The 60,948-nt window shown below is 41.7% G+C and overlaps 4 protein-coding genes, 1 long non-coding RNA gene and 1 other non-coding gene across 9 annotated transcripts; 1 reads left to right on the top strand and 5 right to left on the bottom strand.

Annotated features, from left to right (window-relative positions):
- Positions 1-314: 314 nt before the first annotated feature.
- Positions 315-4,818, bottom strand: LOC115588436 (ladderlectin-like). 2 transcript variants are annotated; one of them, XM_030429089.1, is made up of 9 exons: positions 4,722-4,818; positions 3,264-3,332; positions 3,146-3,175; positions 2,995-3,039; positions 2,077-2,151; positions 1,696-1,787; positions 1,268-1,393; positions 1,059-1,158; positions 315-591 (listed from the first exon to the last, which is right to left on the bottom strand). In XM_030429089.1, the coding sequence occupies exons 2-9, from the start codon at positions 3,310-3,312 to the stop codon at positions 521-523; spliced, it is 588 nt and encodes a 195-aa protein (XP_030284949.1). In that variant the 5' UTR covers positions 3,313-3,332; positions 4,722-4,818; the 3' UTR covers positions 315-520. The 2 variants fall into 2 exon arrangements, with proteins under 2 accessions (XP_030284949.1, XP_030285025.1); XM_030429165.1 differs by lacking the exon at positions 2,077-2,151 and having other exon boundaries at positions 4,722-4,788.
- A 4,588-nt stretch (positions 4,819-9,406) lies between these two features.
- LOC115589300 (uncharacterized) lies at positions 9,407-10,605 on the top strand. Its single transcript, XR_003985519.1, has 2 exons — positions 9,407-9,836; positions 10,364-10,605. It is a non-coding gene; the product is annotated as an uncharacterized LOC115589300 (long non-coding RNA).
- Positions 10,606-12,668: 2,063 nt separating this feature from the next.
- Positions 12,669-12,756, bottom strand: trnay-gua (transfer RNA tyrosine (anticodon GUA)). The gene is given in 2 exon segments: positions 12,669-12,704; positions 12,720-12,756. It is a non-coding gene; the product is annotated as a tRNA-Tyr (tRNA).
- A 314-nt stretch (positions 12,757-13,070) lies between these two features.
- gstt1b (glutathione S-transferase theta 1b) lies at positions 13,071-27,512 on the bottom strand. The gene is made up of 5 exons (XM_030428869.1): positions 27,171-27,512; positions 17,175-17,262; positions 16,640-16,790; positions 15,976-16,152; positions 13,071-13,926 (listed from the first exon to the last, which is right to left on the bottom strand). Exons 1-5 carry the CDS (start codon positions 27,280-27,282, stop codon positions 13,729-13,731), a joined length of 726 nt encoding a protein of 241 aa, XP_030284729.1. The 5' UTR covers positions 27,283-27,512; the 3' UTR covers positions 13,071-13,728.
- A 5,444-nt stretch (positions 27,513-32,956) lies between these two features.
- Positions 32,957-36,328, bottom strand: ddt (D-dopachrome tautomerase). Its single transcript, XM_030429791.1, has 3 exons — positions 36,108-36,328; positions 34,999-35,174; positions 32,957-33,844 (listed from the first exon to the last, which is right to left on the bottom strand). Exons 1-3 carry the CDS (start codon positions 36,213-36,215, stop codon positions 33,772-33,774), a joined length of 357 nt encoding a protein of 118 aa, XP_030285651.1. The 5' UTR covers positions 36,216-36,328; the 3' UTR covers positions 32,957-33,771.
- A 627-nt stretch (positions 36,329-36,955) lies between these two features.
- Positions 36,956-41,671, bottom strand: chchd10 (coiled-coil-helix-coiled-coil-helix domain containing 10). 3 transcript variants are annotated; one of them, XM_030429647.1, is made up of 5 exons: positions 41,455-41,671; positions 40,195-40,414; positions 39,206-39,347; positions 37,636-37,691; positions 36,956-37,547 (listed from the first exon to the last, which is right to left on the bottom strand). In XM_030429647.1, exons 1-4 carry the CDS (start codon positions 41,493-41,495, stop codon positions 37,666-37,668), a joined length of 429 nt encoding a protein of 142 aa, XP_030285507.1. In that variant the 5' UTR covers positions 41,496-41,671; the 3' UTR covers positions 36,956-37,547; positions 37,636-37,665. The 3 variants fall into 3 exon arrangements, with proteins under 3 accessions (XP_030285507.1, XP_030285459.1, XP_030285532.1); XM_030429599.1 differs by having other exon boundaries at positions 36,956-37,691; XM_030429672.1 differs by lacking the exons at positions 36,956-37,547; positions 37,636-37,691 and adding an exon at positions 38,656-38,900 and having other exon boundaries at positions 41,455-41,667.
- Positions 41,672-60,948: the final 19,277 nt, after the last annotated feature.

Below are 60,948 nucleotides of genomic sequence, written 5' to 3'. Positions count from 1 at the left end.
TGCGTACACACATTTTTCATTTTGATTTTAAGTTTAATCATTTATTCATTCTGCTGCCAGTAGCTCATAATAATAAATCACATTTATGTTTATTTTTTCTTTGATTCAACTTCTAGTACCACTACATAGATGACAGCATAAGTTCTGAGATGTCTCTATTGGACATTATTTGAACTGCACTGATTCAAGAAAACTGATAGTGGTAAAACAAAGAGTGCTCCTTTTATACTCTGAACTTCCTCTGTAATGATTCTAGATACTCTTCAGAATACATCTGACCTTCAACAACCGAGCCGTTAGAGGAAGATCACACATTGTTGCAATCTTAAAAGTCATTTTATTGCAAAGGGCCACAGTCACAAAACATATGCTTATACACAACATTCAATGAAGATTTTATCATTTAACTCTGTTATGAATAAACAATAGAACAACTTTATTCAGAGACACACAACAAATTTGACTTAAAACAAAAAAAAAAACATCCAAGCTGATCCATCCCATATGTTTAGTATGTGTTTTAACAACCAAACGGGTCCTTGGAGCAGATGAAGCGATAAGAGTTGCTGCACCGGGTGTTACCCCATCCATCTAAAAGAAAAAGACAAAATAGCAACACTAAGTTTTAATTTACGATTTGAGCTGACAGATGAGTCACCATATTGTTCACTGGTACAGAAAATTATGTAAATCAGCAGTAAGACCAATAAAAGTGTCCCTGAAAAACAAGTCACATTCACAGTTCTGGGGATTGACTTTTATCAAGACATACAGAAGACATATCCACTCTCTGAGTTACCGCATGGTGTAAACAGCCTTACGGGGACTGAAATGTATTCAAATAACACTATCACTTTTGACAAAAAAAAAAATTGATTATGTATGATGTTGCCTTCATGAGCCAGGCAGACAGCTGTGTAGCAAATGGATCTGAACTAACACATTAGCTGAGGATATCACGTTTTCTTCATGTCATTTTCCTGAGAGGAAACAAAGGTGAAATCAGATTAAAGTGAAGCTGATGGAGCTCCCCAGACAAAGCTAACAGATGGACTTACTGGTGGAGCGTAAGTGGATGCAAGGGTAGCTGCTGGAGGAAGAAGATAAGTACCAATTGGTGTAATAGAAACCTTCACGGTCAATCCACATCCACTGGCCCTGAGAGACAAAGAGCATGAGTGCAAGGAAGTGTGGCTCTCATGTGTGAGTCTAGAGTCCTTTGGACCAGGTCCTAGTCTTGAGGTAGTATTTCTTCATAAATTCACACCTGCAGGTTGAAGCCTCCCAGCCATGCGATGCTCTGACCGGCTGTCTGTGTGATCTGCTGGAGGAAGCTGTACTCTCTGGGGTTGGTGACTGAGGCCAGGTGGGCACCCAGGATGTTGCAGTGCTCCTGTTGGACACAGGAAATGACATAAACAAAACCTAGTTTTACATCCATAAAGATCACTCTGTGAAATGACTCGAGCTTCTATGTGAACGTTAAGTTCATCTTTTTGGACTGATGGTGACTGACCTACTACCAGAAACCATCACCATCCAGAGGCTTTATGTTGCAGAACATGTTCATTTATCATTTGTGCTGATGGTAAGTTTGAAAACAGCCTGACTGAATGAATATCATGAGTCTATCAGATGCTATTATAGCTATTTTATACCTCACTATAACTATACCAAAGTGAAGTGAAGACTTACCTCAGCACTGTACCAGGTCATGGGAGTATTGACGAACATGAAGCAGCGAGAGCCATGGCTGAACCAGCCATCTGGACAGAAGTTAAAACGAGCTACAGAGAGACAGCATAAAGAGAGCATTGACCTTACTTCAGCAGAACACTTTGAGGGAAATACACATTACAGATCCTGTCTGCAGTGGCTCTGATACACTTTAGAGAACAGTTAGCAGTAGGGCCTAACAAGGGAGGTTGGTGTCAATAACAAAACTTAAAACAGCTTAAATCGTTACTGTGAGCAGACTTTTTCTTCATTTACTTAAACTTGTTTTTATAACACAAAATATGGAAGAGCTGGGGAGTAACAGAATACACTGTTATAAGTGATGTGTGTTCTCTCTACCGTCTTTGTTATCAGGGACAGACTCTTCCTGCACGAGCACTTCATCTCCCATCATCGTTATCTTGTCCTCCATCTCTGAAACATCACCAGTTTCATCAGAACTTTGTGTAGTTGTCAGTATTTGACTTTACAGTAAGTCACAGCCACAAAAAGTCAACAGTGTCTGGCTACTATCTTATTAACATCATACCGACAATTAAAACCAGTCTAAGAGTCTGCGGCCATGCTACCAGTTTTGATATTTGTTTGATGTCTGAGAACAATGGCAATGCTAACATTTTAAGTTTAGCAGGTAGATTTAACATGTTTGTCCTTTTAGTTGAGAATGTTACAGAATCATGCTAACATTAGCTAATTAATATGAACAACGTACAGCTGAGACTGAAGGAAATGTCATTAGTTTTCAAATTGCAGGTCAAACAACAATCACTGTTGCCCTCTTCTCACAATAAGGCTTCACTTTCAGCTTTACCCCATGCCATAATTTGAAATTTAAATTCAAATTGTGATGATTATTTTTTTCTTTCAGCATGCAGAAGGCACTTTGTACATAAAAAAAACCTTTGGCTTGAGAGAACAGGTATCAAATGTCCATCCTCTCAGCAGACTGCTCAGCAGAATCAGCTTAATCTGGTTGCCAGAATCTCTCCTATATGGTGCTGCACGGGTACTCTTATACACAAGATTTACTGCACTGAGCTGTAGCTCTGTGTTCTAACACAACTGTTATATTCTGGAGGGGATGATCTTTGATTACCCGGACTGACTGTTCATCACAACAAAAAACAAGAGAACAGTCCTAAATGTCCTTTATCAATTCATTAGTATTTTCTATTTAAAAAGCTGCTTGTATCATTCTTTATTGTCCCGCTCTGTCCACCCACACTGCTGTCTAACACGCATTAAGAGGACACTAACCAGGTGGACCAGCCTTCTGTTCCTTCGGAGCCTCTACTGCTGCTTCTGTGGATGAACCACACGAATGTTGGTGTCACATAGTAACAGTGTGTGTGTGTGTGTGTGTGTGTGTGTGTGTGTATATTAAAGCAAATAGCTTCAATACACCGACCTGAAGCCTTTTCTTTGTCTTCAGCTGGAGCTGTAGAGAAAAACACAACACTGTCAATACTGGTAGAGTGTGTGTGTGTGTGTGTGTGTGCGTGTGTGTGTGTGTGTGTGTGTCTGACCTGCAGATGCAGCCCAGAGCAGAATGGAGAGGACCAGGACAGTCTTCATGCTGATGTTCACAGGTTGTTCTATGTGGAGGAAAAGAACAGTGAGCAGAGAGAGAGCAGAACCATGAGCTCCACTGCAGACCTGACCCAGACCCTTAATTACGCATGTACGCATTGCTGCTCTCCTGGTACGCATTTTATTGCATCTCGCAGTTTGCTGGTTTCAGTTTCTATGCAAATTCAATCTATGAAGCTGATTCTGCCGCTGAGCCACAACAATCTGTGTGTAAGTGAAGTGAAAAAGCTTTTGGCCAATCAGAGCGCTGCATTTTAACACCCTCGCCCATCTGCACATCCTACCAAACGCTCCGCGCATTCAATTCAATTCAGTGCTTCAAGCAAGCCAGGCTGGCAGGATAACTGATCCCTCTTCGGCAGCTCGCTGTCACTGACAATGCAAACAGCATTGAAAAGGTAAAATTAAGACGTTGAGTTTGCCCGACAGTGTTGTTAACCACTCGTTAAAGTTACTGTTCATCGATGTTGTGTGTGTGTTGCAAATAGTAGGCTAACCATCACGTTTCCCCGAATCCATTAGTGCTACAGACATAACTGTAGGCTTGTGTGCCATGGCAGTGGAACAACTCAAAAAAAGGTTCGGAAACCTCAAAGATTTCTTGACAGCTATCGGGGAGATGGCCTTGCCTCCACATGTCCGGGCTACCTTATCACGCATTCTGCACCTTGTGCATGACAGACATTAACATCAGTCACCAAGCGGCAACAGGTAACGAGCACAGTCCCACACACATACTCCCCGGCCCCCAAAACGTAATGATATTATGGAGGGGGCAGTTAGAAAAGTGGTGAAATGTCTAGAGATCCAGCAAGTTTTGGACAGGCTAGGTGCTGATTAACATAAGATAAATACATAGAATAATTACCAAACAGGATTTAGTTTACAGTTGGGCTATTTTTTCATGCAAAATGATTTTGTGAACATTACATATGACCATGACATCATAACAGGGAGTCCAGCTGTGACAAGCTATTGTAGCTCAAGTTAATGATGCATAGCATAGGCCTATTGGCTAGGCCAAAGTGATGGCAACTGACACAATAACAGCCTTTTAAAAGCCTATCTGAAATTATCTATAATTGTGTCTCTGCCAGGCTTAAATATTGTGCTTTTGTAGTAGTTGCTTTAGGCCTATTTAAAGTTGGTGCTTTGAGAGTAAATCATTACTTAGACTACTTCATTTCATTCAGTAATCAGAAGAAGGCTATGTGCTAACCTGGTTTGACTCACATCTTTAACATAGAAGTACTTCGGCCTATTTATTGTATGTTATATTTTGTATTATATATATATTATATTGCATATACATATATATCATATCATATCATAAAATGTCATCAAGGTTGGCAGCTCTGTCCACTGACTGAAAAGAAACACAGCAGGTGTCTTACCTGTCAGGTAAATGAGTGTTGATGATGAAGTTTGGGTATTAGTTGAGTGATGCAGTGATGACAGGTGGCTGCCCTACTCTTTATATACACACACCTGAACCACACATAGTCACGTTCATGTTGGCGTGTGGTGTGCAAAACGTGCAGATGTCTGTCAGTGACTCAGTCCTTTGTGTGGGAAACGTGCATATAAAACCATTAACCTGAACTCTGATCTGTTTCCAGATTGCACATACCACTTCCTTGTTGTTGTTGTTTCAGATCAGGTTAATGATTTAAATCACTGATACTGATACTGGGCTTGATAAGCAGTATAAACTTCAGTGAACCCATCACCACTGAAGACTGTTTGGCAGTATGTCTCATGTAAAATTCTGTTTTTTGTATGTAATTTGCATCTTAATATAATGTTACATAGCATTGAATAAGTTATTATTATTCACTGAAAACAGCTGCTGGATGTTGCTGGAAACAAGTTTGATGAGAGCTGAGAGACTGAAACAAACCAAAACACTTATCTGAAAAAGGCTAAAACATGGATTCTCACTACAATCAGCTGGGTTTTATCATCACTTGATCTTTGAATCAGGGCAGAGTTTATATTTCCAGGCCCCAATACATACAATACTTGTTAGTAAGATACAGTCCTTGTTGATTTGGGTCTTTTCATAATATAAGAAAAACACAGACAAAGGTATTTCGAGTCTGGGGGTAAAGCCGGGAAACTCTTAGTGCATTATGTTAAGCAACAGGAATCCAGGGCTATGTTAACTGCTGTTCAGTCTCAAGGAGGGGGTCTTGTGACAAAATCAAGTCAATCATAAATGAGGTGTTATTTTTACAAGGAACTGTACACCTCCACATCATCACACCAAAAGGAGGACATTCTTTTATTGTTGGTAGGGTTAGACCTCCCGGCTTTGAATATAGATCATCGTGAGATGCTTGATGCTACAATCATGGCCGAAGAAATAAAGGAAGTCATTTGTTATTGTATATTTACAATCAACCCCTTTCTAAGCTTCTCCTCTGGTCTGTGGGACAACTCCAAACTCCTTATTAGTAAATCACCACCTGTATGGAGGGAGTGGGTGATTAAAGGGGTACATACTCTGGGTGATCTTTATAAACATGGTGTCCTTAAAGTGAAACTCTCGCCAAAAAGCAACAGAGGCTTTATTTGTGATTGAATACGAGTCAAACCTTCGTGTAAATGCATAATTACGACGAAAGAGGCACTTTTAAGATTGACCATAGTTTCAAGAGTGCAAGTGTGACCTAACAGGCAGGAGAGTAATGGTGGACCTCCTAACTGTAACACTTTTTGTCTGCCATGACACCAACGCGCCGGAGATCCAGCTCCAATGGTGAGTAGTTCAAAAACCTTCTTTTTAGTAAACTCTGCATACACAAACAATGTTCTCAATGCTCGTGTACATGTGTAGAAACCCTGGTGATACTACGAGCAAAGTTTCATGTTGTGTCGAGCCTTCTAATAGCAATTTTGATGCTAGCGTTAGAGTGCCCCTGCACTCCATTGAAAATTAGCTTGCCCAAAAACGAAACTAAGGTAAATCTTAAAAGTGCCTCTTGCGTTGTAATTATGCATTTACACGAAGGTTTCACTCATATTCAATCACAAATAAAGCCTTGGTTGCTTTTTGGTGAGAGTTTCACTGTAAGTCATTTGACAATCCGGTTGAATGATTCAAGCTAGCCAACAATCAATTTTGGAGATATCTTCAGCTGAGACATCTCCTTATTTCTACTTTTGGCTCTACACACACCACCTCATTAAAGAGATTTTGCAGATCACAGGGTTGGACATGGGGCTTCCCATTATTACTCTATGCTTATGAACCATACTGGTTACCCATCCAACACAAATCTGAAAACCTTATGGGAGAGGGACCTGAACATAACAATTGAAGAAAATGATTGGGATACAATTATTGGAATCACTAAACAAGTCTTCAGGGATATCAAAATAAGATTGATTCAACTCAAAATCATTCATTGATTCTATTGGTACCCAAGCAGGCTATTCATGCTAGGTATAAAGGGAACACCACACTGTTGGAGGTGTGAAGGGGAGCTGGGTACAGTAACACATGCCCTATAGTCATGTCCAAAGATTCAGACATTTTGGAAAAGGGTTCATTAGAATATCACAGAGGTCATAAGAGTGGATTTTGAGTTCTGCCCCATGGACTGTCTATTTTATTTTTTATATTGTGTATATATATTTTTCTCTTTTAAATATAATTGTGTATTTTTATTAGTAGTGGTACCAATATTTTTATTATTATCATCATCATCATCATTATTATTATTATTATTATTATTATTATTATTATTATCCTTATCATTGTATTTTATTGTCCTTACTCTGATATTTCATGATCAACACATACAGTTGTGTATTTTAATTTTGCCTTTGTGTGTTTGTTGTAAAAATTAAAACTCGAAGTTTAAGTCATAAAAAAGAAAAAGACTGAAAAACACTTTGTCTCTTAGCACTGCTCTTCAGCTAATATACTTACTGCTCATGAAACTGGGTTCTGGTTTTGCTTTCTGACTAAATGCTCACATGCTGAGGATTCTTTTCCTGTAATGTAAAAATATGTAATCAATATTTAATCACTTCAAACAAAGCGTATCAACCACTGAAGAGACACTCAGCAAATATGGTGTTTAATCAGTTTTTAATACTAACTCTGCAGGTTTCAAACTGTTTTTTCATAATGTTGTTGCCTTAAATGAGGATCATCAGTTTTGGCCATGCCATTCCTTCCCATCAATAGTTACTAGAGTTTCTGTTACCACATCTGAAGAGTCATAATGAAATTAAAAAAGGTCCAAAGTCAGTTTATTGGTCCTGTAATTCTCAATATAATCTAACAGAAGTACTTTATATTACTGCCTCAATCAAGGGAGCAGGACACCTACATATTACTATACTAAGCAAATGACATTCAATTTTATAGTCCTTTTCTCAAGAGTTTACAGCCATTTATGAATTAACAGAGTTTTGTGTAATAATTAACTAATGTGATTTCAGTAGAGCCAGCATCTACACTGATGACTGTTTGCTGTAATGGTTTTATTGTCTTATTTTGATGGAAATGTACCCACTCAGTCTCTAGACATTAGACATGATTTTGGTGGTTAATACATCCAGTGATGTTATGTCATATATGTATATGTATATGTGTGTGTATAGATAGATAGATAGATAGATAGAGAGAGAGAGAGAGAGAGAGAGAGACATATGAGATAGATATAGATATATAGATATAGATATAGAGTGAGAGCGAGTGTTTCTTCTTTTTGTTATTACTGTTGACAACAGACTACGTGTTTGAACTGTAGCCTGTTTACTACTGTTTTAATGACATTTTTAGTTGACACAAACTGATTGATTCATTGTTATTGATTACTTATTGACTGAGATTGATTGATTGTGACTATGACTGTGATTGAGTCAATCACAAGTTATACATATTATACATACAGTATAACTAATTTATTGTAAATATAGTTTTCCTTTATTGATATTATTATTATTTTGAATTCCAAACGCTTGCTTTGGCAATATTTACAGTGTTACCTAATGCCAATAAAGCCAATTTGAATTGAAAATTGAATTAAAAAATTGAGAGAGAAAGAGAGAGAGACAGAGACAGAGAGAGAGAATGCAAAGCAGTAATCAAAGCAAGCGGTGGCTAAAATATAAAACATGTTTTGAGTTATTTGACATTTTTTTGTTCACTACATAAACGTGGCATCACATCACACACACACACACACACACACACACACACACACACACACACACACACTTCTTCAGCCTGGACCATATCACACTCATATGTGATATCAGTGAGCTAATGGTGTGAGGACCATTATTTCTCTGATCTCTTCTATCAATGAAACAAGTGGTGATCCACCATCTTGGACCTGAGTCCAACCCTTTGATCAGCAATCTTGTTTATAGTCTTCCTTTGTCCATGCCATTCCTTCTCATCAATAGTTACTCGAGTTTCTGTGTCCACATATGAAGAGCCATAGAAATAAAGAAAGTCCAAAGTCAGTTTATTGTTCCTGTAATTCTCAATATAATCTAACAGAAGTACTTCACATTACTGCCTCAATCAAGGTGCTGTCTCACACAATTTAGACTTTAGACTTTTATTGTTAAACTGTAAAATATCTTGCCTCCCCTTCCTTTTCATAACATGAGGGACCAAATCAGTCGGGCTCCAGTGAAAACTACTTGTACGTGACATCATCTTTTTCTCAACAAAGCTCAAAACAAAAACAGGAATCCCTCATGTTGAATAATCCAACCTGGTGTGAATTTGGCAGCAAATGTCTTCATATAAGAATAAGCTGATAGAGAACACCTTACACATTGCCTCCAGGAAGTTTATGACCAGTTTGCAATTAGGACAACCAAAATTTACCTGACAACCAGAACCAACCAACTGATGAGAGTGGTAGTGGTATGACGAAATATCAAAGTTTTTAAGGAGATTGGGCAGCTTGCCTTTGTGAGCTGAAGACAAGCTTATGCAAGCAGGAAATAGGGGATGGACAAAGGAGTATGAAATGCAGTCCAGTTTAAATCAACTTCATCATTATTAAACTGATCCAATGGTAGAGGGTAGGGTTGGGCGGTATGAGCAAAATCTTATATCACGGTATGAGTCATTTCATATCACGGTAACGGTTTATATCGCGGTATGTTTTTTCTCCCCTGTACATTCAATTAATGGCTTAAAATAATCATACTGTTGCATTTGATCATTTTCCTCTTTTATTTTTATTTGCTCACAGCAGCATAACATTATTTTAAAGAAAATGTGCGAACGCTCGTTCACGTCAGTCGGGGGGTTGGACGGACGGACGGTCATCAACTCCGTCACCCGGGGGACGGACGGACGCCCGTAGCCGTTAGCCGGGAGCTAACCGGGGGACGGACGGACGCTCGTCACCGTCACGCGCGGAGTATACCATCTGGGGAGAATCCTGCTTCGGCGGGAGGCAAAAATGCTTGGGCGCCGCGCCTAAGCCATATAATGGCAGGGAAAACCCTGGATTGTTATCACCCCGGTAAAGCTGTTTCTTCTTCGTCGTGCTCATGCAACCGCGCCGAGCAGTCTGCTGCAGTGCCTGCAGTGCCCCGTGTGTTGAGGCAGTGTAACTACAGTGACTTAGAGAGATGCCGCAGACATCTGCTCTTTCTCCGGTATAAACGGTATTGCTAAATCTCTACCGGTGGACACTTTTATACCGTCACACGGTATAATACCGTCATACCGCCCAACCCTAGTAGAGGGTTAGGGTTATATTTTATAAAAATGTTTATAGATACATTTCTGGTTCCAATTTTTGTGTCAGAACTCTGAGTCCCTTGTCAGCAAATATACTGTCATGATCTCATTAAGACAAAATAAAAAGGCCAACCAAAGACTGGTCTTGGCATGGCAAAATTACCCCCATCCACTAAGTTATATTTAAAAAGAAAATGGATTTTTGAATGATTTTGAGGCTTTACTTCATATTGAATACAAAGCACAAACATGTCATTTGGTTTATGTATTTTGTAATGAAATGTGACATCTTATCTTTTCCCTCAGAGGACAGAGGATGCTCTTCTTCCTGAATCTCCATTATAGAGATCTGCCCTGATAGGCTAGTTGAACTGGAAAGGCGGACTCTCCCGCTATACATGTGAGTGGAATGGGAGAGGGTGAGGAGTTTTGTTTTTTCTTGGAAAGAGAGCGACCGGAACGGTCAGAAGCTGAGTAAGAAAAGTTTGTTTCTTTGTTAGTTTAGTTAGTTTTTTGAGACGATAAATAAAAGTCTTCCTGTTTTGCCAGTATGATGTTTTATCTTCCACCATGTTCTGCTGCACCTCACCTTACAACACCTGCCACACTTATTTATGTACAGAGTATCAGTGTACAATGACATAAAAAGCAAGAGAGAGAATGGCAAAGGCTGAAGAAGGATGCACTAGATTGGTACTCCAGAGTCTGATGTGATCCGTTTATATCACAATTCTGTGTCCTAAAAATAGTTTCTGCAATCAGACAGACTAAACCGAGACTATTCTCTGCTGACAAGATAAAAAGAAGATGAAGAAGATCAGTGTTTTCTCCTTGAGCATTATCCTGATCCAGCAGCTCACCATGCTGACCACAGCAACATTCCACCAGTGAGACTTTTAACGTCAAAACAAAAAAATTATGAAGAAAACAAGACATAAAAGTACAGAGCCCCACTGGTGACATTGGTGACACAAATATTATTGCTTAGTAATGCGTGGCCACACGCAATGAAGTCGTGGGAACGCGATAACGTCAATACAAGCTCCAGATGTATGGAGTTGGAATCATGCCAAAACCTCACACACACAAAACGTGTTTTACTCATGCCCAACGATTCACAAAACTAATGCATTTTGTTTTGCAAATAAGAAATTTACCTATCAAACAATACAAAATGCTTCAGAAACAAATAAAGCATGTTTTACACATACAAAGAAACATATTTCTTCAAGTACAAAAAAATATCCTTAAAGTACAAACTAAAATCTTTCAAGTACAAAAAAATATCTTTAAGTACAAACTAAAATCTTTCAAGTACAAAAACATATCCTTCAATGACAAACTAAAATCCTTCAAGTACAAAAAACAATTCTACAAGTACGAAAAAAGAAAGTGTCACGTGACTTTTGGCACTACTTTTCCGCCTTGCTGATCCACACACAAGTGTCTTCAGATCCATACAAATGCCAGTAAACTTTCTAACAAATGTCATGTAATTCGCACTCCACAACAGCAGGTGGCGCTGTTGAAACAATTTAAGGCCGGCAGGACGATCTTTTTCCACCCCAATTTTTTATTTTTCGATTTTATTCAAGGACGCAACAGGATTTACCATAGACATACGTTGACGGCACCATCATATGTCATGTTGAATTAATATTTGTGTTATGTGATTTTACTGTAAATGTTGGGTGTTGATATATTTTTTGAGAAATTATTGTCAGTAATTGTTTTAAAGATTATACTTTTATTGTGTTCAATAAAAGTGTATTTTCCTAAAGCTTGAGACACCTCATATGCAAGCTAGACAGACATTTCCACTGCTCATTACTGTGCACAAGTTTACTGTTATGTACTTAAGCCTAAAGAGCCACTCTGGTGCCGGCAGATGCATAAAAACTTCCGGCAGGGTGCACTTTGTGCTTTGCCTTTGCACGCGGGCGAACACTCACCCCCACTGCTTCCATGCTAGGGGAAACACTGCAACCTAAAAAGAAGATCATACTACAACCAGCTATGAAATAAAAACAAAATTAAAAACATCGGGAGGATGTATTTTGTGTCTTCAACATTTCTTCATAACTGTTTTCCAAAAAGTATTGCTTTTGATATCAGCGTTTCAATTTTACAACTCTGTCAAGTGACCTCCTATGTACAGAGCACTGAAATTCAGAATCGATGGATGAAAGAGAGAGAAGAGAAAATGTTAGTGGAACGTAGGGTCCGAGAGGATAAGGTGCAGCGTTTGCAGTAAAAATAATTTAAAACGCACTATAAAGACGTGAATGGGATGGGCTGTGAATCCTGCAGTGCAGCCTCCACGAGCGGAACACATTAATTGAAGTGTGTGTCACTGATTGATTTTGAAAGGATCCACACAGACTGCTCTGTTAGAAGAGCATTTGTAATGCAGCTGTATTCACCTACATTGTTCACTTAGTGGCTGTCTGTGCGTATTTTTCCTACCTTTGCTGTTGGTACTTAAGACTATAATAGGCTACATAGCCTAGAACGAATAACAATATATAACTACAGTGGATAACTCTGTACGTTCAAGTGTGCTTTCATGTTTAAGTCGATATGTGCAAATTCAGCATTTAAAAAAAAACCCTCCTTCGAGCCGGATTCGAACCAGCGACCTAAGGATTACAGCGCACTTCCTCTACAGTCCTCCGCTCTACCAACTGAGCTATCGAAGGGATGAACGTAATTGAGACAGTACATTTTATGGACTTAAGGGGTCGCCATGCCGAACACATTTGGATGTCTGTATTAGCAACTCGTTACATTAGGTGACATGTAACGAGCTTGACACGTTATAGTAACGTCCTGTCGTTCACTCTGTGTGAGGGCCGTAAAAGGCTTTACACCAGTTTCCTGTGGGTGATACATATGGAAGCCCATTACCGCCAGTGAAAGAACTGGATGAGACGAAAACTAAGCATGATGAAAAATAAGAATATGACTTATAGTCTTATTTATGTGATTCAAATGTCAGAATTCTTGGACAATAAAAAGTCAAAACTCTTTTGTATTTTATTCAACATATCCCTAGTAAATTACTTTTATACAAAGCACACCCGAGTTTACTTGTAATAAACTGTACTGTTTAATTGAACTGGCCTTACTTGCCCACTTGGTGGAAGCATTGTTTGCAAACGCTGCCATAAAACAAAAGGAAGAATGACTCAAAATCGGGCATTGATGCTGTGGGTCATCCCAGTCAAATATTTGGGAAGTTTGCCAGCTGAAAAATAAATACAGATTGAGATCTTCAAACTTGAGTTGCACACCTTCAGGTCTGCATCACATCATCAGATATCATCAGGAGCAGACAAGGCACTGTCATAGAGAGCAGAGTTTGCTGCAAAAACTCAATTTACTGAGCTTGCAATGAATGTAACAGCTTACAATGTCCACTGTGAAGAATTTAGGAAAGGTTGGGATGTTTGTTGGCAGACACAAGCTACAGCTCTCACATTTCACATTCCTCTGTTACATAATGAGGGCGGGACTCAACACATGTTATTATACTATTAGTTTACTTATAAACAGTCGAGATTTTACATACAGGAAGCTTGGAATGCATACTATGTATTGCCTAGTCTACATGTGCTGACACTGACAATGTGGATTCTCTGTATAGCCAGGAATGAGAAGGAAACTCCTCTTCACATGAATAACTTGAGGATCCTGGGCCTGAACAACTGCATCTTGCTAGGGTCCATCATCTTCACACTCTCCTGGGCTCCCAGAATAGCCTGGTGGGCGTCATCAAACAGCTCTTTACCAACGGCGGTCTCGACTCTGTCCCGCCAGGCGCTCAGCTTGGGTCTCCCCTCAAACACATCCAGGCCAGCGCCCACAGGCTGTCGGTGAGAGAGGCACAGAGGAGCAGGACTGTTAATGTGGAGACAACTCTTCAGCCTTTCTCTGTAACTATGGACCAGTGTCATAGGTATTATTGCTAAAAGGGATTTTATCAGTACCAGTCCCTTTAGTATAAAGTACCATCTACATCACAGGGGATCATTCATCAAAACCTGCTTCAGTGTTTTGGATTCTCCAATTCAATCAGTTTTTCTACATTTTCTACATACAGATAGTCACTGCTATCTCTTGGATTCTTTCATTACCTGTCAATAACAAAGGCAGTGTTCCATCTTTCATACATATTAGTTAGTTATCATTCTCTGTTCTAAGAGTGGATCTCTGAGAAAATACAAACAGTAAAGTATAAACTGAACCTTAGTTGCTTGTCCAATTAAGGTTTTCTACAGAAAACATTTCAACATGGTTATACTTATACAATAAAACACAACTGTCCTCACTATACTGTCATAATGTAATGTAATCATCTTAACAATACATTACAGTTCAATACAATAGGTGTTTGCTTTCATCTATGGTCCACTGCTGAGATTCAGTTTTGGTGGTCTGAGAGAAAAAATTGGGCACCTCTGCATTAGACTGAAGATAAATGTTGATCCTATAAAAATATGCTCTATCTGTTTTGAGAGCTAGCTTGGGTGTTTGGCGAACTGTGAGTGCAATGGTAAATGGTCTGCATTTTTATACCGCTTTTCAAGTCTAACGACAGCTCAAAGTGCTGTACAATACATGCCACATTCACCCATTCACACACAAACATTCATACAATGATGACGGAGGCTGCCATGCAAGGCGCCAACTGCTTATCAGGAGCAATTTGGGGTACAGTATCTTGCTCAAGGACACTTTGATATGCAACTAGGGGGAGCCGGGATTTGAACTTGTGACCTTCCGATCACTAGACGACCCACTCTACTGAGCCACAGCCGCCACAATGGCCATAACTGATATTTTTACGACCTCTTAAATCGACCACTGTTATTACTGTAAATGCAGTGAGAGAATGACAAACTTGACAGGCGTAACGACAGGGGCTGGTACAAGGGGCGGAGTTTAGCGAGGGTAGCCTCAACGAGCACTATAACCTAAAACTGTACTGAACCTTAGTTCCTCTGACTAGTGATCAGAATGAGTTTGTTGCACCAAGCTAGAACGAGGGTCTGCCTCAGTCATTGTTTCTTTCATTAGGAGTAGGCAGCTGTTTCAATAATCTAGGGACACAAATTGAACATAAACAACAGCAATAAACTCTCTGTGCAGCACATCAGTTGCATTATCTGTATTGGCAGTAGAATGTAATTCTACTGCACTGCATATGCTTCGTAACTGTGGACCCAAATATCACATGACAGTCATGATGTTGTTTGGATATGAATAGCTAAGGATCTCTTGTTCTCTGATAAGCTTATGATGAAGTCATGAGTCCATGTGTTTACCATTCAGTTAATGTGAAACTTAATTGTTGCTAAAAAGTAGAAGGCTAATCATGTCCAGTTTCTTTGTTTGTGGAATGATTAGAAAGGATGAGTTATTATTCGATCTTTGTAGTCACTCCCTCTGACTTCTGAAGGCTTTTTTAAGCCTCCTATATTGTAATTACAAAAAATCTACTTATACTTAAGCCCTTTTGGTTTCTTTGTGTGTTAATCCAACTCTGTTCAGAGTGTTTTCATATAATTTACCACAGCGATCCAAAGCAGATTCCAAAGTTCAAATAAATGATAGTGTTGCTCTGTGTGTGCTGGATGTGTAAATAAGCAACATAAGCCATGATGACACCTTTGAGAACTTTTGTTGAATAAAAAAAAAAAAATGTGGTAAACCTGTTTTTTTATTATTGATGCACTGATAAGATGTAACAGGCCAAACTTTTTTAATCAATTACACTAAAACAGAAATATGTTTAGACAGTTAACACAATCATTCATTTATATATTTCATAATGAAGGTATAACTGTGTTTGATTACTGTCTGATGTAAATAACATTATTTCTATAATAATAACTGTTGGAAAATGCATACTGTACCTGTATGATCTCCACAATGGCAACCAGGTCAGCCAGTGACATGTGGTCTCCTGCAATGAAGGGCCTGTCCTGAAGGAACTTTTCTTCTATGAGTTTCAGTGAGCCATTCAGATCCTCTAAGGCTGCATCCAGCTTCTCCTGAGGGACTTCCACACCCATGACTTTAGGAATCAAAAGCTACAGCCCAAACACAAAGAATTCCATTTGAGTCTCAAGGAAGTGCAGATGAAATAACACATTATTCAACTCTGTCAATGAACTTATTGTTGACATAAACTCTTTCAATTGGAATATTACAATCACAAGTCTTCACACTAACCGTATCCTCACAGGTTCAGTGACACATGACACACAATCACAAGTCTGTCACAGGTCATTCAAAGAATGTGTTGTATTGAGGCTTTTGTCTTCCTGTTACTAATGTCACACTGATACAGTGTGAACAGAAGATGAAATAAGATACAAAAGGAATGTTAAATGCACACACCAGCAGAAGAGTAAAAGCAGCAGAAAGTCTCCATTAAAGGCACTAACTGACAACAACATGGGCCTGGTGTTGCTCTTCCTGCTGACTTCACTCGTCAGTCTGTGACTGGAGAAAGGCTGGAGGTAAAAGCCTGCATTTTAACAAGGAAGACACCATGACAGGTGTCAGCGAACCTACCCTGAGCCAGAACATCTTTGATCCATGCATACGGATAGCCATGTGCTGCCATGACAGATACTCGTCGACACGAGCACGCTGCTGAAGGTCAGCTGGGTACCAGAAATCCAGAGTCTTAAACTTCTGCACCATATACAGCATGATGGCAATGCTGCAGAGCAGAGGCAAATATCGTAAATGACTACCACACACAGGGACTTATTTATAAAATATATACCAGGTTATGACTGTTTAAAGCTACTACAAGGAACATTCATTGTATGTTCATTTTGGTTGATGAAGACAACAGGGAAACAAAGTACACTATGATTTCATACCATAGCACCAGAGCACAGAGCAGCTTCTTTCCTCGATTCAGCACTCTACCATAATCAAATGGTTTAATTTTATGATATGATAATATTCAATCTGGATAAGTCTGACCCAATAGCAATTACTACAAAGAAATGGATATAATAATAGTAATAATCTTCTCACTCATGGTCGTAAAGTTCATAGTTTAAGGATTTATAGCGAAGAACATTTAAATAATCACCTTTCAGTCAGGCAGAAGTCTCCATCTCGCATAGCAGGAACTTTTCTTATCATGCTGATCTTCCCAAACTCTTCCTCATAATGTTCACCTGAAAACAACACACATACTGGGTAGTGCTGCACGATTAATCTAATCGCAATCGCGATATCATGCTGTGCAATTATTTAATCGCATAAAAGACTGCGATTTAATGTAAACAAATATGTATGTGTGGCACACACATGAACACAGGACTCTCTCTTTTAAAAAAAAAATGAAATTCGTTATCTAACATTTTGAAAAATACAGACATTCAACATGTAGCCTACATGAAAATATAGCCATATCATTACAAATATTACAATGAACGGGAGTCACGGGACTATCTTCCGTGTGGTGTGGAGCACGGTGACGCCACATCCCCACTGTGTGCAGCTGCAGCTGCAGGTATAGTCACGTGACTACCCGCCTTTCAGCAGAGTAGAGCAGCCAACTATGGAGGACCAAACCTGACATAAGTATAAATAAATAAATAAATAAATAAATGCATAAATACATAAATAAATAAATAAATGCTGAAATAAATGTATAAATAAATAAATGCATAAATAAATACATGCATAAATAAATGAATAAATAAATAAATGCTGAAATAAATGTATAAATAAATAAATAAATAAATAAATCAAAGTATAAATAAAAGAATAAATGCTTTTTATTTATTTATACATTTCTGTTCACCTACATTTATTTATTTCTGTATTTCTGTTCACCTACATTTATTTATTTCTGTATTTCTGTTCACCTACATATATTTATTTCTGTATTTCTGTGTCCATATGTAAATGAGGAGGTAGGAGGGCCTAACCTCAGTCAAGAGCATGATTGGTTACAGGAGTGTGCTCGATGAGGGTCTACTACTTCTGCCTCACTAGCAGCGCTGATTCCTGTGAACTGTACAGGAATATTGCTGGCTACCAGCAAGCCCGCTCAGCTAACTGTTAGCTGCAGTTGTTGACATTTGTTCATGTAGCTCTGGTTTAGTTATGAATTTGACTGGCGTTCATTTTAACTTGTGAGGGTCCCAGGTGTGCTGGTGGTGTGGTTTGAGAATCCCGTCTGGAGAGAGAGTGGTCCTCAGCCATGTCCGCTAACCAGGAAAAACATTCTGCTCATCACTCCAAGTCATGTATATGTGTATTCTAGACGAGCGCTACAGAGCACAAATCGTCCAAAAGTGCATGTTGTCGGTCTCATATCTTTGTCGTGAATGTCTGTACTCTCAAATAACTCATGTGTGGAACAGGCTGAGGCATTTGTTCACGCCGTGCGGCTCGAGAGCGGAGTGGAGACCCCTTTTAGCTCTTATGTTAGCTGTTAGCTGCTCGCTGTAGCGCAGCGTCCAGGCTACCTTGTGACACCGGTTACCATCGGGTATTTTTCATTCCGCACTGTTCAAATGGTCGCTTAAAGCCATCGTTCCGAGCCGCATACATCGTTATTAAGCTGAAGCTAAGTCGGTGTGAAAACTGTACACTGTCATACAGCCTGCTGGTCAAACAGTCTGCAGAGTACGTTGACATCCAGCCCGAGCTCAGCGTGAGGTCAATCAGCTGTGGCAAATCGTGAGACGTCCAGATCAACCTGTGATACAAACACCAGTAGCGACAATGGTTCATAGGAAAGCCCAGACATGTATCTCACTCTCGGTGGTAACATGTATCAACAGTTAACCTGGACGCTACGCTCTTAGCGCTACAGCGAGCAGCTAAAAGCTAACTAGCAGCTAACTGCTAACAGCGGTGTCCACGCCGCTCTCGAGCCGCTCGGCGTGAACACATGCTTAATACTGTTCCACACATGAGTTGTTTAAAGGCAGGAACACACCAGCCCAACCGTTGGACGTCTGAAGCGTTTGGAGAGACTCGGAAGAGGTCGGGAACATATATGTTTGGTGTGTTCAGCTGCGTCGGAAGCTTTCGGAGCCGCGCGGACGTTGTCGGATCCGACTGAGCATGCGAAGTCTGAAGGCAGGAACACACCAGCCCAACCGTTGGACGTCTGAAGCGTTTGGAGAGACTCGGACGAGGTCGGGAACATATATGTTTGGTGTGTTCGGCTTTGTCGGAAGCTTTCGGAGCCGCGCGGACGTTGTCGGATCCGACTGAGCATGCGAAGTCTGAGGAGGAGGGCCGTCGGACGTCTGAGCCATTGGATCCTCTGATTGGTTGTGTGCCAGCTGAATGGCCGTTCTGATTGGCGGTGTGCTGGCGAATCAGCGCGGTGTGTGGGAGGGACGGAATACTGTGTGCGCTTTGTTTTTCTATGCACTCCGTTTCGTCATTCCCCGTTTTCATGTTTTGCAGTAGTGGCACCAAACTAGTTGTTACGTCCGTTCAGGACGGATTAATTTGTGTAAGTTTGGTAATGCCTCGCTGCATGTTTCGTATGCAGCTGTTTTTTATCGGAAATAGTTAAGTTTCGTTTTGATCGAAAGTAAAGAGAGTTGCGTGCATAAGGTTCTCGTTTACAACTCACAACACAAGCGCCACCCGCTTATTGCATCTTGCGCAAGCGCAGAGCGTACACGCTACTGTGGCGTAGGCAGCACGTCGAAGCGGTGTGTTCAATGTAACTTTTCTGCCGAACGGGTCAGACAAGAGGCAACGGAGTGGTCGGATAAGGCAGTTGGACGTCTGGGCGGTGTGTGGGGGCCTTGAGGAGGAGGGCCGTCGGACGTCTGAGCCATTGGATCCTCTGATTGGTTGTGTGCCAGCTGAATGGCCGTTCTGATTGGCGGTGTGCTAGCGAATCACCGCGGTGTGTGGGAGGGACGGAATACTGTGTGCCGGGCCCGGTTCTAGGCATGGGCACGGGGGGGCAATGCCCCCCCAAATGCTTCGGCTGCCCCACCAAACCGACCCCCCTTCATTCCGGAAAAAAGAAAAAAAAAAAAGCATATTCAAATATATAATATTGTAATGTATTCCCATAAATGCTGCCAGAGTAATCACAGTCCTCGGCTCTTCTGCCAACAGAGCCGGTGTCTCTCTCTCTCTTGTACCGTGCATACAGTCAGTAGCAGCTTCTCTCAGTCAGCATCACATTAGATACTACGGGCACTCCAGGCTTGTCAGTTGTTAGCATGTCGGCTAGCAACTGCTAGTAGTAGCCTAGTCCCAACGGCGGCTGCTGCCGAGTTTGTCTCTGTCCCGCTCCGCGGCATGGGAAGCGTCACACGGGCAGGCTACGTACCGGTTGTGAAGCGGGTTTCAACTTTCATCCCTTGCCAGCCCCGCTGTTAGTCCTGTTGGCCCACGAGCCTCACCCACCCCCGCCGACAGGATTAAACAACACACGTTAGTGAGAGGGGACTCCATAACTTGTAAATTCAGGTTAGCGCCGCCGGCCACTGTTTAACGTTACTTCCTGGGGCCAAAGCCTCCGACAGCGGCTAATCTGAGGCTGCTGGCATCTGGCAGGAAGAAACAGGGAACCCAGACAGGCACACACGACTTTCCAAAGCGCGAGAAAGTGGTGCACAATAATATAGCATCAACCAATCAGACAAGATTTATTTATTTATTTTTATAGCGCTGTTTACAAAATTGCTTTGTCACAGATTATAAAGAAACTTACATTTTGCCCCACCACCAAATTTCCCAAATTCATCGTGGTAGATATGAAGGGAGGTTGGGAAATTTGGTGGTGGGGCAAAATGTACGTGGTAGACTGACAATCTTAAACATGTGCAGATGCCAGAGGAACCACAAGCCCTTATGGGCGGCTGACTAATCACACTGTTCTCTGTCTAGCATTATTCAAAGGCTAAATGACAATTTAGTCTCTCCATCAAACTGCTGACTTCATAATCTGATCACTATTTATATACCACATACAAGTCTCTATATCACAGTCATGGTTACCCTCTAGTCACAAACTTTTACATCAGTCTGCATTCTTTTGTAGCGAATTTCTTATTCAGATGTTCAAAAACGTGCATGGTTTGAAATAATACAAATCTACCTCCATTTTTTTATTTGATTATTTGTTTGTTTTGTAGTTGGAAGTTGGAGATTGAAAATTGGAAGCTGACTGAGATTAAGCTAGCAGAAAAATGAATCGAGGCATCAAGCGACACAAGGGGTGAGCGGAGAAAAGAGAGAGAAATCTGAGAGCACTGTAGGCTTACGGTGAAAAATGCTGCAAACCGACTGATTTGTTTTTAAAATCAAGTGCAGCTTCAGCTAGAAGAGGTAAACATGGATAACGAATGATGGCAAGAGTTTGTTTAATATTTTTTTGTGAGAAAATGTTGAGCTGAAGTCTGTATGCTAATATTTGCCAGTTGATTGCACATAATTTAAGTATTTTATATTGTAACCAAAATAAAACTATTCATTCATATTCATTCATTCATTCATTCATTCAGCTTTGCCGATGGAACCACGGCAAATCTGCGATGCTTACGTCTGGGTTGGCATCATAGACTGGTAGGCATACAAAAAAAACGTCATCCCTATGGCACTCAAAACAGTAGCAGTTAGTGACCCATCAACATTTCTTACTGCCCCTCCAATCAAGGCAGTCTAGAACCAGGCCTGCTGTGTGCGCTTTGTTTTTCTATGCACTCCGTTCCGTCATTCCCCGTTTTCATGTTTTGCAGTAGTGGCACCAGACTAGTTGTTACGTACGTTCAGGACGAATTAATTTGTGTAAGTTTGGTAATGCCTCGCTGCATGTTTAGTATGCAGCTGTTTTTTACCGGAAATAGTTAAGTTTCGTTTTGATCGAAAGTAAAAAGAGTTGCATGCATAAGGTTCTCGTTTACAACTCACAACACAAGCGCCACCCGCTTATTGCATCTCGCGCAAGCGCAGAACGTACACGCTACTGTGGCGTAGGCAGCACGTCGAAGCGGTGTGTTCAATGCAACTTTTCTACCGAACGGGTCAGACAAGAGGCAACGGAGTGGTCGGAGAGTGGTCGGATAAGGCAGTTGGACGTCTGGGCGGTGTGTGGGGGGCATAAGAGTACAGAGATTCACGACAAAGATATGAGACCGACAACATGCACTTTTGGACGATTTGTGCTCTGTAGCGCTCGTCTAGCAGTGGTTTGCAAGTCGCAGCCCCGGCTTCTCCGTGTGGATAGAAGTGTTCAAGCCACGTCAAAACGAATACACGTATACATGACTTGGAGCGATGAGCAGAATGTTTTTCCTGGTTAGCGGACATGGCTCTCCAGACAGGATTCTCAAACCACACAACCAGCACATCTGGGACCCTTGCAAGTTAAAATGAACGCCAGTTAACCTGTCACACTGGTCGAGGCCATTAAGCTAACTGGAGCTGTTTACAACGTTACAGAGAGGGAGGCTTGAGATCAGGAATCGTTTGCTTTTGTCTGGCTCTCCGATTTGACCAATCATGCTCTTGACTGAGGTTAGGACCTCCTACCTCCTCATTTACATATGGACACGGAAATACAGAAATAAATATATGCAGGTGAACAGAAATACAGAAATACAGAAATAAATAAATGTAGGTGAACAGAAATACAGAAATAAATAAATGTAGGTGAACAGAAATGTATAAATAAATAAAAAGCATTTATTCTTTTATTTATACTTTTATTTATTTATTTATTTATACATTTATTTCAGCATTTATTTATTTATTCATTTATTTATGCATGTATTTATTTATGCATTTATTCCAGCATTTATTTATTTATTTATGTATTTATTTATGCATTTATTTATTTATTTATTTATTTATTTATACTTATGTCAGGTTTGGTCCTCCATAGCCAACATGGACGCCGAGGAGGAACTCGAGGAGGGACAAGCTCAGTTGGTAGCGGAAAAAAATGCAACTTCTATTATATGGCGATACTTTGGATCAGGGGCGATTCTAAGATCAGAGCTTTAGGGGTGCTGAGCACCCATTGAGCCCCACTGCCACCACCCACCCTTTTTTCTCACCAAAACAAAAAATTGAAAAGTAACTTTATCATTTTAACATTGGTTCAACTAACTCCAAAATCCAATCTTTTTTCTTTAGCTTAACACTTTTCCATATTCCATTGTCGGCTTCAGCTAAGACAGAAATAGCTCACCCCACACACCCGAAATGTTTTTCCGAGATTATGTTGTAGCAGCGGTGCTCTGACCCGGTAACCTAGCAACACTAGATTTTTAAGAAAAAAAATCATTTTCAGAATTTAAGAATCAGAATCTAAGACATGAGACAAAATAGTGTAGAAGTTGATATTGCTGCTTGAAAATATGTTAACCTCTTGAGCATTAGATAACTTTTTTACCATTATTTTATTTATTATTATAGATTTTTTTATGGAAACAGAATCTGTTTCAGAAGTAAGTGGGCCACATGACATGGAAGCTATTGAGAAAAAAAACCTAACAATTTCTGCATATTAATATTCATATAAAATAGAGGAAGCACTAAAGTACAGTAGAAAGGGCCGTATCTCATTCGTCAAGTTTACCAATACAATCTGCTGCTGGTTTGGAGTCACTGGGACACATGACATGGAAGATATTGCAATTATTTTGTATTAATATATTTATGCAAAGTAATTTAAGGACGGTCCCTAAATCAGTCTCCAGTGATTCAGCGAGGCTCTGAGAGGTGAGCTGACCGTCCTCCTCCTGCTAACACTGGAATTTCAGTCACTCAACTTAAACGGTGACTTGTAGAAATTATACAAATAGCAGTAATGACAATAATAATCGATTTCAAGATAACTTAAGGTGTAGTGCTTTCACCGTGTGCAACTTCAATTCGCCATTCGCCCCCCGTGATATTAAACTTACAGAAATCATGTTTCCATTTAATTTTTTTTTTTTTAAAACAATGTTGCGGCAGCGCTGAAAATCCAGCAGCAGAATGCATATAGAGGAAACACTGACACATGAGATAACCTCCCGCAACGATTGCAGTCTCTTTGGTGGAGCTCTGCTTTGAATGAGTTAGTTGATTCACAACACTACAACTAAACGGATTCTCACTCTGCGTGTGTGTCGCTGGACGACGGTCGGGCTGTGGAGCAGTGCAGGTACAGAGGAGAAGTAGCGCGTGAGAAGAGGATGATACCATTTGCTAAGCGGGGGTGTTTTCATTTTCGTCCTTAACATATACATTTTAAACCACCCACTACAGAGTATGTTTTGGACATAATTTAATCTTGTCAAAGACGAACACAAATTTTAGAACAACAACATTTCTTACTCCAAGTTTAAGGGGTGCTGAGCCCATTTTTAGGGGTGCTCCAGCACCCCTAAAAAGAGGCTAGCCTCGCCCATGCTTTGGATTCAGGTACGACGACACTGAACAGCAAGATGTGCTGTGTAAAAAATGCAAAGCTAAAGTCACTATGTCCCGCGGCAATACGACCAATCTATATCAACACTTGAAACACCACAAAGAAAAATACGAAGAATGCATTCAAATGAAAGCCCAACAAAGTAACGTGAAAGATACAACTGAAAAACGCCTGAAAGGACCACAACAACGAACAATTACGGATACATTTGCAATGTCCTATATCAACATATCAACTAGAGGCTGACATTTGTTCGGGAATCCCACGGGTCACGGGATTCCCGCGGGATGGGAGTCAACTTTACTATTAATCACGTGATTGGGACGGTACAGGAACAAAAGTTAACGGGAGCAGACGGGAGCGGGAACTAGGGTTGGGCGGATGGTCGAATCCAAATATTGATAATATTAATACCAGCGTTGGTATTGATATTTAGTTGCTATCAGTGTAATGAGATCGATACTTTAGTTTCACTTTCTCTCCCTTATGCACTGCGGCGGTTTCATTAAAGTGGCGACCTGCTGTCTGTGTCCGCTGCTTTCAAGTGCCGCTCCTCACAGAGCGGAGCAGCATTGAAGCAGCCCAGCCAGCAGCATGCAACAACACAGAGACGGAGCCGAAGACGAGCAACATTAGATAAATCCTAACAAATAGTGTCTGTGTAGCCAACATGGATATATCTTCTTCCTCTGTGCTATAGAGTATTATTATTACTGTCCAAAAAACGTTCAAAGTTTAAATTAATGCCTTTATGTTAAGAAATAGGCACTTGTCACTGTTTGAATTTTGCAGAAAGGCATTTGAGTTTACAAATGTGCAGAAATACCTTTATTTTCAAACTTTTATTTATTTTTTGATATAAGTTATTTGGGGAGAAAATACAGTACTGTAAACTTCGGGTTTTGTATTTTTTGTGTCATGTTTGTATGTTTTCAGTTGAGAAATATATAAACTATTGTAATTCTCTGTGTTGTCCTTGATATTCAAGCAAGTAAACTCATGACACTATTCATTTATAATATCGTAATCGCAATCGCAAATCGTAATATAGTCCAAAATAATCGCAATCGCATTTTCATCAAATCGTACAGCACTAATACTGGGTCAAGTCAGCAGCAGCAGCAAGAAGACCTGGAAGTATCTATATTTATTCTAGTCCACTCATCCTGTCTGTCCACTGTAACGAGTCCACTCATCCTGTCTATCCCCAATCACCTGATGCTGAGTCCTGTTTAGTGTGCTTGATTTAGGTGACTGATTTGGGTGATAAATGACGGTCGATGCCACAGTAGCGCCGAGATCGAAAAGTGGCTAATGGTATGTCTATTGCTGCTTAACGGCATATACCGATCCCTAGAATGGCATACCGATCCCCAGACTGACATACAGATTCTCGGAGTGGTATATACCGATCCCCAGACTGACATACAGATTCTCGGAGTGGTATGCTGCTATTATGCCGCTGTTATTCCACCGACACATGACGGTATGTGCCGCTTGAGATTGTTACGGCACTGAGAGACTGTTGGATGGGTACCGCTCCCTGATGAATATGCAAATGTAATGCCACTGGGCTGGTTTGACGACAAGTACAGCCGTAAACATATACTTTTTTTTTTTTTTTTTTGTCTTTATTGACAATGCTAACTTAACACTTTACCGTAAGTAATGTTATGTTGTTGGGATTGTAGGCATATAGACAGTAATTACACGTGGGACCTTACGATATGATAGAAAAGCAATATGTCTAAATGTCCGCCTATAAACTACTTAAAGCTAATGAAAGCGCTAACCTTAGCTAACATGGCTAATATTAGCCCAGCCACCGTAATAATGAAAACCCATCACTAAGTATTGTTTTGTTGGCAGGCTCAAAAGTTCTGCTATCGATTAGTCAGACTGGCTATAAGGTGGCTGGGCTAATGTTAGCCATGTTAGCTAAGGTTAGCGCTTTCATTAGCTTTAAGTAGTTTATAGGCGGATATTTAGACATATTACTTTACTATCATATAGTAAGAGTCCCACGTGTAATTACTGTCTATATGCCTACAATCCCAACAACATAACATTACTTGCGGTAAAGTGTTAAGTATTGTCAATAAAGACAAAAAAAAAAAAAAGAAAAAATTTATGTTTACGGCTGCACTTGTCGTCAAACCAACCCAGTGGCATTACATTTGCATATTCATCAGGGAGCGGTACCCATCCAACAGTCTCTCAGTGCCGTAACAATCTCAAGTGGCACATACCGTCATGTGTCGGTGGAATAACAGCGGCATAATAGCAGCATACCACTCCGAGAATCTGTATGTCAGTCTGGGGATCGGTATGCCATTCTAGGGATCGGTATATGCCGTTGAGCAGCAATCGACATACCTTTAGCCACTTTTCGATCTCGCTGTCACTCCGATGCCACTATAACGTTATCCAGTTACACTACTGCTTACCATGCAGATATTTGACGTCATCTTTTATTTCTATTGCACTGTTTTTGATCATGTTAACTAACTGTGAGCTCAGCCCTGTCCCTGAACACGACGTGGCACAGCAGTGTCCGCAGAGGACCAGCTCTCTGAGGCAGCATGAAAACACTGACAAATAAGACTCTGCAGCTCCTCCGCCCCACCCACCTAGTACAAAGTTCTCGTCAGTGTGTGAACTTAAACTCACCAGTTAACAGGGAAATGTTTTTGAATTCAAAAGGAATGTTGTTTTTCTTGGCGAAGATATAAACTGAGCGGCACGGCTGAGAGAAAAGGTCCAAGTACAGCTCCAGCGACATTATTGGTTCTGACGAGAGTGCGGGCCGGGGTTCTTCTCGTTCGTCGTCGTTCTGATGACACTAGTACTTCTTCCAAGCTACTTGACTACTTAACGCACCAAAGATCGCTTTATCTGGCTGAGATAGTTCACGTCCCTGATACAGACACGAAGTCACGCCCCTACAGCATGGGACCTAACTTGAAAAAACTCTGTAGAAGTGTCGTATTGTAATCGCACGTTGCACTGTGTGGTGAAAAGTGTCGTGACGTTTACGATTTATGCTCGGACCCACAAACCTCAGTAAGACAAATTATTTTCTCTCACACTTTTTCCTAAGCTTCCCTTGTTAAACATAAAGACAGTGTTCGTCCACACTCTGAGATGAGTGATCGTCACCACTGTCCTTGAGAGTCAACTTTTAAGTACTTCGCCATTAAATCATAGATAGAGCACTAATTAACCAAAGCTCCTACAAACAAGGTCTTCATTGCATTAATGGCAGTGGCAGTCTTTAGGACAGTGGTTAAATGGTCGACTGGAACTGAGGTGTCCAGGTAATCCATCAGACAATTCAAAAACAGTCATGGCATGTGATTTAAAGGAGCACTCTGTAGTTTTGATGTTAATGAGAAGAGAAATATCCTCTCACTGTTTTTTGTTTTTTTTTGCCTAAACAAACAAAATAATCTAACTCTTTGTTCTCTTGACTGAATAAACTGAATAGACAAGCTGACCTTGAAGGACAACACACTTTATACTGTTTTATTTATACTGCTTCAAACAGTGTTCTGGGACCTTATTTTCCCCTGAGAACGGCCTGTTGATTCACTCATGGAGAAAATAATTATTTCTGAGTTTGTATCATTACCTCATTAATATTGTAAATATCAAAATTCAGTGTTTCTTCTCCAAAACTACATGCCCCTCTAAATGAGCCACAGCGGTATTAGGTATGTAGGTGGTCCTAAAACCAAAGTAATGGACTCTTTAAAAGAATGTTCCTTCATGCAACAACTGTCTATCTCTGATGGTAACTTAACTTGCTGCATAATTTGATTTGGTGCAAATGCAGATTAAAGTTAATATGCCAAATATGTGTGATGATGAATATTAGACATTAAACGTTTACATAAAGATAGATTTTTCTTTTATGGTTGATTATCAGAGGTCTCTAAACTTCTGATAACCAGTCATACATAAAAAAAAAAAATCCATCTTTATTGAAAGGAAAGGAAAACTGTTTATATTTGTAAAAAAAAAAAAAAAAAAGGAAACACAAATCCGATGGCCGTTTGACAGGCGAGGCTAGGCCTGATGGTAAAACTGTCTGTGAGTGCAGAGCACGCTGACAAATGGAAATGATGAATGTGCTGAATCTTATCTGGGAGCCCCTAAGGTCACCAACCTAACTACATGTACATAAACATTATTTTTACAGGAAACACAAATCTACCAAGTCATCTCATGTATGTTGTAAAATCACAAGCTAACAAGCACTGAGTCTACTAACTGACTCAATCCTGTACATCAACAAATCTGGCTGCATTTTGGTTTACAGGATGTGTCAGGGCAGTGAATGCACCTCAGTAGGACAGCTGGTATCAACAGCAGCTGAGTACAGTCCAGTACTATGGAGTTGTGTCGCAGTGAAAAGAACTTGACCAAGCTGCTAGTTAGCTGTTAGCCAAGTAGTCATGCCAGCGGCACATGAAAAGGTGGAGCCTCCTTTGGCCACATTCTGATAACATCGCAACAAATAATTTCCCAGTCTGGGATCATTAAAGTAATTCTATCTATCTATCTATCTAAATAGCTGAAGAGTGAATCATCTTGCTTCATCTCTGTACTCTCTGATCTGTGTTCAGCCCTGAAAAGTTGAACCAACAATCAGACATGATATTGTGAGCCTGGGTGAAAGGTGACAGATGCTTATATAACTCCCTGGTTGTGTTACAGTAGTAATGAATGATTATATAACACTGTATTATACAAGCTTTTATATGATAAACAAATAAACAAAACATATTAAATTTTTCTAAATATTTTATTCTATGGCTCAGTGAAGTTGTTTTGGAAGTTCTGTTTTAAGCAACAGCCATGACTCCAGGGGTCCGTTTCACAAAGCAGGTTTAGTGAAAACTCTGAGTCTGTTAACCCTGAAATGAGGGAAACTCTGAGTTTTCCGTTTCACAAAGGGAGGTAACTCAAACCAGAGAAAGAGGGGTAACTCCAGCCTGTTTCACAGAGAGAGGTAACTTAAGCTCTCGGTCAGTTACCATGGTAACATACTCTCTGAAACTAACCTGGTCGGGACCAGGTTTTTCTAAACAAACCTCGAGTTTCTCTCTGTCTCCGCCCTCTTTCAGCCACACACGGTATTTGATTTCCTCATTCATTCAGTCAGCAGGCGAGTTTTGGCGTAGTATAGTTCTCATTGATCATTGCAAAAATCAGTCAGTAGGCCTACATTCAAAGTTATATTAGGTGGCGACTATTTTCACTACCATGGCATGTCCTTTTGATAATAATCCCGTGGATGAAGGTGCAGCATTACTGCGCAGAGAATTAAATATTCGTCGGGAGATGATTATCAGACGCGCACAGATGTTCTTGCATTTCCAGACAATTATCTTTTTGAGCGGTACCGTTTCACGTCACAGTCCATCATTTACATACACAACCTAATCCGTCCTTACATTTCCAACATTACCAACCAAAGTCATGCTCTCACATCCCAGCAGATATTGTGTGTTGCGCTGCGTTTTTTTGCAAATGGGAGTTTTTTTTATACAACTTCGGAGATGCATAGCACTTGAGCAAGGCAACTGTATGCAGAGCGGTCACAAAAGTGTGCCTCGCCCTGAAACGGCTACTACCCATCTTTATCATTTTCAGCCCCTCTGCCTCCGTTAGAGGTGGCGGTGCTGGGCCACCACCCGTCTGTGTTAGTTTAAATAGGCTTAATTATTTAACAGAACATGATATAGATGAGAAGACATTTATGTGTGTGAAAACAGCATTATGTTGGGGATAAAACAACTGTACAGTCAAACAGCCACTTAATATTTACTTTACAATGTAAAACATGATCAAAATGAGGTACCCCCATGAGATTATGCCGAGGTCTAATGTTTTTATGTTTCATCTTAAGCTGCAGCCAAGTGCGCTTCTCAGCCGGGGTTGCACCTAAATGAAATAAATTAATAGGCTACCACTCACGCAGTTTCCCCCTGTAATATTATTGTGATTGCAAAGGACTTCATTTAAAATTACGCATTGACCCGAGCACCAATGTTCTCCCACGCCGTCTCCCTCTGTTTTGCTGCTGCAGCGGTGTTAAACTTCCTTCTAAAAACGTGCTCAAACTCACTGTATGAGCGCATTAATATTTACATTTCCAGTGGGGTGAAAAACGTAGCCCTCCTCTTCCCCGTTGCAATGGTGACTCGTCGAATCAGGGCTCCATTGATGCTGTCTTTTTATACTTGTGGTGCACGTGCTTAACTCCAGGTTAAACTACTCCGAGTTGATCAAACTAACTCAAATCAGCTGTTCTGGAACCGAAAACTCAGAGTTTCCTATCTCAGAGTAGATCAACTCAGAGTTCAGGGTTAGACTCAGAGTTTGTTGAACCTGCTTTGTGAAATGTACCCCTGATGAGTGAAATAAAATGTATACAAATACAGACCTCAATTCTTCAAAATTATAGCTAATTCAATTGTTCACTAGTTAATAAACTAGTATACTTATTACTGGATACTGTATTGCATTGCAGCCTGGTGCTGAGGTTGTATTTTCGATTGTCAAACTAGTGGGCACAGTATAAAATTTAAATCAGCCCCACTGTAGTTAGGTTTGCAGGTACGTGATCATAAACCAACGCATTGGAAACATTTAAATTGTGATATCATGATGATGCTGTGAAAAGTCAGAGAGGATTGAGTTGAGGTTGATTAAGGTTGAGTGTTATGTTTGGACTTTTGAAGCACATTTCATTATATTATTATACTGTTCAAGTTCATGAGGGTCTGCTGCTTTTATGTGGCATAAATCTCAACATCATAGATTAGAACATCATGGATGAATCAACTAAAACTGGATACAGTGTTGGAGGTGGGGCCCTGTTTACTGTGAAGAAAGTTGCGAAATGTTGCATTAGGCACAAAAAAATTCCATGTCCCACTGAAAAGAAACTACATGCATGTGCACCAGTCCTCCAGTAGAGCAGACTACCTTCTGTTTTAACCCTCTTGGATATTGGCACTGAATTGACGCCATACTTTCAGACAAATCCGTTGGTGCGGCAAAAACACAACTCTTACGATTAATGTAAATGATGCGAGTCCATTTTAGCTATGGTGGGGCTGGCCACAAAATGCAGCAGGCAGCAGCAAAAAAGATGAGACAAACAGCATTGACAAGCAGCATGAATGACTGAGATCACAGCAGAGGGTAATGTAGTGTGTCATGTGTATTCACTCAGTTTTGCTTTGTCGCTTTATTTCATTTGTGGATGCAGACAATCACTGTAGGACAGCCATGCTAGTAGCATTACAACTTAGCACCTTCGCCTTTCAGCAAACTGATCGAGGGGGTTCCCAACACCTCACACACACAGACCATGGAGTGACAGTCCTACACTGCCAAGCCACCTGTTTTGGTCTGAATGTAACCAAAGGATGTTATTAGACCAAAAGAATAAAATGCTAACAGTTGTCACCACACGAAAATAATCTTAAATTTACAATGTTCAAATAAATGGAGACTTTTCTGTTGTATAATGGCATGGTCATTTTCAGGAGTCATGCTGTTTTCAAATGGAGAATTCCATTCAGGAGAATTTGAAAAACTGGGATGTTCCATAATTGAATGTGCTGAAATGGAATTTTCTGTGTTGGAATGGAATATTCTAAACTACAGTGATTGATATATCCATATCAAAGATAATTGTCTGGAACACAGAATTAGAATATAATGTCTTGATTCCATTCCACAAATACAACATTCTAGAATAGAGGTTTCAAAGGAATGATCTATTTCAGAATGAAATGTTCTCATGTTCAATTTCTTATTTTCTCAAGACCATTCTAGGCTGTGCCCATAGTAGGACAATTTTAAAACTGGATGATTTCCAAGACATTAGCAATTATACACAAATTAATGTGCCTGCTGTTATCTTACAGTAGTCTCTACAAGCAAATAATCTCAAATTACAATGTTGAAATGAATGTCGGCACAAGAATGTTCTGGTCTATGGAAGCCCTGAGAGGCAAGTGATGAAATTATTTTTTAAGTCTTATTCTGATCTAAATTGTTGTCTCACCTGTGTTTATGACTTGAGACTTTGCTAGGATAATCTTTATAAGTTCCTCCAGTTTTTTTTACAACTGTAACACAGGGTATAAAAAAAAAGTCTTTGGTTTCATAAAATTTATTTTGATCACAAGAGGCAGAATTTCTCAGCCAACCCATGTTCTTAATACGGCGAAAAGCATTCTTGATTTCTTCTAGGGGAGGGTTAATTTGTCTATGCTCACTAAAACACAAGATACCTCTAATGTGTGTTAGCAGGTAAGGTAACATTACTGTCATGTTACGGGAGGAATGTGTCATAATTGGTATTAATCTGCCATCAGTGTCACGGTTAGAATATTGTGTATTATCAGCAAGTAAGATCAAGTAGAAACATTTGATGGCCTCATTCATTTATACAAGCTTTCCACAGTTTATGCATATGTTTGCCATCAGTTGCAGCAGTCATGAGTACAGTACTTCTGTTTTCTAATGTTGTCATTTTAACAGCAACAGCAGTAGTTACCAGGGGGCTCCACAGGGGACTGTTGAGCTGTGTTGCAGGAAACCTGGCTTCATGTTTTGAGTAATTAAACACGTGATCCGAGGAAATTCTGTGTACCTGCAATTTTCATTGGACCACTCCCCTCTGCTTGAGTTCCTCATAATGACAGTTAATGCTGACCTGTGAGTTAGGTGAACATGTACATGTACTCAGGAGAATATAACACAATATGTTTTAGGAAAGTAAGACTCAAAGGGCATCTTTTCAAAATCAATCACTGCTTTAACAATTGTATTCATTTCATGGAGGCTACTACAGGATTCACAGAAGAGACAGAGTCCAGTTCATCTCATTCACCTCTTTAGTTAAAATATATTTCAAAATATATCTTTTCATGAAAATACTGACTTTTCATTCAATGTGGTTCTAGTATGATCTCCTTCACAGAATGTATTACAAGTGAGTTTAGGAATGGTTAAAGTGACAAGTCCTTTAATCATTTAAAATGTAATTGATGACATCGTGTCTTACAGCTTTGCAAATCTGCAGATATGCAGAATAAGTAACTGGATACGCCATGAACATACAGTAACTAACTCTACCCGACTAGCTTTACTTGGTGTATGATGAATTAGTGTGCTGATGTAATCAGTCATCTACTTCTTTCTCTTTGAGGAATGAGACTGTGAGCTCTGTCCAAAACAATGTCCTTCACAGGAAACTCATGACGGTTCCCTTCTTCCCAACCTGGTGAGGCTGCAGTGCATGGAACTGAATAACAATCCTGTGAATCAGAACAAGGCTGTCAATCATTTCCCCAGTCCATTAATTAAAATATGTGAATACAGTCTGAAAGGCTAAAATCAGCAGTTCTAAACCTCTCTTCTAAAGCTTCTCTGTGCTGTTTTAAGGATTACGGAGTTTAGCCCTCTGTCTTGGAGAGTTACTTTAAGTTATGACAAATCATTGCCGTAGTGATAAATGACCAATTCAAAAGAGAAGAGTCAATCTGTATCCAAGCTAATGCATGTTGTAGTTTTAACTAAGGCCTTGTCTACACATACACATTTTTGGGAACAGTACATTCTTCAGCGTTTTAGCACTGTTTTAGAAATAATCTCCATCCATACAAAACACATGAAAATGAACAAATACATACATTACATTTGCATACATTACACACACGTGCTGTAAACAGGAATAAGATACAGTATGGTATGATGCTTATCTAGAGAAATTAATGAGGCGTGTGGGTAGGGCTTAAGGCTGTTCAGTCTGCCTAACATAGAGTTCTGTCTGTCTGCAGGCAAAAAGTGCAGCTACATTATGAACACAGAATGAACCAGACAAGGTGACATGCTGTATGGTGTAGTGAGCTAAGGCACAACAGTAATTGTATCAGAGCCCTGAGTTGATAAGTGTGTGAGATAACTCTCATGTTGTGTTGTTAAATGGACAGAAAAACTAAAGCTGGACATTATCCTACATTATGAGAGATTTTAGGGTTGAAAAGTTAGCTGTAGTTTTTTAATTAGGGTTCAAAGTTAAACCTATAGGCCTGTAGGCTAACACAAAGTGGGGTTTCTATTATAAGGGCCGGGCTGCCAGGGGCACCAAACATGTCTGATACACAGATGAATCTGTGAGCAGTTCAAGAGGTGTAACACTGTATGCGTAAACCCTTCACATCACCAGATAATCTGTGCTGAACACCATGTTTCGAATGGAAAGTGCACTTGTACAAGTAAAAATAGTAGAATTTACTCTAACTAGTACTTTTGATACTTTTAACAATTTAAAGCGCATTTCATATACATTACGCTATTACTCTTTTACTCAAAGTAATATTTTCCCGCTTGACCTTTGAGCACGTTTTGCAACACTATCTAACAGTGACAGCATATCTGCAAGCACAGCAGGGACGTCCTGTACACTCACCTGTCTTCAGTCAGATGTAGTTCTTTGGTCAGAAACTCAAAGATCTTGGCACTGTGCTCCTTGTTCTTGTCGGCAGTGTCAGTCACACCGATGGCAGACACTGACAGCATCGCACACGGAGAGCAAGATCCACCTATGAGCATCTGCACCCCAGGCTTCACCACCACGTTCATCCTCTGACAGACAAACACAGCAGAGGGAGAAGAAAGCACAAACACACAGTCATTCATTTATCGGTTACATGACCATATGGTGAGCACATTTCCCAACCACAAGGTCAGAGCTCATTCTTCTGCGTGTGGAGTGCCTGCCCAAGTGTCCTTGAGCAACACACTGAACATTTATGGCAACTTTGTGATTGACTCTAGTGTGTCATCAGTCAGTTTTGAATACATGCAGCCTGGATATTCTGACAAAGACAAAGTAAAGCACTAACAATACCAACAGTACAACACAGTTGACTAGTTGCTCAGCAAAAACTGGATCTGCATCTTCTCTTTACTCTAGATACACAGCAACAAAAGTCTATTTAATCCAAACATAATAAACAGGCTAACCAATATGAATACAATAATGAGTTGCTGTCCTACAGTAAATATATGTGAACTCTGTCACAACCACAGAGTACGTGTGTAACACAGTGTCCCCATCCATCCTACAAATAGTGCTGAAGTAAAAATCTTTAAATCTTTATCTTAAAGTGTCTGATAATAATGTACTTAAGTATCAAACGTATAGTGATGTATAGACCACTGACACGGCACACGGGCTTAAACATGAATGAATACCTTCCAGCCGACTACAGTCACGACTCCACGGGGGCCATGATGTAGACTCGGTAGATGTGCTGAGCCTCTCCAGCCATTTGAGTGGTGAAAGCTGGTTTTGATACGTTGTTGTCAAATAAATTCAAAGCTACTTCTGTGTTAGCTACATGAACTTGTGAGATACATGTGAACATGACTTAACGTTACTAACATTTATGCGCACAGTTGTGGGGCAGAACTAATGGAAACCAGCTGTGCTTTAGAAGAAATAAACACAGGCAGTCTTGACAGTGAGCCACTTTTGCTCCTGACTGGGTTCGGAGCCACATGTAGCCTACTCACGTCCTCTGGTTTTCCGAGAGCGGCCGCGGCGCAGGAGCTCAGCCTCACCACGAAATCCTCCGGGAAAGAGCTGGCCGGCAAATTACTCTGGAAGTCAATGAAAGGCATCTTGACAACTGCTGGAGTCACTTCTGCCGACAAAGCTGTTTTGAGACGCGGACGAAGACCAGTCACCAGAAAGCAAACCAGCCTTTTCCGGTTATACCTTTCAAAATACGTGCGCTGCGTGACAGCGATCCAAGCCGCTAATGTGTAGTGGAGGGCAATACTAATAGTTTCCTATTTAGATTTTTTTAATGCCAATGAGTCCGAGGTTTATACCAAGGACAGGGCAAAAGATAAAGCCACCCTTTATGGTTTGCAAGTCTGTTTCCCCAATCTATGGCTTTATTTTGAAAGTACAGGATTGGTTATCACGCGACGGGCTGCTTTTTCCCTCAATGAAGTTCGAGTCCTACGTTTTATTTTTTTTTTTCTCGGTTTCGTTTAAAAGGGTTCCATAGTTCTTCTGTGTGAAAAATGTTTACTGAAATAGACAGCAAAGATGAGAACGTGCATTTCATAAAGGTTATGCTTATTTGAGTTATAAACCATTACCGTTCAGACACGGTGAACAGACACGGTCACAAGTTGATCTGGCCTCCTCCTGCGACCAAGAGTGCTGTGTGTCTGCTGTAAGGAGTGAAATAGGTTATACCATGAGTTACCTGCGTGATATGATTGGCATAGTGGATTGATTACCGCGCTGATGTTTCATCCCCTCAGTGAATGTGAGTTCGAGTCCCGTAATTCTTTATGTTCCTCTATGTGATGCATGTTTACTCAAACAGGGAGAAGACACGACTACGTGTATTTAATAAGGGTTTATTAGAGATACACATTCACAGGAACAAAAAGGCAGATCAGAGGACAGCTACGTCCTCTCTTCCCGTTTTCTTTAACATCTGTTGTAGCTACGGCGACCACAGACGCATTCGGCTCACGGTCGCCAGGTTCAATATTGTAGGCTCAAAGTGTCACACTCTAATCAGCTAATTAATCCAGAACACCTGCAAAGGGTTCCTGAGCCTTTAAATGGTCTCTCAGTCTGATTCAGTAGAATTCTCAATCATGGGGAAGATTGCTGACCTGTCAGTTGTGCAGAAAACCATCACTGACACTCTCCACAAGGAGGAAAAGCCTCAACAGGTAATTGCAAAAGAAGTTGGATGTTCTCAAAGTGCTGTATCAAAGCACATTAATAAAGTGTGGAAGAAAAAGGAGCACAAGCAGCAGGGATGACTGCAGCTTGGAGAGGACTGTCAGGAAAAGACCATTCAAAAGTGTGGGGGAGCTTCACAAGGAGTGGACTGAGGCAGGAGTCAGTGCATCAAGAGCCACCACACACAGACGGATCCTGGACATGGGCTTCAATGTCGTATTCCTCTTGTCAAGCAGCTCCTGAACAACAAACAATGTGAGAAGCATCTTACCTGGGCTGAAGGAAAAAAATAACTGCTCTGTTGCTCAGTGGTCCAAAGTCTCTTGCCTCTTTTCGGATGAGAGCAAATTTTGCATCTCATTTGGAAACCAACGTCCCAGAGTCTGGAGGAAGAGTGGAGAGGCACACAAACCACAATGCTTGAAGTCCAGTATGAAGTTTATGAAGTATGAACTCTACTGCACTCGGTAATTGACTCACAGGGCTTCCCCACAACAAGGAAGGCTTCTCGGGTGGTGAGATTTGTTTATCTATTCCGACAAATCCGGCAATGATATCAAATGTTTGATGCCTCAAAATATATGCTGGAACTCTATTTCTAATGTTGCTGAAGTTTGGTGCTGTTCTGAGCATTATTTGTGGCTTTTTGATGGCGGTTTTATATTTGGACCCATTTACTGTAATGTAAAGTTGCCGTGCAGTCGTTTCTGAGGATGCTAAAACTACGTTAGCTAGCGGTCTGCAAACTTTATCTCTCGAGAGGGAGTCTAACACAGTTTCACGGTGTGTTAGACCATGGATCAAACCTACACCGGAATATCCCTTAAAGCGCTAAAAATATGGACAATCTTGCTTTTTGTGAAAGAAGTATGAAACTTTCAGGGTTTGTTCTTGATGACCTAAGCTTTAATTTAAGATGTGGAGGCATTCTCAGTTTGACCTCTGAGGTCAGCTAGAGGTCATTGACTCATGTAATACACAAAATTGTAAATGTGTGTATCTTAGCTTAGCCATGCTTCTGGGTATGAGGAACTCATGTATGCCATTGATAGCACTCTAAGAGGTCAACATCATTAAGTGCAGTGAAGGTTACTAGGAATGTGAGTGGCTTAAGGTAAGACACTATAGATGAATAGGATAAAAAAAAAATAGATCTCACTATGAAACTTTCTCAGTTGATCACTCGTGTTAAGCTAAGAAAAAAATGTATTGTAAGTTTTTTGTATTTTAATGTTTAAATATGCAAAAAAAGCAAGATTATTGAGCTTAACAGTTCCACTAAAATGACAATTTTATAGTTAAAAACATGACACAACAGAAATAAAGATAACACATTCTAACAGAATGTGCAGGTAGATAGCAGCTTTTTATTAGAGGATTATATACTGTACATTACCAAAAACCATTTCATACATCACACAGTCATCAGTCAACCAGACAAACAAACCAACATGCTCACTGCCTGAGTACAGCCTTCAGATTTTGGGGTTACGATGTGTCTACAACATGTCTACAATACAGCGTAGGTATCATTATTGAAATATGTCCATCGTGACAGCTGACACGGATCCCTTACACCAGTGATGTCACTCCTGCAACAAAACATTTTAAAAAATTGGTCATGGTGACAAATACCAAAGGTCATATCATGCCGTTTTAAATTTATGTGCAAGCAGTTGCTGTCTTTGCAAGAAAGCATAAAAAAAATTCAGAAAACACTCAAGTGAAAACAAAGCTGGAGAGGGCAGGATAAAAACTAAATGTAGTTAAAGCCTGACTGAAAAACACTATCTAGCCCCACAACAAGTGCCTTATGTAAACAGTTAAATGACACTAATGACTTGCATTGAGCAATGCTAGATTAAGTGGCTCCAGCCATCATTGTGTCCTGACTCACCGTGGGAGTACTTGCACTGTTTGAGTGCCTCACTGAAGCCCTCACATAAACTCAGGTCATTCTGGTTGGTGGCACAGTCCAGAAACTGTTTGACCTCAAAATGACAGGGGCCTGACTGGGCTGGAGCAGGCCGAGGTGGCTCCTGGAATAATACACGCGAGGAGAGAAACACATCACACACTTGAGTTAGAATCACACAATTCTCAACAGCAGAGTTGTTACAAATTTACAAATGTGTTTATTGGTTGAGTGAGCATCGACAGATGGTTGGCCAAAACTTTACATGTAACAGTATGGATGTTATTCTGAATCAATAAGCATGTCCTGGATGTCTTCAAATATTAGTCACTTGGTGAATCATTTCTGTATCCGAGTAACTGTACATCCAGTAAATACATTTTTTTAAAAACAGTTCTAACTAAATAAATAAAATACAAATGATGAATATTTTTGACTGGGGAAAGAGTGTTTTAGACTGCCTTTTACCAGTGACGAGAGTCAAAGTGTGTGCACACATGGGTTGCTATTTGATAAACACACACACAGACACTTTTAGGATTTTATGAGTTTTATTTTATTTTATGGGGCCTGGACACACCAAACCAATTTCCATAAAAAAGGCAGACAGTGGTTTCACCTTGTGATGCCTGTGTCTTGGCCAAAAAGCTACATTGATAACAGCTAACTGGCTCCTATGTTCTGCACACATGTGAGATGAATTAAGGCTTGATTACACCAAATGGCTCTAGTCATCTTTATTTGACATACCAAAAGGGAAAATGGAAGACTTGTTACTGCTATTACACATACTGTTATGATAATGCAGGTGGAGAAAACTCTACCTTTGAACATCTCCAGGCGGGCAAGGGGTAAAAACACCAAGACAAGTGCAAGACCTCCAAAACAAAGTGATCCCCGCATTGACAAGTTTAAATCCAGCCAAGTTCTATCCATCTTAATCCTCTGCCTGGTCACAATCCACCTCTTACCTGGTACGTAGGCTTGGCTGGCTCTGAACTGCTGCTGCCCCCACTAAACGCTCCAGTGAGGGCGCTACCAACGACATGGCCCACAGCTGAGCCTACTGCCACCCCAGCAGCTGTGGTAGCCATCTGGGCCATGAGGCCTGGCCCCTGGGACTGAGCTGGAGCCATGGCCAGGGCAGCTGGAGGTGGGGGAGCAGGGGCCGGAGCATGGGATGGAGCTGGGCTACAAACAGAACAAACACAGTCTACAGTGTAATTTATTATATAGAAGTCAACTTTAAAAGCTCTGGAGTCACACCACACCAGATATGAATTCTAACGTCATACACTGCACTGCAGTGAGTTGCAGAGAAAATACTAGACAGTACCTTGTGTTGCCGTAGTAAAAACCCCAAGGAACCTGTTGTAAGGATGTTCACATTATACAAGTAGGACCTAGTAAATATTGAGGTCTGCTGGTTGATAAATTCCTTATTAATGAAAGAGAAAGAAAAGAAACTGACCTGTCAAACTGTCTGATAGACTAAATGAGTAGTTGTCTAATTGTCCCAGTGTTACCTAACTAAGCTGCGCGGAGGATGGAGGAGGAAGGACTGCTTTTACAAATTTTTTCACATCTTTTGAATACATTTTTATATTTCATTTCTGTATTTATACAGAGATAGTGTTACTCTCTAACATAAGGAACCCCTACTGACAGTGACTTGTGACATGATTATAGAAAGCAAAGGAATGTAGGCTAACTAACACAGTGAAATTAAACTATTCTTTTGCACTGGTGAACTGCAACCACAAAGAAAAACACAGTCCCTTCATGTATGTAGATGTTCAGTGAACTACTGCCATAAGGAGTAACTGCACATGCTCAACTGAGTACCCTTTGTTGGAGTCCTGTCGCAACTTAATCAGCCCGTCGAGACGTGAAAGCTTCCAGCAGCCATCACAGCTCCTTCTCCTCACTACTTACCTGAGCAGCTCTAGTTTGACTCGCCTCAACTTTCACCCGGTGACCTTGCCAAAAACCTAGGTTAACTTCATGTTAGACGTGACATGATGGTCTCAGTTACTTATGACGCAACAATAATTTGCCTATATGTCGTCACTTGTGTAAAGTAGTTATTAGTGTGTCTGACAAACTATATCTCGGCTATACTGTCTATATAATTTCTCATTTAATCAGTTAATATAGGGGGATTAGCGCTTCTTCCTCACTTAAAACAGAACACGTGAGACAGTGCTGTAGGTTACTGTAGCTGGATTTACCTGGGTGCTGCTGAGGGACGGCTGCGGCTTCCTCGGGCCATCTCTGAAACGACACACACTAAAACTAGATATACTGAACCGATCCTAAGAGCAGAGAAACTTGGCGAAGCTTCTAGAAAATGCTAGCAGACTTCTCTGGTCACCACCGACTGATAGCAGTTACTCATGCAACTGACCTTGTACCGCTTGCTGGTTAGGTGCACAAATATCGCGAGACTAACGCGCTATCTCAAAATCCCTGATCTGTGCCTCCCATGCCCTTCCTGCTACCATGGAAACAGGCCCATCTGCTGGACTGGCGTGTAGGTTCTTTTCGGGTTTTTTTCAGTGTGGTGTGTTTATGAATATAGTTGTATTAGTTTAGTGTCTTTTGTTGTTGTTTTTCTCGGTTAGTTTAGTGTTTGTGTGTCTTTTGTTTGTCATCCCGCTCTGAGGAGCTGGGATGGCGTCCAGCAGCGGTTTCTCCGCGCTGACACGGAAGCACGGCATCAAAACCGGAGCCGGCTCCCCGTGCAGCGTGGAGGAAGTTGCTCTGGCTGTGGGTGAGATTATCGGGCACGACTCTGTAAACAGGTAAACAGTGCGGTAGTTCTGTTCCTGGCAAAAGTGGAACAGGTGAACGGGTTGGTGGAGAAAGGCATCACAGTGAACGGGATGTTTGAGCCGGTGACACCGCTGATACTGCCGGCCACAAAAATCACGCTATCAAACGTCCCACCCTTTATTAGCGATGAATTCCTAATAAAAGAGCTGTCCAGACATGGAAAAGTGGTGTCACCGATAAGGAAGGTGTTGTCAGGCTGCAAGTCTCCGCTGCTGAGACATGTTGTGTCTCACCGCAGGCAGCTTTTTATGATACTTGCCAACAAAGATGAAGAGTTCGACTACCGCTTCAGAGTACGTGTGGATGAGTTCGACTATGTGTTATTCGCAACTTCATCCACTGTCAAGTGTTTTGGATGTGGCCAGGAGGGACATTTAATCAGGGCTTGTCCTGGCCGCGGCGCTTCGGCCGCCCCAGCGGCCGCCGCCGCCGCTGCCGCCGCCGCCGCTGTGCCGCCCGCTCCTGTGTGGGGGCGTGCGGCGGCGGCGGCGGCCGCTGCTGCTGCTGCCGTCGTTCGACCCGTTCCGGCGTTGCGGCGTGCGGCCGCGGTGGCCGGCGCAGGGGGCTGGTGCCGCGGGGCGAAAGAAAGATGCAGGGTCAGCAGAAAAACAAGTGGTGGAGATGCAGAACCAGGCTGAAGAGAGTGCTGAGGTGAGTGGTGAGAGGGAGGGGGTGCCAGAGGAAACGAGTGAGGCGACAGGTAAAGATGAAGTGTCAGGTGATTCTTCAGGTAAAGTGGCTGATGAGCTGAGCAAGGATGTGGGTAAATCAGGTGGGGGGAAAGAGGCAGGCGATGCTTCTGGTGAAGTGGGTGAAGGAAATAAAATAACAGGTGAACCAGAGGAGGAAGGTAAAACAGGTGAGGAAGAGGCAGGCGAGGCTGCAGGTGAGCCAAGTGAAACATGTAAAGTAACAAGTGAGCTGTGTGAAAAGGTTGGGGTCGTTGGTGACCAGTGTGAAGCAGGTGAGGCAACAGGTGAGCTGTGTGATGCAGGTGAGGTGACAGGTGAGCTGTGTGGGGGAACACAGTAGCTGAGGAGATGGAGGCCTGTGAGGCTGTGTTGGTGTCTGCTCCTCCTAAGCAGCGCAGCAAGAGGAGGAACATGTTGATTGTGGAGGTGGGTGGTAAAGCTGGTCGTCTGGCAGGTAAACCCAGTGCTGCAGAGAACAGAGCAGCTCTGTATGACAGCAGTGACAGTGAGGGCTGTGTGTCTGACAGCAGTGTCCTGTCTCTCACTCAGCAGACTGCTGCTCAGGTGTATCCTGCAGATTTAGTGAAGTCCTTTTTACAACAGACCAAAGGGTTGAGGAACATAACCTTAGAACATCACTTCCCTAATTTGCAGGGTTTTTATGACTCTATTAGACATGTTGTAAAACACCGATATGAGTCAGACCTGACAGACCAGGAAGTATTCAGACTTAAAAAATTGATCAATAAAGTCAGGAAACAGCTTGGTTTTTAATGACGATGAATGAAAAGATTTTATTTTTATTTATTTCATTGATTGTCTTCAGTCTTGGTTTTAACATCTCCATCATTATGGATGTTTTTAAAGTAGGCAGTTTAAATGTTAATGGTGCTAGAGAGATACGAAAGAGGGCAGTAGTATTTGAAATGACAAAACTGAAACACATTGATGTCCTCTTTCTACAAGAAATACACAGTGATGTTGGGAACGAGGCAGATTGGAGCAGAGAATGGGAAGGAAAAGTCATTTTAAGCCATAACACAACCCTCAGTGGAGGCGTGGGCTTCCTGTTCTCTGGAGGTTTTACTCCAACCTCTCTGGAGGTCAAACATGTTGTGGAGGGGAGGTGTCTTTTAGTCAAAGCCCGTTTTGAACATTTTAATGTGGTTTTTATCAACATCTATGCTCCAAACAACGGTACAGAGAGGAAACACTTCTTTGAAAAGGTGAATGATGTTTTAAGCAGCTGTGACTCGGAGGATTATTTATTCATGGGTGGGGATTTTAACTGTACTGAAAATGAGATTTTAGATCGCAACCATGCAGAGCCTCATCCAGTATCCCAGCATGCCTTGAGGCAGCTGGTCTCCTCCTGCGACCTGGTGGACGTGTGGAGAAGGATGCACACAGGCTGCAGACAGTACACATGGTCCCACGTTAGAGAAAACCGAATCTCTTTGGCCAGACTGGATCGTTTTTATGTTTTTAAACATAGAATCGGTATTGTTAAAATGTGTACAATTTTACCAGTTGGTTTTACAGACCATTCTTTGGTTTTATGTAACGTTTTTATCAGAAACATTTTACCTAAAAGCGCCTATTGGCATTTTAACTCTGTTTTAACTGTTGATAAATCTTTCAGAGAGGCTTTTAGCTATTTTTGGAACGATTTTAGACAGAAAAAAACCGAGTTTGTCAGTCTGAGGCAGTGGTGGGACCATGGAAAAGTACAAATTAAACTTTTATGTCAGCAGCACACGCTCAATGTCACACGTGACATCACCAGATCTATCAGAGATCTGGAGACTGATATTGTGGATCTCGAGTGTGTGAGTGAGTCCACAGGAAATCGAGGATATATTGAAATCCTCAAGACTAAAAAGGTTACTTTAGCCAACCTGCTGGACACTAAAGTACAAGGTGCTCTGGTCCGGTCCCGGGTCCAGAACATCACAGAGATGGACGCTCCATCGAGTTTCTTCTTTGGACTCGAGAAGAGACAGGGACAGAGGAGACAGATCCACTCTCTACTCTCTGCGACAGGACAAGAGCTGACGGAGCCGGGAATGATCAGGAAAAGGGCTGTCGAGTTTTATGCCTCACTGTTTAAAAATGATTACAAGTACAATGGAGAACTGATGCACGAGGTCTGTGGAGGGCTTCCTCGTATGTCCAGAGAGGCTAACTCAGAGCTCGACAGCCCACTGACTCTACAGGAACTGTACGCTGCGCTGCAGAGCATGCAGGGGAAAAAGGCTCCAGGCATCGACGGCCTCACGGTAGAGTTCTACAAGGCTTTCTGGAACATCTTGGCCCAAGACATCTTGGACGTCTTTAATGAGAGCCTGGAGTCTGGATCACTGCCTCTGTCCTGTCGCAGAGCCGTCATCACCCTCTTGCCCAAAAAAGGAAACCTGCAAGACATAAGAAACTTGCGTCCTGTCTCCCTCCTCTGCACGGACTACAAAATACAGACGTATACCAGACGTACTGTGTGCCCGGCAGGTTTATGGTAGATAATATCTACCTTATTCGGGATGTTTTGGAGGTCTCTAGTTCATTAGGCATAAACACTGGGTTGATCTCATTAGATCAAGAAAAGGCTTTTGACCGCGTTGAACACGACTTCCTTTGGGAAGTCATGGAGAGGTTTGGGTTCAGCGCTGGTCTCATAGCCAAGATCAAGGTGCTGTACAGTGACATTGAGAGTGTGCTGAAGTTTAATGGCGGCTTGTGTGCTCCTTTTAGGGTGCATAGAGGTGTCCGGCAGGGCTGTGCTCTGTCGGGGATGCTCTATGCACTCTCCCTGGAACCCCTCCTACAAAAGATAAGATCATCTGTTCGAGGCCTGGTTTTACCTGGTTTTAACAGTAGCGTTGTTTTATCTGCTTACGCTGACGATGTCGTCGTTTTTATCAAAGACCAACAGGATGTGTGTATTTTAAACTCTATAATCGAGAAGTTTTCTGTTGTGTCGGCTGCGAGGGTGAACTGGAGAAAGAGCGAGGCCCTTGCTGTTGGTGAGTGGCGAGAAGGCCTCCCTGTTCTCCCTCAAAGCCTGATTTGGAAAAGAGAAGGCTTGAAATATCTCGGCATACACATAGGAAACAGCGACATGGAAAAGAAAAACTGGGAAAACATTACAGAAAAAATTGACAGTAAACTAGCAAAGTGGAGATGGCTCCACTCACAAATGTCTTTTAGAGGGAGGGTCCTAGTTTTAAACAACCTGGTGGCCTCTCTATTATGCACCGGCTCGCCTGTCTGGACCCTCTGTCGGGTCTCATTGCTCGAATTCAGGCAAAGATGGTCAATTTTTTCTGGAGTAAAATGCATTGGGTTCCACAGTGGGTGTTGTTTTTGCCCAGAGATGAGGGGGGCCAGGGCCTGGTCCACCTGGCCAGTAGAACAGCCACCTTCAGGATCCAGTTCTTTCAGAGATATCTGACTGGACCTGAGGATCTGGTGTGGAGAGACGTGGCCGGCTGCATACTCAGGCGTGTCAATAACCTGGGGCTGGATGCTGCTCTGTTTTTAACTGATTTTAAATTTCTAAAGTTAGGTGGGTTACCTCCTTTTTATCAGGGTGCTTTTAAATCCTGGGCGCTGTTTAAAAATGAAAGAAGTGAAAAATGTGACTCTCTGTACTGGTTGTTAAAGGAGCCTCTGATCTGTGGTGCCAGGCTGGATGTGTGCTGCAGCGCCGTGCCTGGGCTGATGGGGGCGCTGTGCAGCTCAAACATCATCTGCCTGAGTCAGCTGGTAGACGCAGCAGTTCCGGCGCTCACAGACAGCCAGGCTCTTAGCTCAGTGCTGGGGGTGCGGTCTGTCCGCCTGATGCAGAGGAGCCTGGAGCTCTGGAGGAAGAGGCTAACGGGGAGGGAGAAAGTCCTCCTCCTCAAACACAGCAGGGGAGAGGCCGAGCCCGACCCGACAGACCCCTACCCAGAGATCCACCTGTGCCCCGGGTTCACTGAGCTCAGCGGCCCCCTACTGAAGCACAGCAATGGAAAAAAACTAAGCCTGCACAAGGCCGACAAAAAGTCTCTGTACACAAGCTGTGTAAAAACTATTAACAGAACGCGGCTGTGTGACAGAGCGGAGAGCGTGTGGACTGAGAGGCTGGGTGGGCTGAGCCCTCAGTGGAGAACTTTATACAAACCTCCTCTAAAAAAGAGAACTGGAGATCTCCAGTGGAGGATTTTACATGGTGCCATTGCAACTAATGCCTTTTTATCTGTTATTAACCGTAGTATTGTAAATGAGTGCCCATTCTGCAGGCTGACCGAGAACATTTTCCATGTTTTTACCGAGTGCAGGAGATTGGCAGAGATTTTTAATGTTTTAACCCGTGTTTTTAACCTTTTTGGTGTCTTGTTTACTGCCCCCGTTTTTATCTGTGGAGTTGGTTTTAAAAAAACTGAAAAAACAAAGTGTCAGCTCCTAAACTTTTTAATTGGCGAAGCAAAAATGTCGATCTACCTGACCCGTAGGGACAAACTGCAGGGTGGGCCGACTCTTGACCCTGTGATCCTGTGGAGGCACAACGTGAAGGCCAGACTGAGGCTGGAGTTCTGATTCCACAGGATCACAGGGAACATAGATGTGTTTGAACAGCAGTGGGCTCATGAGGAGCTGCTGTGCCGGGTGACCAGTAGAGAGCTAAAATTTGCGTCATTCCTCATCTGAATTATTGATTGCACAACTGTTTTCTAGTTTTTAATCAACTGTAAATAAAGTGCTGTTAAAAATCAAAAAAAAAAAAAAAATCTTCTTCTTCTTCTTCTTCTTCTTCTTCTTCTTCTTCTTCTTCTTCTTCTTCTTCTTCTTCTTCTTCTTCTTCTTCTTCTTCTTCTTCTTCTTCTTCTTCTTCTTCTTCTTCTTCTTCTTCTTCTTCTTCTTCTTCTTCTTCTTTGCGGTTTTACGGCAGCCGGCATCCAAAAGTTGCATTGCTGCCACCTATGGGGCTAGCACCTTAGTGCTCTATAATCTACTATACAGCCCAGTGTCTTTTAAGAATCTGAAAAAACAGCTTTTTCCCCTCCTGCTTGACCCAACTTCCAAAATACTTTTAAGAGATACTTCTTTTAATCAAATTTTTCGCAATTCTCTAAGAAGGTCTTGTCTTTGGCAGTCATATTTTCTGCAAGACATCAAAACATGTTGTACTGTCTCAGGTTCCAGACAGGAACACAAGCCACTCTGGTGTTTTCCTAAAATAAACAAAGTGCTGGTCAGATATGTGTGACCAATTCTCCTTCTAGAAATAACAACCTCTTCCTTATGTCTAAACCCCCCTCTTTTGCAGATGTTAACTGAGTCAGTTACCCTACTAGATAATGAGAATAGGTGCCTTCCTTTGTTTTCTTGCTCCCAGAGCTGCTGCCATTTTAAAATGGCTTCCTGCCACACTATACTTTTACCCTCTGCCTTTGATAGATTTATGTTGACATCTACAGTTTCCTTTAGAGCAGCTTCCTTGGCCAACTTATCAACCTTTTCATTTGTTGCAATACCGACATGAGCTGGGACCCATAGAAATGATATTTCTACCCCTCTACTTTTCACATCTCTTATTGCCAGAAGAATGTCATATACAAGGTCTTGTCGACTCTTTGATGATCCTTTCCCAACACTATTGATAGCTGACACAGAGTCACTACATATCAAAACTTTATGGTTCTGGATCTGCTCTGTCCATTGCACTGCCATCAGGATTGCATATAATTCCACTGTGAACACGCTTAGGAAATTTGAGGTTCTCTTAAAAGCTTGGGCATTCCATCCCTGCACAACGAAAGCTGCTCCTGTAACGCCTGTTTCTGGATCCTTTGAACCATCAGTGAAAATTAATATGTGATCTTGATATTGTTCTATTACATGACACTGGAAGTGATGCACCAAATTTGATTCAGGATTATCTGATTTAATCTCAAGTACCTCTAAGTCGATCTTTGGTACCTCCAGTTCCCATAAAGGAACTGATGGCCACAGTACTCCTGTACAAAAGTTCTTGTCATATATTGACTGTAAGAGCAGATTTATGTTAATTGTTGTGTGTATGGTCTGATTGTGATTGGCGGGTCATCCTACATAGTGTAGGAACCTTTGGGGGCTCGTCAGGTGTTTCCAACCGGAACAGGAAAAACAGTTTTTGACCACTACGCTACGCTGCAATGTGCAGTATGCTCCGTGTGGATGTGTGTGATTTAAAGCATGAGACGTAAAATAAATGGATTTGTTTGCATCTTAACAGTGTTGTGCCAGAAAACGACTGCTTGCCAAAAAACGACTGACCCCAACGGGAATGCCCATCGGGGGTGTTACTGCAGTCCACAGCATAACTGCGAGGATATGTTGTATTGAGAAGTAGGCTTTCATTCTGTCATACGCTACAACTTGTCTTTAAATTAACAATCATGAGATGAGTTTTGGTGGTATACTTTTATTGTCGTTGTTGTTTATGCTGCTGCTGCTGTTGTAAGATAAGGAAGCATGAGGCTGCCTGACAAGGTTACAGGGGGCAGTCACTTTTTGGCAAAGCCTTGCCAAAAAGTGACTGCCCCTGTAACTCAGGAGTGCAAAGGGCAATATTCACAGTATTTTCTGGAGTTATAGTAGAGGGTAACAGGTGTATGTACAGTGAATTTGGTCAGTGTCACCCTTTGCACTCCTGAGTTACAGGGGCAGTCATTTTTTGGCAAGGCCTTGCCGAAAAATGACTGCCCCTGTAACTCAGGAGTGGGCGTTCCCGTCGGGAGCAGTCATTTGCTGTGGAGAGACCAGTAACACCCCCGATGGGCGTCATGTTGGGGTCAGTCGTTTTTTGGCAAGCAGTCGTTTTCTGGCACAACACCGGCGGTAGCGACGCACGGATAAGCCAACGAGTGGTCAAACTTTCTGTTAAAGGACTCGCAGACAAGCTTGACCGATTACAAAATGCTAGAAAGGTTAAACTTAATAAAGCAAGTGCTTTAAGGAAATCAATACAAGAGTCTATGCAAAATATTAAAATGTCTGAGGTAAAACATTCTTTACATGGGTTTACTGAACTGTGTGATGAAATAAGATGTTTGCATGATTCTTTGATGATTTTGTTGCCACAGGAGGAAAAAGAAAGACATGAAACGTGGTTCAAGGCTAAAATGATGTTCAATGATGAATTTACTGATGAAGTTGAAATGTGGGTCAAATCAAATGAAAATCAGGTGTCTGAAACTGAAAATAATGGTGATAAAGGTGTTGAAAATGATGATGTAAATCCAAACGACAGTGTTTCTAATGTGGGTAAAAATTCAAACAAAAGTGTCACAAGCCACAGGTCAAGCACTGCTTCCTCTGTAAAAAAAAGGCAACAGCAGAAAAAGCTGCAGTCATGGCTCGAATGGCAGCCTTAAAGGAACAACATGCACTGGAGGAACAAGAGCAAAAAATAAAAAGGAAAAAGGAACAGCTCGAATTGGAGACAGAACTCGCTGCATCTGACGCCATGTTGGCAGTTTTGCAAGCTATGGATGGACAAAGGCTCTCTCAGGCACCAACAGATGGGATGAACTCTTATTTTGAAAAGGGAAAAAGGAAATTGGCACAACAAACACTCAATCCATTGGCCAAGGAGTATCAGCCTGAAGCCTGTAAAATACAAAGGCAAGTGGATTGGTCAATGCAACAAAATAAAAAACCCTCCATGGATATGCCAACAAAACACAATGAAAAATTGCCATCTGTGGAAACATCACAAGGTTTGCTGCATGATCAAACAACTGCTTGGGTGACACAAAACAGGAAACAACACTTGAATCATGGACAAAATGATCAGACTCCACTTGGTGAAATTGTGAGTATTATGTGCAAACAAAATTAAATCACAGCCTCTTTGGTGAACCAACAACGCCTGCTTTCCCTGCCACCGCGTGACATACCTGTCTTTGAGGGAGATCCATTTCAATACAAAGCCTTCATAAGATCATTTAAACAAGGTGTGGAGGACAAAGCAAGTAAGGCTGACTGCTTGTACTACTTAGAACAGTTCACCAGAGGGCAACCAAAGGAACTGGTGCAAAGTTGTCAACACATGGATCCTGAACGTGGCTTCATTGTGGCTAAAGCTCTGCTTCAGGAACATTTTGGGAATGAGTACAAGATTGCTAATGCATATATTGAAAGAGCTTTAACCTGGCCAGCAATAAAGTCAGAGGACGTTAAATCTTTGCAAGCCTATGGTTTGTTTCTACGTGGGAGCTGTAATGTGATGGAGGAGCTTCCTCATATGCAGGAAATGGACATGCCAAGCAATATGAAAACAGTGGTTTATAAATTGCCATATAAATATCGTGAAAGGTGGAGAGCTGTTGCCCATGATATAATGGAAAAATATAATCACAGGGCGCATTTTGTTGATGTTGTTGCATTTTTGGAGAAGCAAGTAAGGATCCTTTCTGATCCAATTTTTGGAAACATTGAACCACCTGTACAACAGAATGTAATGGCTTCAAAACCCTGCAACAAATTCAAAATGCAAACAAAGTCATTCAGAGGGAAAGGAAGTAGTTTTGCCACTACAGTAATGCCTGTTAACTCATCTGAAAATGATGCTCACACAAGCAATGCAAAGAGACAGGACATTGTGTATTGTTCTTGCTGTTCACATACTCACCTCTTGGAGAAATGCCAACAGTTCCAACGTAAAAAGCACAGGGAAAAGATCCGGTTCCTAAAGGAAAAAGGAATATGCTTTGGTTGTTTAAAGGTGGGACACATAAGCCGTGATTGTAAGAAACGCTTGGTCTGTGAGGTTTGTGATCAACAACATCCCACTGCACTTCATATCCCAAAGACCAGTGCTGATTTGCAACGCACATTGGAGCCACCTGAGGAAAATCCATCAACTTCTTCCCAGGTATGTGGACGCACAGGGGCCGGTAATGATCGTTGCATTCTCTCCATTGTCTCGGTGCAAGTCAAATCTACAAAGGGAAATGAAATCATTCAGACATATGCATTCTTGGATCCTGGGAGCACAGCCACATTTTGCTCTGAACAACTTATGCAGCGACTGAACATCACAGGAAAAAGAACACATTTTCTTTTGAAAACGATGGGACAGGAAAATGTTGTTCCCACTTTTGCTGTGTCTGGAATGGAGGTTGCAGATCTTGCAGGAAAAAGTTTTTATCCATTGCCTGAAGTTCTCACACAGAGGGAGATGCCAGTCACTCCAGACAACATTGTCACTGCTGCTGATTTGGAAAGGTGGCCTTATTTGTCCAAGGTTCACATCTCTTCCATAAAGGCCAACGTGGACCTACTGATGGGAACCAATGCTCCCAGGTTACTGGAACCATGGGAAGTGGTGAACAGTCGTGGATACGGTCCATACACTATAAGAACAGTGTTGGGCTGGGTTATCAATGGGCCTTTAAATGGAAACTGCAGTTATGAAGTAAAGCTTTCCTCTGTCGTGGTAAATCGAATCTCAGTGTCTAATTTGGAAATCATGCTGAACAATCAGTATAAGCATGATTTTAATGAACGGCCCTCAGAGGACAAAGAGATGTCTAGAGAAGACATGAAGTTTATGGAGATAATGGAAACCTGTGCAACTCTACAGGAAGGGAGATACTGCCTCAAGTTGCCCTTCAAGAGACCAGATGCTCACATGCCAAACAGCTTTAAGGTGGCAAGGCAAAGGATACTTGGACTCAGGAAAAGGTTTGTGAGTAACCCGGATTTTCATAAGGAATATTCAAGTTGTCTGAATAATGTCATCGAAAAGGGCTATGCAGAAAAGGTGCCTCTGGAACAGTCACAATGCAGACCAGGAAAAGTGTGGTACATACCCCACCACAGTGTCTATCATCCCAAAAATGGTTCTCTTCGAGTGGTGTTTGATGGTGGAGCAACATATCTAGGCACGTCATTGAACAGTGAACTATTGCAAGGGCCAAATCTTAACAGTTCACTGCTTGGAGTCCTCACTCGTTTCAGGCAGGAACCTGTGGCATGTATGGGTGACATCCAGGCGATGTTTTATCAGGTGAAGGTGGCAGAAGAGGACAGAGACTTCCTGCGCTTTCTCTGGTAGCCGGATGGAGACCTCAGCAAAGAACTAGCAGGCTACAGGATGACAGTGCACATGTTTGGTGCCGTGTCTTCACCCAGTTGCGCTAGCTATGCGCTAAGGAAAACTGCTGATGATAATAGCTCTGATTTTTCTGCAGAAACTGTTCAAGCTGTTAAACAAAACTTTTATGTGGATGACTGTTTGCTGAGTTTGAGCTCCGAAGAGGCAGCAAAGCAACGAGTCAAAGATCTCAGTTCTCTCTGTAAGAGAGGTGGATTTGTCTTGGAGAAGTGGGTGAGCAACAGTCGTTTAGTGCTGCAGAGCATTGCTGAAGATCAGAGGGCGAAGGATCTGAAAGAGCTTGATTTGGACAGAGACAAACTTCCCATTGAGAGAGCTTTGGGTCTGCTCTGGTGTGTCGACTCAGACTCATTTAAGTTCAAGATGGAAGTCAAACAGCAGTCTCTAACCCGACGGGGGATGTTGTCTACAACCAGCTCTGTATATGATCCTCTGGGATTTCTGTTGCCTGTAACTCTGTCTGCTAAGATGCTACAACAGGAGCTCTGCAGAAGAAATTGTAGATGGGATGATGCAATACCACCAGACATCTTGCAGCAATGGGAAGTGTGGTTACAGGAGGTCAAGCTATTGTCATCATTTAAAGCTGAACGCTGTTTAAAGCCAGAAAACTTTGGTGACCCCGTATGTAGCCAACTGCATCACTTTGCAGATGACAGCAAAGACGGCTATGGCACTGTAAGTTACATCAGGCCGAAGAACTCCAGAGGTGAGGATCATGTTGCATTCCTTTTGGGCAAAGCCAGAGTCACACCTTTAAAGGCTGTAACAATCCCAAGATTAGAATTGACTGCTGCCGTCCTAGCTGCCAGAGTGGATGCCATGCTAAAGGCCGAGCTTCAAATCCAGCTGGATGAGTCTGTGTTTTGGATGGACAGTACGTCAGTGTTGAAATACATCAATAATGAAGATAGGCGGTTCCACACGTTTGTGGCAAATAGGATCTCAGCCATACGAGAAATCTCAAGCCCTGCTCAATGGAGGCACATAGGTACCAAAGACAATCCGGCCGATGCTGCATCGCGGGGGATGAAGGTGTCGGATTTCCAAAAAAATCAAAGCTGGCTAGAGGGACCCAGTTTTCTCTGGAAGTCTGAGGCAAATTGGCCAGTAAGTCATCATGATGTCAGGATGGATTCTGAGGATCTAGAGGTCAGGAAGGATGCCTATGTGAATGCCATTGTTTATGATGCACTGAATGTCACTGACCATCTCATTAGTTACTTTTCATGTTGGAGAAGACTTAAAGTGGCAGTGGCTTGGTTCCTGAGGTTGAAAGGTCATCTGTTGGAGCTCAGTCGTCAACGAAAGGCCTCTGGACCACAGACTAGTCAAGTGGGAGGAAAAAGGGCTACTGTCAAACAGCAGAGCAGTGTCCTGACACCAAAGGATTTGGAGGAGGCTGAACTAACTGTCATTGGCTACTGTCAGCAGCAAAGGTTTGCAACTGAAATTTCCTCACTGTTATCTGAGAAGCGTACAGTAAGCAGACAAAGTTCCATTTACAAACTGGATCCCATTTTGGAAAATGGACTCTTAAGAGTGGGAAGGAGATTAAGCAAAGGAGCGATGCCGTCAGAGGAAAAACATCCCCTCATCCTTTCTAAGGCTCATCATATCTCCAAGCTTCTTCTCAGGAACATGCACCAACTGCTGGGACACAGTGGGCGAAATCATACACTATCTACACACAGGAGGAAATACTGGATAACTAATGCCAATGCGGCTGTGAGGAAGATCATATCCCAGTGCAGTTATTGCAAACGCCTGAATGGCAGGGCCATTGAACAGAAGATGGCGGATCTTCCTAAGGAGAGAATTGTTTCAGATCTGCCTCCATTCACGAACGTCAGAGTTGATTATTTTGGACCTGTGGGAATTAATCTCCTTCCCACTTAACTTCAGTTATTGAGCTCAGACAAGAAGCTTTCATTGACGTCCATCACAGCTGGTCAATCCGGGACTTGCTGATGAGAAGTTCACTCTCACTGCTGCTCAGTCTGGTCTGCAGGTCTGGAGTTATCATCGCTCCAGCAGCAGCTAGCTTCCACCAGGCCCAGTCCCAGGCTCCAGCAGCAGCCAGCTCCACCAGGCCCAGGCTCCAGCAGCAGCCAGCTTCCACCAGGCCCAGGCTCCAGCAGCAGCCAGCTTCCACCAGGCCCAGGCCCAGGCTCCAGCAGCAGCCAGCTCCACCAGGCCCAGGCTCCAGCAGCAGCCAGCTTCCACCAGGCCCAGGCCCAGGCTCCAGCAGCAGCCAGCTTCCACCAGGCCCAGGCCCAGGCCCAGGCTCCAGCAGCAGCCAGCTCCACCAGGCCCAGGCCCAGGCTCCAGCAGCAGCCAGCTCCACCAGGCCCAGGCCCAGGCTCCAGCAGCAGCCAGCTCCACCAGGCCCAGGCCCAGGCTCCAGCAGCAGCCAGCTTCAAACAGGCCCAGGCTCCAGCAGCAGCCAGCTCCACCAGGCCCAGGCTCCAGCAGCAGCCAGCTTCCACCAGGCCCAGGCCCAGGCTCCAGCAGCAGCCAGCTTCCACCAGGCACAGGCCCAGGCTCCAGCAGCAGCCAGCTTCCACCAGGCCCAGGCTCCAGCGGAAGCCAGCTTCCACCAGGCCCAGGCCCAGGCTCCAGCAGCAGCCAGCTCCACCAGGCCCAGGCCCAGGCTCCAGCAGCAGCCAGCTCCACCAGGCCCAGGCCCAGGCTCCAGCAGCAGCCAGCTCCACCAGGCCCAGGCCCAGGCTCCAGCAGCAGCCAGCTCCACCAGGCCCAGGCCCAGGCTCCAGCAGCAGTCAGCTCCACCAGGCCCAGGCTCCAGCAGCAGCCAGCTTCCACCAGGCCCAGGCCCAGGCTCCAGCAGCAGCCAGCTCCACCAGGCCCAGGCCCAGGCTCCAGCAGCAGCCAGCTTCCACCAGGCCCAGGCTCCAGCAGCAGCCAGCTCCACCAGGCCCAGGCTCCAGCAGCAGCCAGCTTCCACCAGGCCCAGGCCCAGGCTCCAGCAGCAGCCAGCTCCACCAGGCCCAGGCTCCAGCAGCAGCCAGCTTCCACCAGGCCCAGGCTCCAGCAGCAGCCAGCTCTCCATCAGGCTAGGCTCAGGCCCAGGCCCAGGATACAGTAGCAGCCAGCTCTCCACCTGGCCAGGCCAGGCCCACCAGCCAGTCTTCCATCACCCTGCTACCAGCTGGCCCAGGTAACTGCTTTAGTGGAAGGCTTACCAAGAAATGCCACCTAAGAAAAGTGAAGAAGACCTCATTTCTCTCTCAGTTGTACGTGAGCTCTTGGACCAGCAGAAGTCATATTACAAGGACCTTATCACACAACAAGAGAATAGCTTCAAGGGTTTTGTACAAATGATAAATGACTCAAACAATAAGCGTTATGATGATTTGTCTAGAGAAATGCAGGAGGTCAAAAGGAGCCTTGAATTTTCTCAAAGGGAAGTGGACGAATTGAAGGCCACACTCAAATATGTAACCACTGATGCTGTTAAACATCTTCAATCCAACATTGAGGCTCTTCAAGCTGATAACAAACACTGGTTGGACAAAATGGAGTATCTAGAAAATCAGTCTAGAAGAAACAACATTGTCATTGATGGTATCCCAGAATCACCTGACGAAAGCTGGGCTGACTCTGAAAAGAAATTTAGAGGAATTTTAAGTGAAAAAATGAAAATCGACCAAAAACTTATTGAAATAGAAAGAGCACACCGTATTGGAAGGCCATCAAATGATGTCGAGGGCAAAAGGCCAAGATCCATGATAGTGAAGTTATGTAGGTACAAAGATAGGCAAGTAATCCTCTCAAAAGCAAACCATTTAAAAGGTACTAACATCTATGTGAATGAAGACTTCACGGATGCTGTGCGCCAAAAACGCAAAGAACTGCTACCTGAGATGAGAGCTGCAAGAGCAAGAGGAGAATGGGCCTATCTTAAATATGACAGACTCATTGTACAGCCCAGGAGAGAAAAGCCAAATAATTAGTGGTAGTAATACGTCACCCACCTGTTTTAAATAATTTATGGCTAAACAAGCCCAGTGTTCATATGATGAAAGGGGAAATAACTCAAATTATGCCCTGGCTAATGTCCTAACTAATCATGATCTTAATTTACAGCAGCTTCAAAATGATGATAAGGTCTACAATGATTTATTTAATCCTGATTCATTTTTGCCTTTAAATAATGTATCCATAAATGCTGATTCGTATGATACAGCTTATTGCTCATCTTCATGTGATTATTTCTCGGAAAAACATTTTAATTCTTTTATTTCAACCTACAGAGAATCCAACATCTTTTCTACTCTACATCTGAATATAAGAAGTCTCCCTAAAAATTATGACAATTTCTATCATTATCTTTCATCATTAAATCACGTCTTCTCAATTATTGCAATAACTGAAACATGGCTCACAGAGGATATTAACTCCCTATTTGAAATTGCTGGCTATTCAGCCACACACAGATGTAGAGGAAGTAGAGGTGGTGGAGTTTCTCTATATGTTCGTAAGGGTCTTGATTTTAAACAAAGAACTGATCTTGAAGTGAAGTTTCAAGACTGCAACAGTGAAGCTGTTTTTCTAGAGGTTCAAACTGTTGTCCTGAAAGAGAAAAAAAAAGTGATTATAGGTTGTATATATCGTCCTCCAAATACCAACATCAACGAGTTCAAAGAAGGTCTGCTAGAGGTATTGGAACATGTTGACAAGGAGAATAAACATTGTTATTTACTAGGTGATTTTAATATCAACCTTCTGAATGAGGAAATCAAACAACACATTGATGATTTTATGAACTTACTGTCCTCCAATTATTTCTACCCTTTAATTAACAAGCCCACAAGAATAACTAGTAAATCCTCTACACTGATTGATAACATTTTTACTAATGCATTTTCTAATGTTACTAAATCTGGTATTCTTTATACAGATATCTCAGATCATATGCCGGTTTTTCAGCTTTCTGTCTTGTGTGGTAAATCAAATATGTCTGAACCAAAGAAGATTCCATCTCGCAGGTTCAATGAAAAGAATATCAACACCTTCAGAGAAATGTTGGCAAAATTGTCATGGGAAGCTGTATATGAGGCTCTGAATGTAAATATAGCTTATGATTATTTTTTTACCAAGTTTTATTCTGTTTTTGACCAATGTTTTCCTCATATAAATAACAGTAAAAAAAACACTGCAGGCATGAACAAACCATGGTTTACTACTGACCTTAGAAAATCTGCCTTGAAGAAAAATAAATTGTATAAAAAATACATACAAAGTCCTACTCCTCTAAACTATGCTGCATACAAATCATTTAGGAATAAGTACAATCATTTTCTTAGAAATGCTAAACGGGAGTATTATAGTGACCAATTTAGAAGTTCTACAAATAACATTAGATCTACATGGGACAATCTGAAAGAATTGCTCAATATGAAACATGCATCTTCTCCATCCCCAGCTGAATTCCAGGATGGTGAAGTAAAGATAACAGAGCCACCCCAAATTGCAAATAAATTTAATGACTTTTTTGTGAATGTGGGACCATGTCTTGCAAAACATATTGGTGACACTATTGGTTCTCCCACTGATTTCATAAGTAAAGAGTATGTTTCCATAAATGTTTTTGAGCCTGTAAAGACCACGGAAGTACTTGATATTATTATGAGTCTCAAAAACACCTCTGCTGGCCATGACGAGATTCCTGCCTCATTGATCAAAAAGGTAGCCTCTCTAATCATTGATCCCCTAACATTAATTTTTTCCATGTCCCTTGAATCAGGTATTATCCCTCAAGCCTTCAAAATTGCCAAGGTTATTCCGCTCTTTAAATCAGATGATCCAACTGTATTCTCTAACTATCGTCCCATATCAATATTGCCTTGTTTTTCTAAAATTCTTGAAAAGTTGGTATACAGCAGAATTATGAAACATCTAACTACTAATGATATTTTGTTTGAACATCAGTTTGGGTTTAGGAAAAACTATTCTACGTATATGGCTCTTTTGTTCCTCAGAGAAAAAATCACTGCTGCACTGGAAAAAAATGAATACACTTTAGGCATTTTCTTAGATTTATCAAAGGCTTTTGATACGGTAAATTACGAAATTTTGTTATCAAAAATGTCATGCTATGGTTTTAGAAAACATGTTTTACAATGGATTGCAAATTACCTACACAATAGAGAGCAATTTGTTGTCTTCAATGGTGTCCAATCACAGCGGGCTGTACTAAAGTGTGGTGTCCCACAAGGGTCCATATTGGGACCCCTGTTGTTTTTGATATATGTTAATGATCTTGTAAATGCATCAAGTTTATTGTCGCCTATTGTTTTCGCTGATGATACAAATCTCCTTGTCACTGACAAGAATTTTGATTCCCTTATTGCTAAAGCTAATACTGGACTTTTCCATTTTTCTTACTGGTTTAAGTTAAATAAGTTATCATTGAATGTCAAAAAGTCAAACTTCATTATTTTCAGAAATAAAAACAAGAATTACAATGCAGATAAAGCTAAAATCTATATCAATGATAGTGTACTTGCGCAAGTTTCATCAGCGAAGTTCTTGGGCATCTACATTGATGAAAAACTTTGCTTTAAGAATCATTGTGAATTTGTTTGTAAAAAGGTTTCAAAATCTTTAGGCATTATAAAAAGGGTAAAACAACATTTGAAAAAAAGTACACTTCTAACCTTGTATTACAGTTTAATCTATTCTTATATCTCATACTGCAATATAATTTGGGCCAGCACCTACTCTTCTTATTTACAAGCAATTCATAGATGTCAGAAATCCTTTGTAAGAATTGCCACCAACTCTTCTTATCTAGCCCCAACAAAACCACTATTTAAACAATTACAACTTCTTACAATTTATGAGGTGAACAAGTACCAAACAGGGGTTCTTATGTATAAAGTAATCTGCCTTCCTGCATCTCTACCTAATTTTTTTCCAAGCTATTTTGAGTTTAACTCACATTATCATACACATTCTACAAGAAGAAAGAATGATTTACATATTCCTTTCTGTAGGACCTCTGTTGCTAAATTCTCATTTGTCTATCAAGGTGCAGTGCTGTGGAATGATATAAAACATTTTTTAGAATCTAGTTTCTCTATAAATACATTTAAAACCAAGTTCAAACAATACCTACAGACCTAGTCACATCTTTACATCATTGGGGTTTAATTGAAATGAATCTGCAATTTTATGGATATTTTCTGTTTGTTGTTTATTGTGTCTTTTGTTTTTGTTTTTTTTGTTTGTTTGTTTTCCCCTTTTTTCTTTTTCTTTTCTTTTCTTTTTCTATTGATTGATCTGTTTTAGTGATTTTGTATTGAGGGGGAGGATCTTATATAAGCCCTTTGGGTTTCTTTTCCTCTCCTGCACAATTATTTGTCTTTGTATTATTAAACAGAATTCTTGTTTTATCATTGTGCATATAAATAAATAAAAAAAAAAAAAAAAAAAAAAAAAGAGCGACTTGCAAGAGGTATGGAGTGTTATTTACCTGTATGGCCGGCCGAGCAGTTCATCTAGAGGTAGCAAACTCATTAGAAACAGACGCTTGCATTAATGCAATACGACGCTTTATCAGCAGGAGAGGTCAAGTCATTCACATCAGATCAGACAATGGAACGAATTTTATTGGAGCCGAGAGAGAACTACGTGCGGCTGTTGGTGAGCTGAATCATGAGCGCATTCAAGGAGCTTTAATCTCAGCAGGAGTTAAATGGAGCTTAAATCCTCCGGCCGGGTCTCATCATGGCGGAGTTTGGGAACGCATGATACGCATAGTCAGGCGTGTTCTCAACTCAGTTTTACACCAGCAGACACTTGATGATGACGGGCTTCACACTGTTATATGTGAGGTTGAAGCTATACTTAATGATCGTCCTATTACACAGCTGTCTGATGATCCAAATGACATGGAAGCGCTCACTCCCAACCATCTTCTTCTTCTGAAGGGAAAACCAGCCTTACCACCGGGACTTTTCAAATCTTCTGACATGTATGTGAAGCGGCGCTGGAGACAAGCTCAGTACATTTCGGATTTGTTTTGGAAG

This window comes from Sparus aurata, chromosome 1 (assembly GCF_900880675.1).
Source record: "Sparus aurata chromosome 1, fSpaAur1.1, whole genome shotgun sequence".
Lineage (NCBI taxonomy): Eukaryota > Metazoa > Chordata > Actinopteri > Spariformes > Sparidae > Sparus > Sparus aurata.
The sequence above is the reverse complement of the archived record's forward strand: the minus strand, read 5'-3'. Positions and strand labels throughout refer to the sequence as shown.

Excerpts from the sequence above, each read along its gene's own strand:
- LOC115588436 (XM_030429089.1), bottom strand. The coding sequence starts at position 3,312 with ATGAAGACTGTCCTGGTCCTCTCCATTCTGCTCTGGGCTGCATCTGCA. Across the intron at positions 3,176-3,263 it reads GCTCTGGGCTGCATCTGCAG|CTCCAGCTGAAGACAAAGAA; the intron begins GTCAGACACACA and ends TTTTCTCTACAG. Across the intron at positions 1,159-1,267 it reads TGGGAGGCTTCAACCTGCAG|GGCCAGTGGATGTGGATTGA; the intron begins GTGTGAATTTAT and ends TTTGTCTCTCAG.
- gstt1b (XM_030428869.1), bottom strand. The coding sequence starts at position 27,282 with ATGTCGCTGGAGCTGTACTTGGACCTTTTCTCTCAGCCGTGCCGCTCA. Across the intron at positions 17,263-27,170 it reads AAACATTTCCCTGTTAACTG|GTGAACATTATGAGGAAGAG; the intron begins GTGAGTTTAAGT and ends TGTTGTTTTCAG. Across the intron at positions 16,153-16,639 it reads CAAAGATGTTCTGGCTCAGG|CTTTTGATTCCTAAAGTCAT; the intron begins GTAGGTTCGCTG and ends TTTGGGCTGTAG.
- ddt (XM_030429791.1), bottom strand. The coding sequence starts at position 36,215 with ATGCCTTTCATTGACTTCCAGAGTAATTTGCCGGCCAGCTCTTTCCCG. Across the intron at positions 35,175-36,107 it reads CTCTCGGAAAACCAGAGGAC|AGGATGAACGTGGTGGTGAA; the intron begins GTGAGTAGGCTA and ends TTTGTCTGTCAG. Across the intron at positions 33,845-34,998 it reads CTACATCTGACTGAAGACAG|GATTGTTATTCAGTTCCATG; the intron begins GTGAGTGTACAG and ends TCTGATTCACAG.
- chchd10 (XM_030429599.1), bottom strand. The coding sequence starts at position 41,495 with ATGGCCCGAGGAAGCCGCAGCCGTCCCTCAGCAGCACCCAG. Across the intron at positions 40,415-41,454 it reads CGTCCCTCAGCAGCACCCAG|CCCAGCTCCATCCCATGCTC; the intron begins GTAAATCCAGCT and ends TTCTGTTTGTAG. Across the intron at positions 39,348-40,194 it reads CAGCCAAGCCTACGTACCAG|GAGCCACCTCGGCCTGCTCC; the intron begins GTAAGAGGTGGA and ends GTATTATTCCAG.